Source organism: Nicotiana tabacum, chromosome 10 (assembly GCF_000715075.1).
Source record: "Nicotiana tabacum cultivar K326 chromosome 10, ASM71507v2, whole genome shotgun sequence".
NCBI lineage: Eukaryota > Viridiplantae > Streptophyta > Magnoliopsida > Solanales > Solanaceae > Nicotiana > Nicotiana tabacum.
This window is the reverse complement of record NC_134089.1, coordinates 65,722,696-65,794,784: the sequence shown is the minus strand read 5'-3', so window position 1 is coordinate 65,794,784 and position 72,089 is coordinate 65,722,696. Positions and strand designations below refer to the sequence as shown.

Sequence of the window (72,089 nt, the reverse complement as noted above, 5' to 3'; positions counted from 1 at the left end):
AGACTCTTTTCGAATTGGGAGAGGAGTGGCTTTCCAATTATTGAGCTTTGTTTCTGGCCCAACGAATTGAACTTCTGCGTTGCTACACCCTTCTCCGCTTTCCAACATATTCACATCACTAAACAATTTCTCGAACCTTTCAATTAATTCCTTCTCAGGATTGACCCGGGATTTAGGAATTGTTGTTATCGGGCGACTTTTAGCGCCGGTCTTGACAAAAGACTTTGACAGATGTGGTACTGGTTTTGGAAGAACCCACGCTTGGTGTTTCAACTTCCTGGCCCTTATTACGTCGCTGGCGGTGGGTATGAACCCTAGACCGAATGTTCCCCAGTTCTCGGGGAGAGATACTGGTTGTACAATTCCTTGCAGAGATAAACCCAGACTTTTGCCGGGTATAAAGCCATTCTTTAACATTTCATAAGCTATCATGACTGATGCAGAGGATATCCTTGGATTCGGAAGGTATTTCCCTTCTGGAATTTTTTCTATCGACACTGTGTTTGTCACTTGGTATACCCATGGTCCCTGGTCATTTTCTGTTCCCTCGACCGGTACAATGGTACTGCTGTGAGCATTTAAACTTTCTTATCCATACACGACTACTTCTTGATGATCCCATTCAAACTTGACAGCCTAATGTAGTGTTGACGGGACTGCTTTAGTAGCATGGATCCATGGTCGACCCAATAACAAGTTGTAAGAAACAGATATGTCCAACACTTGGAATTCCATTGTGAATTCTACTGGCCCTATAGTTAGTTCCAACACTATGTCGCCAAATGAATCTCTACTTCCACCGTCAAATCCTCGTACGCAAATACTATTCTTCTGGATCCTTTCCTCTTTAATTTTTAATTTGTTTAAAGTGGAGAGAGGGCATATGTTTGCACTGGACCCATTGTCAACCAATACTCGGGTTACTACGGAGTTTTCACATTTCACGGTGAGGTAAAGAGCTTTGTTGTGCTCGGTACCTTCCACAGGTAATTCATCATCAGCAAATGTAATTCTGTTTGTCTCAAAGATTCTGTTGGCTATTTTGCCCAAATGATTTACAGAGATCTATTCAGGAACATGAGCTTCATTCAGGATTTTCATCAACGCCAGACGGTGCTCCTCTGAATGGATCAGTAATGACAACAATGAAATTTGAGCGGGAGTCTTCTTTAATAAATCCACAACAGAATAATCATGTAGTTTCATTTTTCTTAAAAACTCCTCTGCCTCTTCTTCCGTCACGGCTCTCTTTGTTGGCATTGGATTGTTTTTAGTTTTTCTCAGCTCTCGGGAGTAAAACATCTTCCCGAACGAGTCAAGCCTTGAACCTCGCACACTTCTTCCTTGATTTCTTTTCCCTTGTACATTACAGTCACTCGTTCGTAGTTCCATGGGATGGCTTTGTTGTTGATGACTGGCAGCTGGATTACAGGTGCAATAATAACCCGATCTGTACGGGCTCCTTCCACGAATATAATGGGTTTGTTAGCAACCCCTGGTACTACCACTTTCGGCCTTTCTTGTTTTGCGGCAACTTTGCTCGATGATGCCTCCTCAATTATCATAGATGGTCCATCACCATTTCTGTTCTGCTTAGATACCAGTTTCTCCTCTGTTAACTGCTTATCTGGCTTGGTTTCATGAGACTTGATCATCATGACAGTTTGTGACGGCTTCTTTGTCTCTCCATCAGCTTGTATGATTTCTATCATGTTAGCCTCTTGATGGGCTGGCATTGGATTTCTATTGATATTTGGAGTTTCGGGGGTTTGAACCTCGATTTTATTAGTATCAATAAGCTCTTGTATTGCATTTTTCAAATGCCAACATTTCTCCGTATCATGGCCTGGTGCACCGGAGCAATATTCACAGCTAATGGTGTAATCCAGATTCTTTGGTGGAGGATTAGGTAGTTTGGATTGTATTGGTCTTAGCATGTCTAACTGTCTCAGCCTGTGGAACAGACTAGTGTAAGACTCTCCCAATGGAGTGTAAGTTTTCTTTTTCTGTTCTCTTTCTCCCCTGAATGCTGGCCTAGGCCTGAAACCTGATCCGGGGTAGGCTCGTGGGTAAGTATTTGGTGTGACGGGAGCACGCCAATTGGTGTGAACAGGCGGCTGATTGTATGCTTGAGCATGGTTAATGGAAAAATGAGGCTCTGAAGGGTGATAGTAGTTTTGGGATGAATCATGGTGGTAAGCTGATGAGCGAGGTCGTTGTTGATTATAGTAAAGCGGTGAACCTCTGGGTCCCGGCCAAATTCCTGAATCAACTACGGCTGCTTCCTCCCTCTTCTTTCTTCCGATTCCTCCTACCCCTCCTTGAATGGCTTGAGTAGTTGCCTTAATTGCTGAATAGCTCATGATTTTATTTGTCTTGAGGCCTTCTTCCACCATACCTCCCATCTTCACTACTTCATTGAATGATTTCCCAACTGCTGAAACCAAATGGGCATAGTAAGTCGGTTCCAAGGCTTGGAGGAAGTAGTCTACCATTTCGCTCTCCTTCATAGGAGGATCTACTCTTGCTGCCTGTTCTCTCCACCGAAAACCATACTCTCTGAAACTTTCATTGTGTTTCTTCTCAAATTTGGTCAAAGATAATCGATCTGGGATGATTTCCAGATTGTATTAGAAATGGTATGCGAATGTCTGTGCCAGGTCATCCCAGGTGTACCATCTTCCATGGTCCTTGGCATGTATACCACTCCAAAGCTGATCCGCTTAAACTTTGACTGAAGTAAGCCATCAATAATTCATCCTTTCCCCCAGCTCCTCGCATCTTGCTACAGAAACCCCTTAAGTGGGCTACTGGGTCGCCGTGCCCGCTGTATAGGTCAAATTTGGGCATCTTGAAGCCAAATGGCAATTGTACATTAGGGAACAAGCATAAATCTTTGTATGCTACACTGACTTGCCCACCTAATCCCCGCATGTCTCGGAACGATTGTTCTAGACTTTTGACCTTCCTGAACATCTCTTCTTGTTCAGCATTTTTGGCTGGCTTGTCAATTTCGGTTGGGAGATCAAACCGAGGAGCAGGTGAATTGATTTCGGAGGCTTTGAAGGTGGGCTCCGGGGGTAATATTGGTTGTCTTGGGCCTGAAATGTAGGCTCACTAGGGAGATTTGTGAAATGTAGCAGGGGGAGGTGCTACGAAAACAGGAGTCATAGGTGGAGGAAGGTACGAAACTGGTTTTGGAGGTGGAGACTGTGGTGTCTGAGAGGTGGTGCCTCGGTAGTGCTGATAAATGGGGAAACTTGGGGATAATTCAGTGGTGATATTATCCTGAGTTTGGGTTATTGATGGAACAGGGTTATTTGGGTGAGATGGGGGTAAATGTCCTGCAGACCAAGCTTGGTACATTTCAGCCATTTGCTGTTTGAGCTTAAGCATTTCTTCTTTCATTTTCCCGACATCCATCTCTTCTATCTTCATACCTGTGTCAATATCTGGGATAGACATACTTTCGGGTATTGGTCCTTTTGATCTTGTGTGATAGTGATAATATGCCAGTATACTCTTTAGAGAAACTAACTGCTTGAATTCTGGAAATGGACAAACTTGTTAGTTTTGAGAATTTAACACATATATAATTACACGTTGAGATGCAATGCTCCTAGACAAATATCCCCTTTCTATTATGCATTCGCTCGGTTGCTTGTGTCGTCCCAGCTTTCTTGAAATTTTTATTGTTATTCATTTTTTTTTAACTATATATATCTTTTATCATGGTGGTCGAATCTTAGAGATTGCCTACGTATCATGCCCCCACATGAATCAGACCATGCGTAGTTTGGACCAAAGGCAATTACTTTTATTTATTACACAAAGATGGAATTACATTTGAAAACTTTAAGAAAATGGCTTGAAAACATACACATTTAAATCAAAATAAAAGATACAATTCTTAACATCTCACAACGTGCCCCACTTTCCACTTTTGTTGTCAAATATTGGATTATCTGTTCAATGTGGGGCTTGACCTGGATGGCCTCCCAGCGTACGATACATCCTTTCCAACTTCATCGCTAGATGACGAGCAAAAGTGGGCGCATGCTCTGTAAACCTTTCATAATCCATTCCTTGGCAGTTTACATAACTTTGAGATGTGAAGACTGCCAGGTCGTGGATTTGTGCCCTGAAACCTTGGAGACGTTGGTCTTGGTCTTGCAATTGCTGCTGACGAGTGGTGGCTATGTCTCTGACACGGTTTTCACGATCTAAAGCTGATTCTAATAGAGCTCGGAGTCTGGCCTGCTCTAATCTTGCTTGCGATCTTTCCCTGTCGAGGTCTGCTTGTTGATATTCTCTGTTGCATCTTCTTGCCTCTTCTAGTTGTGCACGAAGCTGGTCTTCTGATCGCATCCAATAATCTTTTTCTTTCTTGAATTGAGCCTTGTCTTTTTTGGATTGCCTATCTTGGCGTTCCTTGTTAGATCTGGCTTCTTCGTTTAATTGTTGGATCCTTTCTTTTGCTTTGCTCAATGCCCTTTCATTTTCTGCAAGCATGGAATCATAATCTTGCATTTTTTCGAAGAGATTGGCGATGGTTTTTTGATCCTTCCAGCTCCTCTTTGGCGTTTCAGAGACTCTTTTCATTTTTTGGAATCGAGCATGAAGATTTTCATTCTCACAAACTAGACTCTTTTTCTCGCCTTTGGCTTCTTGTTCTTGCAAATCTTTCTCCAAACTGAGGCTTCTTAGATTTTCTTTTAGGGCATGGATAGTTGCTTTGTACCCTTTTTCTTTTTCTCCCCAGATCAACCGCTCTTGGATTTTATCATTGAAGTTTTGAACGTGGGGTCTTTTTGTTGGCCTTTTTAGCTCAGGTTCTGGTACATCATCCACGCGAGACCGCTTTTCGAACCACCTTGCATATCCAGGATTTATCTCACCCTTGGTAGTGTCTAGGACTTGAGTATCACTTTTCAAGTATCGGCACCCATTCCACATTTGCTGAAGTAAAGCTTCGGGAATAGTGGCTTCTGGGTGTAATTCGATTACTTGCGTACTCAAATCTTCCTCATCAGGAACTATTTGATATCTCCCTAGTTGCCTTAGGACTCTTAGTGGTGCATACGGTTGAATGCTTCTCAATCCCAATAGTAGTAGATAACTATTTGAGGTTGACATATGTATTACTTCTCTCATCGGGAGCCATCCCAGAGTCCATTCAATTTGATTTGCCGTTAAAGCCTTTAGACGAGATACCCATGCTTCTATCCCTTCTGGAGCCTGATAATTTTTTGTTCTTTCCTCATAGCTCTCGATGCAATTAGCTTTGTTTGACCCATATTGTATGATCTTGGGCTGTTGTTGGAGATGTTCAATCACCCACATTTGCAACAAAATTTTCCATCCTTCGAAGACTTTCGCTCCTGATTTGCACAAAGTCAAAGCCCGATAAATATCTGATAGAATGATGGGGACAAAGGTGTGATTTTCTTTAGTGGTGAGGATTTGCACAACTTTTGCGGTGCGAATATCAATTGTTCGCTCTTTATTTGGGAAGACCATGACTCCTAGAAAAGCCACCATGAAAGCAAATCGACGGTGTATCTGCCAAGTGTCTTTGTTTTGCTTATTAGTAAGGCCTTTCTCATGAATTTCGAACCCATCTGACTTTCCAAACCTGGAATACAAAAAATTGAAGGAACAACATCCATTGATGACATTGCTTTTCCTGATTTGACTGCTGATGTTCAGAAGACCGAAGAATCGATGTATTGAAGGAGCTTTTGTGAATATCAAGCTTTGATTTCTTAAACTTCCGTCAAAACCAACATAGCCAGCTATCTCCTCTAATGTAGGAGTAAGCTCGAAGTCAGAGAAACGAAAAACATTGTGAACAGGATCCCAGAATGTTACTAATGCCGTAATCAGATCATCCCGAGGCTCAACTTTCATAATGTCCGTGAGATTTCCCAAATGTTTGACGACCCATTTTTAACCGTCTTCGCCTAAATCATACCACCACATTTGAAGCTGACATAGAAATTCCTCCGTACTTGTGGATGAGGGGCTTTGTGTAGTGCTCATTTTGTATCTGAAATTTAATTTTAATAAAGTCAAAATTTATACTAAAAATCATTTTCGAAATTTTTCTTTTATTCATAAAAGAAATTTAAAACTATATTTTTTCGAAATTTTTAAAGCAACCCATTTTATTCCTTGCTTCTCACCATGATTTTATTTAAGCTGGTCAACAAGCATGTTCGAGGCGAATGAATGCACAAATAACAAGTAGGATGCATCATGATGGTCTTTTAATTTTTGGTTCACCTGTCCTAGACAGACCCAACCCCTGTGTTGAGTCTCCAAGGCCAAATGCATATGATGCAAATATTCGTTCCTACTAGGGATCCGGTACATGGCTGAGTTATTCTAAGTGTAAAACCTTAGGTTGATTGTTCTAAACCTGGCTTACCCAAACGGACAGTTTGAGCCGAAGCGGGGGCAACGTACCGGGAGCACGAAAGTCTGCCCGGCCTAGTTACTTGTCCCAACTCCGTCTTATTTGGTACGACTCTAACAGAAAGGTGGGTCACGCGCACGTGTACACCATAAATTCAGAAGACTCAGAAAGAAGGGGGTTTCGTAGCAGTTGTATATATATTCACAATTCAAATAATATTAAAGCGGTAAACAACAACATTTAGCATATTAGCATATAAACAGTTTGAAAATCTCATAGTAAATAAAGCCAATTAACACAGATATTTTAAGCTCGAATTCTTTAAACCCTGAACCAATGGTTCTGGGTTACAGTTCCCCAGCAGAGTCGCCAGAGCTGTCGCACCTCCTTTTCGTCGCGCCCGCGGGGCGCGTGGGGAGTTTTCTCCAATTGAAGGACAGTCGAAACGGGATTTGTTTATTTGTTTTAGAGTCGCCACCTGGGAATTTTAAGGCGTCCCAAGTCACCAATTATAATCCCTGAATCGAGGAGAATATGACTCTGTTTATTATTCCGCGAACCAGAAATCCTGAGTAAGGAATTCTGTTAATTCGGAAGAAGGTGTTAGGCATTTCCGAATTCCGTGGTTCTAGCACGGTCGCTTAACTGTTTTTATTATTGGCTTAATTATCTTGATTTTTATTAAATACTTTTTGTTACATGATTTTTCTACCGCTTTTACTTATTGTGGTTAAGAACCCTTCTTTGAATCGAATTACGCGTACGTATATTCGTGTTTATAAAAAAAATTGCGGAATTGTGTCACGCGTACGTGTACACAATAACTTTTGATAATATATTTATTGAGCAATCATTTTTCGAAATTGTGTCGAATCAAGAATACTTTTTTTTTCTTTTTTTTTTGAATAGTGAACCGTACATCTCGGTTTTTTATGAAATTGATTTAACGCCTTTGGAAAAATCCTTTTATTAAATATTCGTTCGAAATTGCGCGTACGCATAATCCGAATTTAGCTTTTAAATATAATCAGGGTACGCGAACGTATCCCTAATTGCGCAAAATACTGTAATGATATTATGGAATTTCCACAAAATGTTTATTATATTATGAGAAATCTTCCTTTAAGATATCCTTTAATTCTTGAAAAAGAATTCACAATTTATTGAATGTTGCTCATTGATTATAATTTCCGCATATAACATGATCATTCAAGACTATTCAAATTTTAGGAGCAAAATAACGAAGTGTGAAAAAAAAATACCACTTTCTCATAAATATGACATATATATATGTATATACCCCAAGAATGAATTACATGAGCAACTACACAAAAAAATGTTTTATAAATGGAAGGGATATTTTTAAAGAATTTTTCATTGTTTATTTAATGAAAATTCTATTTCTACTCACCCTTAATATAAAATGTTGCGATTCATGCTTATATCTCTCATCTCATTCTCTTACACTTGTTTTAATTTAATAGGCAAAATTAGATTAATTTATTTACGACGGTAAATAGGTATCAAATTGATAAGAAAGGGAATTATAAATCGATTAACAATATTGCCTTTCATGCAACATAGTTGTATGTCTGAAACATTTCTAGCATTTTAACATCATAATGAGATACATCAACTCATCATCCATTAATGATCCTATATATACCTATTGTCATGCCATATATGAACGTACAACTCACATCATTCAATCCATAACTAAATTATATATTAGAATAAACTAGCAACATGGTTTTTACTCTTTATTCAACTAACAATATTTAACCTTAATCCATAACCAAACAATCGAAATACATTAACCATGCATTTTTAGAATACTCTATACCTGACTAACAACGTCATATGATTTAACTAATAGCCAACTTTATGCCATGTTCCCTATCTTAACAATTCAATCTTAACTATAATGAAATTCTAGAATAAGTAATATTATTGCAACACTCATATGAATTTTAAAAGAGAATAATCAGCTGACAATTAACATGTCAAGCATACTTCTATATGAAACAACATGAAACAAAAAAACTGAAATTTATAATAACAAACTTAGATAAATGGAAAAATAGAAATGCAATTCAAGCTTCATTGATTTATCATGCTGAATCTCTTTCCAACATAGAATTTAAGAGGATATGTACCTGGAAATGGAGGTAGAAGAAGTAAGTTTCAGCAGTTGCAGCAGTAACAAATTCAACAGAATAGCAGTATTTCCACAGATTTGAGCGATAATACGACCCGAGGAAGTCAGATGCACAATACAGTTTTTTTTTTAAAAAAAGACACTTCAGTTTTTAACTGAACAGTGGAATCACATAAAGTTGAGCAGATTCAACAAAAGAACAACATTTCAGATTTCAGTTTCTTTTCAGTTTCAAATTCCTATTTTTTTTTTTTTTGATTTTCTGTTTCTGCTACTGTATTGCTCTATTTTCTGTTTCCTTTCTTTCTATCTTTCTCAGATTTCTGTTTTTCTTTCTCAATCTGCCTTTCCAGATTTTTTTTTCTTTAAAATTCTCTTAAAGTCTCTCTTAAAAATTCTCTCTCTGTCTGTCCAAACTCAGAAAGACTGCCCCCTTAAGGTCTGTCCAGCTCCTGTATTTATACAGGGCTGGTTCTATACTAATTAGTATTGGAGGGACCCTTTATCCCTTTAACAACCAGAAAGTTTCCATTGAAACTTCTTTTTAATACTTTATGTGATCCTAACATGATTTTCAGCAGCCCCATTATCCCTTGTTCCCCCTTTATTACTTAAATATAGCCATTAACATTACATTATAATACACTAGCACTAACACCCTGTTTTTACATGTTTCATTCCCAGAAATGCCCCCTGAAATCCTGATGTTATTACTGAAAAATCAGAACCTACAGCAAAACAGATTCTAAAATCTGTACAAACTTAGTTATCTTTCTGATTTACAGCTAAAACCAATCCTATTAACCTCCTAACACAATTGTATTTGACCAACTTTTGTAAACTTGAATTCAAACTGGACATTACAGCAATATTATACTGAATTCAGAACTAACATCATAACAACATATTACTGAAATTATCATAACAATTCAGACTGGATTAATCACTGAACCAAAATCAGACACATACAGGATCATTGCCAATACTGACAATGCCCTGAAACTTTAATATTCAGACAATAACATATATACAACACTTATTTTGACAGATTCATATAAACCAGGATGATTTAACTGATGATTATCTACAATATCTGTCAACAAACAGTACATAATAATAGAAAACAGGTTGTTTCAATCAGTATTATTATGAATGAGAATTCATAATATAACTAATCGACGAACTTGATCGAGTCGATTACACACATTGTAACTAAGCACAATCAACAGAAACAATTCACGTTTAAAATCAGGTAGATGGGTAGAAGACAGTATGATAATAAAAGATGGGAAAATTACACAGACTAAAACAAACACAAAAATACATGTATAATACACAAAATAAATAGAAAAAAATACCTTTGAATCTTCAATTTTATTCCGACTCGAACTCAACTTGGACTTCGGATTTTTTGTTTGAAATCAAACTGACCTTAGTCGAAGTATTTTCCACTGAAAATACTTCGACTAAGGTCGATTAAACCTCAATCTTCATTTAATATGCACGGAATCCAAAAGTTTGTTATTTTTTAGGGTTTCAGGTTCTTGGATCTTAAATCCGAACATTTCAGGGCAGATTCGAAGGGAACCAAACATGATACAAGGGTGAGGGTAGCCTAGGGGTCATTTGGTGTTAATTTGAAACGAATCTGAGTTTGTTCTTGTTTGGTCCGAATCTTCAAAAGAAGATTCGAGAAGTTCAAAGCTGATTCGAACTAAACTAACTTCAGATCCATAACAAGGGTTGTTAGGGGAAGCCATGGTGTTAATTTGGGGCTGATTAGTTTAGATCAGGTTTTCAGGCCAACCTTCGATTTAAGATTCGAAGAGTTGGGGCCTGATTCGAAGGAAACTAAGGTCGGATTCGTGTAGGGGAGGTTCAGGAGGTCCTAGGGTGTTAAGCTGGTGACCGACGGCGTTGATGCCGCCGGGTTTCAGGCGGTGGAATCCTAGGGCGGCTAGGGTTAGGAGTGGGGGTTTGGGACGATGATGAACAGTGTAGGAAGGGGGGTGTTCGGTTAGGGGCCGGGGTAAGGTTTGGGATTTATATAGAGGTGGGGTGGATTGGTATCGTCCGTTGGATCAAGTAGAATGGATGGCTAGGATCTTTTCACTTAACCAAACGATGTCGTTTGGTTTAAGTTGGGGGACGGGTTGAACCGGGGCAGTGGGTCGGGTAATGATCACGGGTTAGGGTGATGAGATCTCAGCCGTTGGATGAATTGAATCCGATGGCCCTTGATGAAGGGTGATGAAACGTCGTCGTTTCGATTTGTTTGAATTGGACCGGACGTGGGGCTGTTGGGATTGGGCTGTGAAGGGAATTAATTTGGTTGGGCCTGGATTTAAATCCAGGTCCGATTTTTATGTATATGTATTATTATTATTTCATTTTTTCATTTTTTCTAATTTAAATTTCTAATTGTAATTATAAAACAATTTTACCTTCACAAAAATATATTAATTACTCTATAACAATTATTTAACACATAGAAAAAACATCAATCACACAGTGAAACATTTAAAATAAAACCAATGCATATTTTTGTGATTTTATTTAAATTATCTCTTATAATTAACTCCTATATTCATGCAATATGTATTTTATTTTATTTTTTCATTTTATTATGACAATGTAAACACTTACGGACATAACACAAGTATTTAACACCACGCAAATTCAAAAATTACACAGTAAAAGAAATTTATTTTATTTTTTGATTTATTTTGGAGTAGTTTTTCGTAAAAGAAAAAATCACGTGCTCACATGGACGGTTGTGCTGATACTACACTCTTTCTCTTTTGCACAGATCTAGGTATCGGACCGCAGCAGTAGCTTGAGAGCCAGCCTTCAGTCCAGTGAGACACCGAGGTATCATTGCAGGCATCCGTAGGCCCGGCGTCTCCTCTATCTTTTGTTTCGGTCTGTTATCTCATGTATTCGAGACAAACTGTTTATATCTTCTTTCAAACGGTTGTATTTAGTACTCTTAGTAGTTCGTGAGTAATGTGACACCAGTTCTTGGGTAGAGGCTTATGTTGATTTCCGCATTTACGTTCAGTTTCTTTAATTTAAGTCTTCCGCTTATATATTTAATTCCGATGTTTTCATGCTATCACTGTTAAATGTTAAAAGAAGTAATTTGATAATGATGTAAGCAGTTAAGGATTGGCTTGCCTAGCTCTCATTAGTAGGCGCCATCACGACTCCCGAGGGTGGAAAATTCGGGTCGTGATAATAGTTGATTAAGCCAATTTCAAAGTAAACTAACATGAATTAGACGGAATTGTGTAACTAAATTGATTTTTATTCTATAGGCAGAATTTCACAAACAAAACCCATGTCTAAACGACACTGATTCGAAGAGAAGCACACAAGTTTTGCATGAATGGCTAGTATAAATACAAGTTCATAATATCAGTGAAGGTTTGAACTAAGAAAACTTTGGTAGAAGCATACTAGGACAGGTAAATCATGAGAAGTCACAAGAATCCAAGGCAAGAACACAGTTAAAGATACCCGTATCAGAAACCAAACGAAAACCCCCAAAACATTAGGTTTTTCAGTACAAACGGGCTAGGGTTGCAGCAAGTTTATAAAAATTAGTCAAAAATTGTGTGAATCAGAAGTTTAAACACAAAGAATCATCAAACAAAGTTTAAGAAGAAATTCCGGAAACCCTAATTGTAGAAAATGATGAAAGACACTTGAAATCATATGATTCTTGTAAAGAATCTCAAGGCTATTGTAAAACACATAAGAAACAAACTCAAATTGCCTTAGATCTGTACAGATCTAGGAGGTTTAGAAATGAAATTAGGGTTTCGAAGAGAACCATACAAAGATGAAGAGATATACTGAAAAACCCTTAGACTGTGGCTAATATAGAACGATTTCACCTGAAATCACATTGGAATTTCCAAGAACAGACGAGAGATGAACCCTAAATGCAAGTCGGCATGGACCTGGTCCCTTGAGGGCCTTAGAGATGGCAAGAATGACATGAGAGGAAGCCATTGGAGGCTTGAGAGATGATGAGAGGTCACCGGATATGGCCATAGATGGAGGTCGGCGTTTGGAGATTAGGGTTAGGGTTGGGAGTGTTTGAGAGATGAGAGGATTTTAGGGAGGCGGGGTTGGTGGTGAAATGAATTAGGTTTGGGGGGGTATAGGCTAGTTTAATTAGGGAAGGGAAAATCTGGGCCGTTGATCAAAACGATCAACGGCCAGGATTTAGCCGGGATTGGGTCGGGTAGGTAGTGGTTTGGGCCTGGGTAATTTAATACTAAATAATTTATAATAAATAATAAATGATTTCTGAAAAAAATAATTTCGTACTAAAATGATTTAAAATAGTTGTTTAACATTTTAAAAATATAAAGACCCTTTTATGCATTAATAACGTAATTATGCATTAATAAGGCTAGTATTGCAAACATATGCAAATTGGCTTTAAAAATGTAAATACAATTATAAAAAAATGTACTAAAAATATTTTGGCATAAATATAGAATTTAGATGACTAAATTACCATAAAAATAATTTGGAGGATAATTATTGTAGGTTTTATAAGTAAAAAGCGCACCAAAGTATCAATCACCAGAGAAAAACAGACTCGGAGTTGTGTGCCCGAGGACGTCTTATCATTCTGTGAGGAGGAAGCAGAAGGCATATCTCAGCCTCACAATGATGCTCTGGTAATCTATATCATTTTAAATAAAATTCAAGTTAAATGTGTTTTAGTGGATCCAGGTTGCTCAGCAAACATAATCAGATCGAGGGTCATGGAATAACTCGGCCTACAAGATCAGATTGTACCTACATCTCGGGTCCTAAATGGCTTTAACATGGCAAGCGAAACAATAAAGGGAGAGATTATCTTTCCAGTAAACGTAGTCAGGACCATACAAGATACTAGATTCCATGTCATCGAAAGTGACATGAGGTATAACGCACTCCTCGGGAGACCATGGATACACAACATGAGGGCAGTACCTTCAACTCTCAACCAGATGATGAAATTCCCAACAGAGGAAGGAGTGAAAACAATCTACGGAGAGCAACATGTTGCAAAAGTGATGTTGCAATCGAGGAAGTGGTGTCGACACCAGAGCCTTTGACCTCGGAGAAATCTAACACCAAAGGTAAGCAGGCGGCTAAATAGCAATCACCGTCTCCAACATCGATAGAGTCGGAGAAACAGGTAATCGAAGACGAAGATGAGGATTTCCTTACTCCCCGAACCTTCGTCGTTCCCGAAGAATCCGATGCAACCAAATCAACTATCGAGGAGCTGGAGTAGGTCATTTTGATCGAATACATGCCCGAGAGAAAGGTATACCTAGGAACAGGATTAACCCCCGAACTCAGGATAAAACTTATTCAATTTCTTATTGGTAATATGGATTGCTTTGCTAGTCCCATTTAGATATAACAAGGATTCCACCAGAAATCACCACACATCGGCTAAGCACCGATTCTAGGTTCAAACTGGTGAAGCAAAAAAGGAGGCCACAGTCCGAGGTAAAGCATGCTTTCATAAAAGAACGAGGTAACCAAACTTCTTAAAATATGATCTATTCAGGAGGTAAAGTACCCCGAATGGTTAGCCAATGTAGTTGTAGTTCCTAAAAAAGGAAACGAACTTACAATGTACGTAGATTATAAGGACTTTAAAAAATCATGTCCAAAAGATTCTTTCCCGTTGCCAAACATCGATCGTCCGGCTGGACAAAGACTTAACCTACGAGGAGGAGCAGGTAGCTATTCTAGACCGGCAGGTTCAACAGTTGAGATCGAATAATTTCCCTTGAGTTCATGTGCAATGGAAAGGTCAGCCTATTGAGGCAGTGACCTGGGAGTCCGAGTCCGATATGCAGAGCCGATATCCCCATCTTTTCATCGACGCAGGTACTTTTCTATGTCCGTTCGAGGATGAATGGTTCTTTTAGAGGTGGAGAATGTGATGACCCAAAAGGTCATCTCTTGTTTTAGAAGTCAAATCTGTATTTCGAAGCCTTGAAAACCTCATTTTCTTTCCCCTCGAGTTGCGTGCACGGTCCGAGCATGCTTCCGGAAAGCTTTTATGTGAAATTTAAGAAAAAGATTGATTTTCGCCTTTAAAATTGATTAAAGTTGACTTCAGTCAATATTTTTGGTAAACGGACCTGGACTCATAATTTGAAGGCCCCGCAGGGTCCGTAGTAAAATATGGGACTTGGGCGTATGCCCAAAGTCGAATTCCGAGGTCCCTAGCCCGAGAAAAAGATTTTTTAAAGAAAATTGTTTGCTGGAAAATATAAGGACTTTTGGAAATAAAATGGTGTGTGATCTTGATGATATCGGGCTCGTATTTTAGTTTCGGAGCCCGGTACAGGTTTAAAATAATAATTAAGTTGACTCTGTAAAATTTGGTAAGAATCGGAGTTGATTTGCTATAAATCGGACCCATAGTTGAGAAAATAAAAATTTCAATGTTCTTAAGAATTTCATGAATTTTGGTGCTAAATTCATAGTTGTTGATGTTATTTTGATGATTTGATCACACGAGCAAGTCCATATGATATTTTTAGACTTGTTTGCATATTTGGTTTGGAGCCCCGAAGGCTCGGGTGAGTTTTGGATTGGCCACAGAGTGATTAGAACTTAGGAAAACTCAGCTGATGCATCTGGTGTTTTGCAAATGCCCCTAATCTCGCAATTGCGAGATCAGGCTTCGCAATTGCGAAATGCGTAGGCTTGGGAAATGAGACAATAGTGTCGCAAATGCGAACCAGGCCTGGGCAGGCCATCCTAGCAAATGCCATATTCTGGCCAGAAATGCGAAGGCCGCATATATCGCAAATGCGAAGGCAGCAGAAATTTATAGGGTTCGCAATTGCGAACCCCTGATCGCAATTGCGATAACTATAGCCTGTTAAGTGAGATTTCAGACAGGATTTTCACCATTTTTCAATTCTCTCAAATCCTAAACATCCCTAGGCGATTTTTCAAATACCCAAACTTCTCCAAATCATAGGTAAGTGATTTCTAACTCATCTTCTTCAATCTAATTCATCTTTTACATGAGTTCACTTCAAAATCTAGGGTATTTCATGGGAAATTGGTGTTTTTGGGTAGAAATTAGGATTTTTAAATTTTGAGGATTTGGACCACAATTTGAGGTCAGATTTCAAAATCAATTGAATATTTGAGTTCGTGAGTGAATGGGTAATCGAGTTTTGGTTCGAACTTCGAGTTTTGACCAAGCGGGCCCGGGTCGATTTTTGACTTTTTGGGAAAAATATTGGGAAATCTATATTCATGCATTAGAATTGGTTTATTTAGCATTTATTGATGTTATTAAGCAAATTATGACTATATACAAGCGGATTGGAAGTGGAACTGAGAGGTAAAGCGGTAATTGAGGCTTGATTTTGTCCGTAGAATTGAGGTAAGTGTTTGGTCTAACCTTAGCTTGAGGGAATAGGAGTTGTGGTCTTATTTTCTACGTGTTAGTGTTGAGTACGACGTATAGATGTGGTGACGAGTATCTATAGGTTAGTGTCAAGCATGCCCGTGAGTCTTATACCATGATTATTGTGACTCTTATTATGTATTGCCCATGCTTAAATTGATGATTATCAATGTTGAACAAGGCTTGTGATAATTTCTAGGTAATTGATCATTGTTGAGTATTAGCTCAAGTTGAGATTTATTTTGTGAAGTAAATGTTGAAACGATATTGGTTATAGCCGATTCCCTTGCCGGGATGTTATTATTTCTATTGTTGATCCCTTGCTGGGACGTGTTGTTTATATTGTTTGGGTGAGGAAGAGTGTAAATCACGAAGGGTGATGCCGTGCATGATATTGTGAGTGAGTGTTAATACACAAAAGGTGTTGTCGTGCCGTTATTGTGAGTTTTAAAACACGAAGGGTGATGTCGTGCCGATATTATGAGAGTTAATGCACGAAGGGTGATGCAGTGTCGTTTCTGTTGTTTTCTTATGATGAGAATAAGAGTAAAAGCACGAAGGGTGAGGTCGTGCACGTGTTACTGTTTTCCTTATTCCTGTTGATATAAATATGGTGTCCATTATGCTTCTCTATTGAATTACTGTTAGAATTTGATATTCCCCGCGGCATGTTCCCCTTCCCATCTTTATTTGTTATTTCCTATTATTATCGTTCTGTTTGTATATGATTTAACTGCACAGGTTTATATGGTTATCGTGTCCTAGCCTCGTCACTACTTCACCGAGGTTAGGCTCGACACTTACCAGTATATGGGGTTGGTTGTACTGATACTGCACTCTACACTTTTTGTGCAAATTTCAGTGCCGGACCTTGTGAGTAGCTTGAGGTAGTTGTCTTCAGTTCAGAGAGACCAAGGTAGATCTGCTGGCGTCCGTAGAGCCTGAAGTCCCTTTCCCCGCTTTAGTCATCTGCTGTCTCTTTTCATTTCGAGAACAATTGTACTTTTCTTTCTAAACCAGTATTTGTAGAAATCTTTAGATGTTCATGAGATTGTGACACCAGATTCTATGGGATAGTTATGTACTTGAGTTATGGTGTTGTTATATTACTTCCGCATTTCTTAATTATTTTGCTTAGCTAATATCTGATTCTGTGTGATTAATAAAAATGGTGGTAACAACTGTAATTGTCGGTTTGCCTAGCTTTCACGAGTAGGCGCCATCACGACTCTCGAGGATGGAAATTCCGGGTCGTGACAGTATAAGAACCTAAGGGCTGATATATAAAGCCTAAGGGCCAACTTCAAAAGGCTTAAGGGCCAAAACATGTAGAGGTCGAGATCTCGTTCTCACTCAACTCAGACTCGAGAATTCCGACATCCCGACCTCACATCAAATTAATTTAAACTTAGCTCGAGGATTAACAAAACCTTAAGGGGTATTATATTGATCAATAAAAAACCTAAGGGTTTATCATCCGAACCGATACTTGGACTGATTATTTGAATTGTACAATCGAAATCTTCCACAAATGAGAACAAAATAAAATTCAGCACAAGTTGAGATAGAGCAAAAAAAATATACTTACTCATAAGGGATGTTTTACAAAACATATTTACAACACCCACAAGGGGCCCTTACACACACAAAAAAAAAGGAAGAAGAACCTAATCTATTTTGGGGTTACATACCCGGAAGCAGCTCCCTCGGAAACTGCACCCTCGACAGCTCTATCTTCAGGAGCCTCCTCTCCCTCGGGAACATCTTCTTCACCTTCCCCGTCCCCGGAGCCACTCGCAACATCCTCATCATCGTAAGAGACAAGATAAATACTGACTGATAACATAATAAAATTGGACTAATTTGTTATTATAGTTTAAGCTACATTAATACTGTAAATTCCTTTATACAGTCCTTGTATAAATATTAGATCTAGTACTTTATTTTTTAGACAATTAAATTAAATTAAATTAATATAGATAATTATCTACTATCGTAGGTCATTTAATTTGATGGCGTATAAAAGTTTTACGCCGATGTACAATTTTTTTAATTTATTTATTTTACGTTTGTGCAAATAAAATTGGATGATTGAGTGAATACAGATTAGACAGAGATTAAGGGCTAGTTCACTGAGTTCTCTATCTTTTACACAGTAGGTGAAGGGTTCAAGCCCCATTTATTAGCTGGGCATGTAATACGAATACCATATGATAAAACCTTATTCACACCGAAAATTTATACTAAAAATCATACTAATTATCATAGTTAAGTAATAAATTAAGATAAGAATATATATTAATTTAGTGATAATTATTTTTTTGAATAAATATGTCACTTATTGAGTTGATATAAAAATTCGATACAAGGTCCGATAGGAAATAAGATAAATAATGAAAAAAATCTCATATTTTTAAAAATGAACAGGCTTTACCAGGTGGCGCGTGCGCACAGTATAATAGGCGTACTTTTCATGTACGTGAGAACAAAAGACAAGTGATGCTGACAGAACAACAATGTTATTACCAAAAGAAATCTTACAGCGAAGAACCTATAAAAGGGGATGCATTCTCTTTCCTTCCTTTCTACTGCACACAGTTAAATATAGTAAATAAAAAGAAAGAATTATTACAGTTGGGTCTTTACACATACCAAAACAAAAAACGTGTTCTTATTCCTACCCCACGTATATATATTTAACTCAATAAAAGGCCATTCATTTCAGCAGAAATTTGATCTATTTTTCTAATAATATTTATTTCATTTCCTGTTCTCCAGGGTTTCACTATACAGGCCGTTCAAACTAGAAGTTTGAGTGAAGGGGGTGATGTCAAATTTGTACAATCAGAAGTTGAATTTCTCACCTGCAAGAGCTGTTTCTCCTCATATAAGGAGCAACCTAGATGTTGATAGGTAATTTTGCCCAATTTGTTTGTGTGGTGTTTTGCCCAATTCGTTTCTTTAGCATGTTATATGTTATACATGTCTTGTTAATTTCTTGTAGTCAGTACTTGACAGAGCTGTTAGCAGAAAGGCAGAAGCTTGGACCCTTTACTCAAGTCCTTCCTATATGTAGCCGACTCTTGAATCAAGGTTTCTTTTCTTTTCCATTTAAATTGCTACTTTTCACATTGATTCATCTCAGCAAACCTATATGATTCATATGCACACCCCTTTTAAAATGATTGTCTATATAGATGTATAAGTTCAAGTGAGTACGTAGTTAAGTTGATTTTACTTTGACTTACTAGCATTGTGCATTAATTCTGCAAATGTCCACTTCATCACGTTTACAGAAATATTAAGAGTTTCTGGAATGATCCCCAATCAAGGACTTAGTGACTATGACAGACTACAGCGCGGCAGCCCTAGTCCTATGGCTTCCTTTGACATGATGCAAGATATTGGAGGAAAACCCTTAGGTGGCTGGACTGGGAATGGATGGAACACTCCTCAAGAGGTGAGCATATGTGTAACACGACATGATATGTTAAACTTCCCACATTTCTGCTTATTAAGTGTTAGCTAAAATTCAAAGACGACATGGTGTAAGGAAAAACAGTAAAGTGACATGTCTTGCTCCTTCACTTAATGAGTATCATCGTGGCACACCTAAAAGATTATAGTCAGTTTAATCATCATTATAAACAGAAAAGTGGAAGATTAAAGTCCAAAGAAAGATCTCGACATCACAATTGCTCTCTTATGACTTCATCGCCTTTGATCAAGTTGATTAAGATTAGGCAGAATTATTCTTTACACCTAAAAGACACTGTGCAGAGTTTTTGCTGTACAGCTTCCAAATGAACCGGAATTTCAGCATAGCCAAATAAGTACTAGTTATGAAACCATGCTCCTTAGAATAAAACCGACAACAGTTTCCATGAATAATAATGCTTAGAGACTTAGAAAGTGCTCAAATTAATATTGAGAATACAAGTTAACCTACATAAGAAAAAGCATAAATTACAATTAGAACACAAATTTTGGATACACGGATACATTGATTCTTGTGATGCAATATAAAGTGTATGTGGTGAGAAAGTATGTAATTGAGATCTTGCCTTCAGGTTTTAAAAGAAAAATATGCATGGATACATCCATACTATGACAATTTGTGTCTATCTATATACTGCTTTATACTTGTCAAAAAATAAAAAAATAAAAAGGAAAATCTATATACTGCTGTATACTTGCCTCTGTCAGCGTGGCTCTGTGGTATCAAAACAATTAAAAGGTTAAATGCTCGTGAGAGAGATTGATGAGGACTACTGTGAGCTGTCTGGCCTGTAGTTCAGAAAGTTTATCAATTCAGCTAACAATCAACACTTTGATTTTCGCAATGGGGGTGGCAAAACAGTGAAGTGAAGAAAAATTGTTGAAAGAATAGATAATCTGTGAACTGAAGAAAGAAGTTAGACTCATGAGAAAAGTTTCAACTATCAGCTTTTTCTGTTTTACTTAGGGATTGTAGTACAACATTTCATCATCTTTTTTTAGGGATGCTAAAACATCGTACTTCAAGAAAATAATGTATTCCTTTGTATGACTTCCTTCTAAATTATTCAGCTAGCTCATATCCATATACAGTGAGAGTTTGGCAATATCTTCAGTCTTGCTTTAAACAAAAACAATCAATACCCTATCTTTGATGTTAGACTTCTCTAAAGCCTATTTAAAGAGATTCATGCCAAGGAATGAACCAGTTCGTTTTGTTTGACATGCTTAGGACTGAAATATATCCGTCCCGTTCCCTTTAAATTCATGCAAAGGAATGATTCATTTAAACAAAAAGCATTTGAAACACTCGAACATGTGTTTCTGTAATCTTTCAGACATGCAAAGGAGGTTTGACGCATTGAATAGGCTTCTGAGGCTTCACTTTTCCATGTTTATTATTTGTCCTTTGCCAATATTTTGTTCATGAAACTTTATATGGTTGTAGGAAAAAGCAAATTAGCGTAGATCCGGTAATGACACTACTAAGACGTTAATAAATTTATTTGTCATAGCACTGTGCTTTCAACCTATCCCATTTCCTTTTTCTTGCTGGTCCAAGTGTTGTTCTTCCTCTACAGCCTTCAATACTTCATATGTCTGTTTTTCTTGGTTTCCTTGACTTGCAAAGGATATTTAAGGCGGTGCGAGGGCTTGGTGAATCTTTTGTTTGCCATTCATTGTTATCGGAATTTGGTTCTTATGATTCAGTTTCATACAATAATAACAACTAAACCCCAGTCCTGAGCAGGGAGTTCCAATATCAGAAAATTCCACAGGAAAATTTAGTGACTAACCTTCATATCCATTGGTGATTACTCTATGCTCTCAAGCCATTTCCATGGAGACATTGGCATAATTGCTGATCAGCACTTTTGTGTTAGCCCGTCCATGTCCCTCTCCAGTTTTTTCGCTGCTCTGCTTTCTGTTTTGATATATGCGTTTTGATTAGCGGGAAATTTGTTTTGCAGCAAAGATTAGGTGGACCGCAGGGAATGCCCATCGACTGGCAAGTAGCGCCAGGAAGTCCAAGTTCATTTGTTGTGAAGAGGATTTTACGGTTAGATATACCCGTTGAAAGATATCCGAATGTAAGCTGGCTTGGAAATCTGTTGATAGTATTTTATTCATTTTACTTTTTCAGCAATCTTGTCACTTAGATAGTGATAGTTGCATTGGGTGTGCATAAAATGATTTAGGCAGTAGGTATCATTATAATCCATTAGTATATGATATCAATGTCAAGTCTTGGAGGCATACTGCAGATCGATTTTTGACTACATAGCATAATAGTAGTTCATATAAGATAGAAAGTAGCACAAGGATGAATCTGTTTACACACACATTCCTATAATGATTGCACTAAGTCACATGCTTTGTGGGATGCAGTTCAACTTTGTCGGACGGCTTTTGGGACCTAGAGGCAATTCCCTGAAACGGGTGGAAGCTTCTACTGGATGTCGTGTATTTATAAGAGGAAAGGGTTCAATTAAAGACCCTGACAAGGTAAAGTTTTTCTATCTTTTCTGCACATTTTACTGCTCTTTGTTTCTGTTTGTTTATAAAAACCTTTCTCTCTCTATGATCCTCTACATACCATTTCGGTAATTAATTTTGTAAACTGCCAGTAATTTGCTTAACTTCTCTTATTAATGTCTTGTATAATTGAAGGAGGAGAGTCTAAGGGGGCGACCAGGTTATGAACACCTCAATGAGCCGCTGCATGTTTTACTTGAGGCAGAGTTACCCATCAATATCGTTGATACACAATTGAAACAAGCAAGGGAAATTATTGAAGAACTACTAAAACCTGTGGTAAGTATCTCCCTGAGTTCAATGTATAGAGCTTGAAGATAGCCTTCATTGTCATGTGCCAATCTGGTTTTAGTCCTTATGTGGCTGCAGTAGAAACCAACATACTTTAAAAATGAACTTTTCGGGTAGAAAACTGTCATATAGTTTTCCTTCCACAAGCAGATATATTGTGTGGTTATGTACTTTGTTTAATTTATCTCTGAACTTGAACGTTCATGTGGAAAAGGGTGTAATGTAACGACTGTTTCCCTATGGAGTATCTTCTTTTGCCTAGTCAATAGTCTATGATGAATAAACATGACTGAAATTAAAGGCTTATCATTTATAATCTCAAAAGATTTGAGGCACTGGAAGCCAACTGATTTCATTGGTGTACAATGAATCAACTTTGCTGATTTAGTGTTTATTTTCCTGGAATTGCAGGACGAGTCGCAGGACTTATATAAAAGGCACCAACTTAGAGAACTTGCTTTGCTGAATAACAATTTCAGAGAAGAGAGTCCCCAACCAAGGGGTAGTCTATCTCCTTTTAGTTCAAGTGGGATGAAGCGAGCGAAAACTGGCTGGTGACAGATGCCAAGGCTTTCTTTCTAGACATGGTGCATTCAGATAGCTGCATGACAAATTCCAGACTTAAGGATGCATATGGTGTTATTGCACCTGAAGCCAGTGTGGCTTTGTGGACTTTGGCTGTGGTAAAAAAATATGTGACAGAACAAAAACAGCATATGGGTCGATAACCTCTTACTCATTTGGTGACTCTAGTTTCTTCTAGTTGTTTTTGTTGTTAGTGTAGAATTATTATTTGATTTATTTGTTATTGACTTACTGTTGATAAGTGTGGTCTTCTTTTTCCTTTTTTCGTCTTTAGTCTCAAGTGTAATTCATTACATCCTATGTCCAAATATATAATTTGGTTTATATTAAAGCTGCTGGTGTGGGTATTAGTAGCTAGATTTTTCTCTTATATATATATATATATAATTGAGCTTCTTCACCACCGTGTCTGTCAACATGGCTGCTTGAGATTCAAAGGATAATCAGGTCATTTCAATAAAATGGAACATCATGATTGGCCAAAAAGAAATATAACTGTTGAATGCAGTACAAACTTTTGTGTACCTTGACCAAATTGCCCCTTTGCTTATGGAAAAGGGTCAAAAATACCCTTTTACTATTCAAAAATGATTATTTATACCCTTCGTTATACTATTAGTCCATCACTGCCTCTGACGTCATAAAACTGGTACACAAGTACCCCTCTGCCGTTAAAACCCTCTACCATAGCAACATTATCCCATGTGGCCTGATTATCGCTGAGGTGGATGCCACATGGCATGCCACCTCATCGCACCTATCCCATTTTACCCCGTTCTTACTTCTTCCACCATCACCTCCTTCTTCACCCAACCATCACAATTGGAACCAAGGCACAATGGTTGCCACTACTGTATTTGTTCTTTTGGCATTGTCTATGAAGCTTTAATCACCACCAGAATGCCCTTCAGCCCCGTTAATGGACTCTGCATTAGTAAGATCTTCATCTTCCAATAATATTAACAAGTATTATTTATTTTTCAGGGGTTTACATAAGCCAAAATGTAAAAGCTTTAAATGGCCATTTCTCTGGTCTAAGCTTATAAGGTTTTATGTCCCTGAAAGCAGAATAATTTCTTAATCAGCCGTATCTTGGAGGATGACTGCAAAGTGAGTTTTATACTGTATACACATAATAAAAAATATAGCACGAAATGGCAAGACCAAAGACACCTAAATCCAATATGACAAACTTATGCTGGATCGTTGATTCCTATGATGACAACACCACCTCTAAAGAAAATGAAGACAGGACAAAAGGCCTCAAAGGTAACCAGAGGAATACTAAACAACTCGAAAAAATCAGAGTACAGGCAAATAAATAAAATTGTTAGTCTGGAGAATGAAAATGAATTATGCTTCAACTAATGAAAAAAGTGTATTATATCAAGATTTACTCGGTAAACCCTTGAGACAAAGAAATGGGAATAGCAAAAGAGGAATTGTACGGTTGTTCTAACTGCAGGTGCTGCTTCCAAAGAGTTCTTAACATAGCTAAAGCTGGGGGAGATATGAATTGCGGTGGTTAGGGAAGAGGGAGGAGGTGGTGGAAGAAGAAGTAGGGAGGGGTAAAATGGAATAGGTGCGATGAGGTGGCATGCCACGTGGCATTCATATCAGCGATATACCAGGCCACGTGGAATAATGTTGCCATGGTGGAGGATCCTAACAGTAAAGGGGTATTTTTGTACCAGTTTTATGACGTCAGGGCAATGATAGACTAATAGTATAAATGATCATTTTTGAATAGTAAAGGGGTATTTTTGACCCTTGTCCACTTTGCTTATCTCATTATTCATCAGCTATTCAAAAGCCACAACTTTTTGATGCTCTACGTGGCATGAAGAAACTGAAGGGCCTTTCTTTTTTTCTTTTTCGCTTTTCTATCCATCTGTTATATGAACTCTCTCTGTTTAATAATTACTTACAAAAAGCCTTTAAATGGAATCCTTGAAGATGTTGTTTTCACTTCTTTTTTCCTTCCCACTTCTTTTTAATATTATGACTCTACATTTAGAAATAACAAAGCTACTAATAACAGAGCATAATCCAAATAGGAGGTGTTATCATTTGAAATCCTAAAATCAAAAAGACTAATATGATCTATATTTGGTGTTAATAATTGGAATCACTATATAAGAGAATAGACTGTATAGTTACTAATAAAGCATGGTATTTAAAAAAAAATTAGATTTTGTCTTAGACCAAGAAAATCATGATATTTTTAAAAAAGAGAAGAATTATATTCTAATGCTTAGCATAATGTTATTGGGCCTCAGCAGTTGTAGATAGTGTTTAATCTATCTATCTATATAGAATAACAAAAGCAAAACAATGCTAGGCTGCCAAGTGGAATACCCACAATCTAACACATATCAAAAATTAGGACAACTCTTCAAGATTTTTGGAGCTTCAAATTCAAACTACAAATCAGATAAATATACTTACATTTATCAAATTTCAAAAACATTCAATCCTCCCACGATTGAGTTTTTGGAATTATCCTATTCATTTATTTATTATTTATTATTTATTATTACACTTACCTATTAAAAATGAAACTCCTCCCCTTTTTTGATTGGCTTTTATAAAAAAAAAAATCCTCACACTTTCTTAGTTTTTGATTTTTAATCAGCAACAAACTACAAATCAGATAAATAAACTTACATTTAGCAAATTTCAAGAACTTTCAATCCTCCCACGATTGAGTTTTTTGAGTTATTCTATTCATTTATTTATTATTTATTATTACACTTACCTATTAAAAATAGAATTCCTCCCCTTTTTTGATTGGCTTTTATAAAAAAAATAAAATCCTCACACTTTTTTAGTTTTTATTTTTTAATCAACAACTGCTCACGACTGAGAAAAAACTTTAGGAAAGCAGTCAGTTATAATCCCACGATTGATCGTGCTCCCAAACGTGGGCTTCCAACCAAAACTCCCTATTCTATCTACGTCTCCATAACTGATTGATTTATGCGCTTTATATTTTTGAATCCTTTTCAACTTTCTATTTTATCTACTGAGTTTGATTAAAATTGCTTTGCAACTATCGCTGCATAACTTCATGATATCAAACAAATTTTAGGCAACTCGATGCAATGGAATATCAAAGTTAGAGTCGTTCGAATGTGGGTAATCCCTGATCGATTTAAGTCGAAAATATCACTTTCAATTGAATTGGTTTTACAAGATTCGAAGGTAACATGTTATTTTTGCTTCATTCTTTTACTTACTTTATGCATATCAGTGAACGGTGAAAGCATGTACCAGTCATATCACTACAAATCTGATTACTTAGAAAAATCAGTTGAAACTCACATCACAGATAATCAAATCAATCCGAGAAAGAGTTTTTTAACTGAAATGGAAGCACTCTAGCATTCTGTTTTGTTGACTTCAAACGTTGAACAAAACTTTAGGATGTGATTGTCATAATGGATATATATAAAATTCACCTATATTGCAGTATTGTACTTAATAACATCTACGTTGTTCAAAATATAAAAAATTGGCAGCTATTACATATTGGTTCCCTTGCTTAGACTATCATCGGATGAACATACAGAAATTCAACCTATATATGAAATATGTTTAGTACAAGTATTCATCTTTCTGTATCTTAATGTTGGCTTCACAATCAATATTCTTTCTTCCGGATTACTCAACTATCTAGGAAGTTCCTTTAATAATTTCACTTCCAACCAAAAGTGTTCTTTAACTGAAATAGAAGAAACTGTAGCATTCTGTTTTTTGACTTCAAACGTTGAGGAAAACTTTAGGCAGTGCTTGCCATAATATATACATATAAAACTCACATATTTTGCAGTTTTATACTTAATAACATCTATTTTGTTCAAAATATAAAAAACCGGCATATATATTACATATTGGTTGCCTTGCTTAGACTATCATCGGATGAATATACATAAACTACGCCTATATATGAAATATGTGTACTACATGTATTCATTTTTCTTTCTCTTAATATTGGCTTCATAATTCTGCACTAATAAGGAATATGATTTTGTCAGGTGATCGTATACATGCTTCAATCAGAAAGTATGTTGTTAAGTTTTTTAGGAACAAGATATAGGAACTTCGCTTATATCGTATGAGCTACTTTGTTGTCGGACCAAATAATTTGAAGTTGAGGACTACGACACACAACCTGAGGCTGACATTTACACAAAAGACATTTGTTGAGGAAATAACTGATCCTTCATTTCATATGAACATCTTTAACTTGCGTCCTTTTGACCAACTAACAAATCAACATAATGTCGATGAGACAGAATTATTCGGTAATTCTTCTTTTCCTTTTTATTCAAATAGTAGATTTTGTAAATCTATGTTACTAACTTTTATATTTATAGATGTTGTTGGCCAGGTTGTGACCTATGAAGATGTTAAGACCTACAAACAAGGAGACGACAAAAGTGTCTTTATTAATTTTGTACTCGAGGATGATCAGTGAGTCATTCAGAAATAAAAACAATACTTTACAATAAAACTACCTATATTGTTGTTGATTAAGTTTTACCATAAAACGTATAGGAGGAACAGGATTTTGGCAACCTTATGGAGTGAACTTGTGGATCAAATTCAACATCACTTGAATGAATCTACTGATGAACCTTTGATTGTTGTTTTCCAACATATGAAAGCTCAAAAATTTCGAGGTTTACCATTAATTACATATATTTTTCAATTTTAGTTTATAGTCAGATTTATAATTATAGTAAATCTGATACACATGTAATTACTCAGTGTGTAGCTGTTGGTATCAGACAAAGATATGGATTAATCCTACGATGCCGCAATCAACTGAGTTTAAATCCAGGTTTGTCAAGTGTATATTCCTTTTCTATATGTACAAAAAATATAAAAATTGTATTGACAAATAACAATTTTCGACTTATGCAGGTTTCTGGCAGTACATCAATCAAACTTTGAGCGGATCACTCAGACAAGTTCACAGCAAAGTTACTCTGTTAGAGATGAGTTAGACAAAGGAATTGTATTGTTTAAAACTATTAGGAATTTAGTTCAGTGTACGCAGGTGAGTTTAATTTAATGTTACAATTTTATTTACCTTATGTTTTCTGTTTTGCATTTACAATGACAAAGAAATTGTATTGTTTAAAATAATTATTTAGTTCAGTGCATGCAAATGAGTTTAATTTACTATAATATTATATGTACCTTATATTTTATTTTGCATTTACAATAATTTTTCTTTATGTTAAATAGGACTGTAGCTATTGGATTGCGGAAAAATTGGTGAATTTGGAACTTGACCGGGGATGGTCATACTTGGCATGCAACAAGTGTACTAGAAAGGTTGACAAAGTTGGTACTACATACTTTTGTAAGAAATGCAAGAAGAAGCATGTTCTATTACTCACAGGTAATTACTAGTATATATATATATATATATATATATATATATATATATATATATATATATATATATAAAATATGCATAAAGTTAATCAAAATTGAGTTGCAGGTATAGGCTTCAAGTTCGTGTTATGGATGGAACCGCTTTTATCTCATTATTGCTTTGGAATCGCGATGCTATGCAACTTATAGGGAAGTCCGCAAAAGAACTTAAGGAAGGATTAGTTGAGGTATAATACTAAACATAATTAAGTTGTCAATTATAATATTTCTAACCTCTGAAATTTGGTGTAGACCTCAATTGCGGATGCTGATTGTTCTTATCTAACTGAACTGGACGATATTCTTTATAAAAAATTCATGTTCAAGGTTATTGTTAAGAAAGAGAATATTGAGTCACAAGTCGAAATCTACAATTTTCTTAAGATTACTGATGATGATGAACTTCTGGAGGAATACGGCAAATTCGACGACACTATCACTGTAAACATTTTTACTCACAAACCTATGAATACAAAATTAAAATATAAATACTTTTACACTCATAAGATGAATGTTTTTTTGGCTTTGTTTTTTAACAGGATCCACAGTTTTTTGATGGACAAAGCTCAAGTGGAGAGAAGCTTTTCGGAGTAAATTTCATGAAATTAAAACTTTTATGAGATGGAGAGATCTTCCTTATCCTTTCTTTTAAGAAGATGAAAAAGATATTAGTTTAAGACACTGGTGGGCTAGGTGATGTTCTCGGTGGACTACCACCAGCCTTGGTAGTAAGTATCAATATTTGGTATGGTTTTATCTTGATCAATAGTGTGGTTATTAAGCAATGGCACATATATGATAACACAAGGCATATTGATTTATGACTCCAAAAGTGATATCAATAATTAGAAAGACATACCCTAGCAAGACATTTTGGAAAAAGACAACAGAGTCCAACCCCACATGGTAAATAAGCTCAGGTTCAGGCATTTTCAGTCCATCTGGTATCCAGTTCATGAACCTTATATACGCCCTCCAATTAACATTACTTGCTAAAAAACTTTTAGTCAAAATTATGCAATCAATGGTAATATTGCTCTCCAACTGCTATTAAATGTTTACTATTTTGTAGGATGTTATGGCCGAAAGTGAGATGAAGTCTGTTTGACAAACTTTCATCGAGAAAAGTGTATCAGAAAGTGGATCGTCCGTGTTAGAAGATGGTAATGCTTGCAATGCAAAAATATCTCCTTTGAAGACGTATGACAAGAGGAGTACATCCGCTAATAAGTCATCAACAGTAGGACAAGATGATGACTTCAATTCTCAACTCTCTAGCAACAAGATTCACAGAGTCGTTAAAAAGGAAAAGAATCTATGACTGGCTACTGAAATGCCTTTAGTTATGCAATTAAAAAAGTAAAGATTTTTATTATTTGCGCAAATTATATGTGGAGACGAATCGTCTAAATATTGATCTACATTCATCTTTATTAATCATGAATTTAATTAGTAGTTATTTCAATCTTTCTATTAAGGTTTTTGATGCAACACGTTAGTTACTTCAAGTTAACTGAACTTTTATGGCATGACATTAAAGGTGCTGATGATGAGGCAGCATTGTTAGCACTTCAAATTCGATTACATCATAGTAGCAGTAAGCCAGTAACATTCAATGCAATTACAAAAATAATTTCATACATCTAAAGTAGTCCCAATAGAATATGATAAACCTGGAACTCACTACTAAGAGATGAAATGCAACAACCACTTTTACATGTCATAGTATGAGTCATGGAGATAGAGTTTAGGTGTCAATTGTACAACTGTTATTGAGGAGCAGGAAAGAAATGCTTTTATTATAAAATGCAGCGTCAATATATGGAAAAAAAGGAAACTGACTGAATCCATTCTCGGCGAGGAAATTGAAAGTGTGGTTTAATTTATCTTTTGGTTTATTTTATTTTTTTGAGTGCTAATCGATCTACTCATTTTTTTTGTTTGTCTTTTACTGTTGTGATACAACAGAATTCTTTCTCAATATGCTTACTCCTAAGTTCTACTACTTCATTATTTGATTATGTTCTTTCTTACTTTGATAGGAAATGTATGATCAAAATCACTAATACATTACTGATGACTTCTCCAATTAATGTTCGAATTGTTAATTTGTTCTCACGGCTAGGAAAATTTGTTTTTTGGTTATCTAATCGAAATGAGGAGCAAGGGAGAAAAGATTATTCATCATGTAGAGCTCTGCAGTTTGGTGGTAGAGTAATTACCTGTTATCAAATATCTCTGTTGTTATCGTCATTGGATTCACTGTGATTAGTTAGTTGTTTAGAAGTGCAAAATGCTGGAGAATCAACTATGTCCATCTCGGGTGTTATCGCCTTTCCGTGAAGAGAGTGGTGATAAGGAACTGTCTGTTCATCCGAGACACACCAAAGTTATTGTAACTGGAAACAACAAAACCAAGATTGTTTTGTCGGGCTTCTGGGAGTTGTCAAAAAGGCTATTGGGCTAAGTGGTTGGCATTGGCTGGTGAGGCCTCATTATTTTTTAGATTGTGTATTTGTTTTTTCCTTTTTACCCATAAAAATCAAGAATGGCTCTTCTCTTTGACAGCTTGACTTAAAATAACTGCTAACACGGCTTCTTAATTAAGTTATTACTCTTAATATAGTGCTATTCTCTTAAAATTTAATGACATCCGGAATGTAAGTGCGTTACAGTTCATTTTCTTCTTATTATTCTTCACACTCTTCATGTAATTGGTTTATAAAGAAATATTTTCCTGATATAAAGAAGTTCGGCTACAATTTCAGCTCAATAGTTCAGAAAAACAAATTAACTGGTTGTCAGACATATGAAAGAGTTGAAGAATGTAGGAACTAATAACGGTTCTTGAACAATGATTTTATCACCCTTTCTATCCACAGACCATCTGCTCCTTCTGCTTTTACCCTGTCCAAGACTTGAGGTACGTTCTTTTTAAAGAAAAACAAGGCATGTATCATTGTTATTCTGTTCTGTTTTCACATTATAACAATGGTGGACACGATAAAGAATCTGTAACTTGAAACACTACTTTAGTAAAGCATGAAGTCAATTATGTATTGGGTCAATTACATACCAAAAATACTAGAGATGCACTATCCAGGTCTGTTAAAGATATCAATAAGCATCCAATTGTTAGACATGAAGCAGCCAAACTGTTATTTCTCAAAGCAGATGTGGAACACATTAAACTTCTGAAGATTTTTCCAAGTAGGAATCGTGGAGATGGAAAAAAGGTTGATCTCAAAGAATGTCCAAGATCTACGCTTTAGAAACAATGTATTAAGTATCTTGGACCAGTATGTGCAAAATCTTTGTCACCTATTGCAATGCAAATCATAATTTCTAGCATCAATATACAAATGGCTTCTCATATCCATGCACAGACATTAGTTTCTCTTTATATATATGATCTGCTCTATTATACACTACTAATATTAATTACCTTTATGGCATGTTCCATATGTTTCTTTTGTCCTTGATTAAAAAAGGAGCCAATATATCCTTTTTGTCTGTTAAGTGAAGGAGTGAACTCTACATAATTTCCTTACTTTCATTGTTCGATATTAGCATGCAGCTCTAATTATTCATCGTTTTCTTAATGTTCTCAAGAGAGAGAACATTATGAATATATAGTGGCTGAAGAGAAAATTGCGCATAAGCATATTGGAAATCGTCTTGATACAACCAATGGTTTGCCATAGGCAAAATGAATTTTGTAATGAGCACCTCAAAAAAACTCTATGCAGGCGAGGTGGGTGGTAAAAGTTAATGCAAAAATGCTTTTTTGATCATTATCCTACAAAAAGAAGGTTTGTTTTTCTTTTAATAATGCGAAATGTTTGTTATTCTAATGCCTTTCAGAAGAAAAGAGGAATATATCATCATTCTAGCTTTCTTGCTGGTGGGGATACATTAGCAGCTGAAAGACTAGGGGTAATAGATGGGATACTTAAGGTAAATATTTGTTGTCATTGTATTGAACTGTTGCGTCAGATAGTTATACGATAGCTCAAAAACTAAAGCAATTAGGCCAATATTTTTTTCCCTTTACATTACATATGACATTAGTCCTGACAATGAAACTATGATGAGATGTAAATAGAGGGCTGCCAAAAAGCACGAGTCATTTCTTCTCAAATTTATGAAACAATATTTATGTCTTGAAATTCTAATTCTGGTCCAAATTAGTATACTTAAATTGTTCAGTCACACCACATTGCAAACTTTATTTGGATTGTTAAACCATAATTGCATATAGAAGTAGAAGCTATATGAAGAGAAGGTTGCCTTCCCTTTTGTATTTTATATCTGTTTTCAAAACCTAAGATGTATTATTTGCAAATGAAAGGTAAGAAATAATATAGGTAGTGTCCCCTGAATCATATGCGTGTAGCTTGGAAGCTAAACTCAATTACTGTTCACAACATTTAGCTTGGCTCTATGCTGTGCTTTCACATTTTATTCTTTTCAGTCTATTTCATCATATAGTGGGCGTTATCGGCCAAATGATGATAGTTTTGACAGCCTTTTATCATTTCTCAAGGAAAATGGAGTCAACCTGGATGAGGTTAAGGTTAGTGATTTTCATGTCTTTCCTACTTTCATATTACTTTTTAACTATAATATTTGCAACACCTAAAAATCTTATTTTTTGATATCTCATCAATGAATATGTAAAACGGACAATGGCTATGTCAAAGAAATAGAAAATACAATTTTAGTGAGGCTTAGGACCCCTGTTCCTTCAAGCCTAAAACCACTAGACTGGAAAGTGGGGAAATACTCTACTTGGCCCGAACATGCTGATTTGAAAAGCAAAATTAAAAAAAAAAAAAGGAACTCTTGATCATATGTATAAAATGATGTTTTTATACCTTATATAATGTACACAAAAACTTAATATTTTTTTTAATTGTTTATAGGTGTTGAAGAGCACCATACGTGTAAGCTATCTTCACAGCTATTGAAATTTTTTTTAGAATAGTACTGTCATCTGGCCTTAAAGAATAAATAGCACGGTCTAGCCAGTTTTCGGATTGGTCATTCAAAAATAGCCAGCGTTTACAAAGTCAATGAAAAATAGTTACTATTTTGCTGCAACAGAGACCGGTCCAACATAATATACTGGAGTTCGGTGCATCTGTGTATGAACTTCCAGCATATTATGTTGGACCGATATACTTTGTTGGCTCCAGTATAATATACTGAAGACTGGAGCACCGGTGCTCCAAACTCCAGTATATTATGCTGAACCGGTATATTATATTGGAACTCCAGTATATTAGACTGGAGTTCCAGTATATTATACTGGAACTCCAGCATATTATGCTGAAGTATTTTTTTGGATTTTGAACAGTGTTTTCATTCATATTTATCTTTATATGAAAAGTGGTTAAATTTCGATTACTTTTGAAGCTAGGCTATTTTTGAACGACCACTTGTAAATCTAGCTATTTTTTAATTTCTCCCATCATATGTAGGCCCCAATATTAGCCCCAACAAAAGTAATTACCTGTTATCAAATATTGTTATTTTGATACCAACAAAAGTAATTACCTATGTCATTTTCTCTTTAGTATTGGTATTTTTATTTTTGCGTTAAACCATTGATTAGAGGTGCAATATTTTTGTTGATTATTACTTGGTTACTTAAGAGAATTGTAGTTTCCTATTCTGGACTTGAGTATATCTCGAGGGATAATTTTTCCAGGCTATTATTTAGCCATCATATTTGCTATTGCACAGGTTCTATTTGTTGCGTGTGGCCTACTTGGAAGGATGGGAATTTATCAAGATTAAAGTCACTATGTGGTTTCTTTTGGAGCTACTTAAAATAATATTTTGTGCAAGTTGGTGCACCCATATTAACTTTCGTTCGAGACAAGAGCTGAAGTAAGATTTTAACCAAATGTGATGTCCTTTATGTTTCTACTTGAGTCAAAAGTTTATGCCATGTGGACTAATCCTTTTAAATCCAGTTGACTGAATCTCTTTTTGATCATTGATCCAGTTGCCATTGTCATCCTTGAGGGAGAGGATTCTGTTTCTCCTCCTTCTATTAAAGGTATAAGTGTGGAAAAATCTGGTGCTGGCATCACCCTCATTGAGCCAGTTGATCTTGGACTTCAGCTTCCAAAAGTCTTCCTCATTCCTGAGGATACTGTTTAGCTCCTCATTAAGGTCTGTTTCAAGCTTTTGGAGGAAGCTACTGAGATGGTAGTTGGGGGACTTTTGAATGCCATAGATTCTGGCCAGGAGTCTGTTCTTTTTATGGAAAATTTTTCCAAAGACTTGTTGGTTCCATTCTATTGCCAGATCCTTGAATTTGGCAGTGGATTGGAGTAGGGGGTTTGGCCAGAGAAGGCTTGATTGATGATGCTAGGGAAGGGAGGGTGGCTAGCCCACATTGTTTCAAATCTGAAGGGCCTAGATGGTTTATTGCTTGGGGGCCCTTCCATTTGAATCTTTAAAGGACAGTGGTTTGAGTGGGTCCTAGGTAGGTGCTGAACACTTGCCTCAAGGTACTGTTCAATCCAACCTTCATTGGCAAAACACCTATTAATTCCTTCTAGGATTAGAGAAGTTCTGCTAGAATACTTTTTGTTAGTCCATGTGAATTTACTTCCCTTATACCCTAGGTCGATTAAATGACACCTATTTATGCAGTTTCAAAATAAGTTACTGCGGCTCAGGTTGATATGGTTACCCCCAAACTTGTCCCTGGCCTTCAAGACTTCATTGAAGTCTCCACCTATGAACCAGTTATTTCCTAATGTATTAGAGATGGTGATAAGCTGCTCTCATAGGAGTTTTCTTTCTGCTAAGATGTTGCTAGCATAGATAGCTGAAAAAAGCCAAGGTGGGTGATTAGGTCTTACCTTCACCATTGCGTGAATACCTTGGGGGGGGGGTGGCCACCTCTTCCACAGCTACAAGATCTTCCGTCCACATGAACATGATTCCTCCAGAAAGATCAACCGCAAGGGATCGAATGATCATATCAAAGTCTAGTGTCTGGGCCAAGGTCTGATGGTCAGCCATCTTAGTTTCAAGAAGGACTAACATCGCTGGCTTGTGCATCCTCACCATCTATGTGCAGTGCCTTTTGAATTCGGCACTATTACCACTCCTAACATTCCATATGATGTAGTTTATCATTGGGAACGTGGGTGATTGGTGAGCTCCCTCTTGAGGGCTCGATTGGTTTGGTAGACTTGGCACTTGTGGGGGAGCGGATTTCCTCTTTAGGCTCAGAATTGGTGTTAGATTTAGTAGTGGTTTCATTTGTCCATGTGTTTGGGACCTACCCTACAGTAAAGCCACAAGGCTTTCATAGACAGGCCCCTCCATATGAGTGAAATAAAAAGGGTTGTCTTCTCCAGCAAACCGTTCAAATCACCAGGACCTGATGGCCTCCACCCATTCTTCTACCAAAAATACTGGAACATTGTTGGGGACTCTGTCACAGAATTCTGCCAAAAATGCTTTAGCACATGCTCCATGGATAACACCATGAATCAAACCCTCTTGTGCCTAATCCCTAAATGTCTAGCTTCAACGGTAAAAAACTTCAGACCCATTGGTTTTTGCAACACTATCTACAAAACTATCACAAAAATAATAGTGAATAGGATCAAACCTATATTGCACCTCATCGTAGGACCAAGCCAAGCTAGTTTCTTAACCAATAGAAGAGCCTGTGACAATGCCATCATTGTCCAAGAATACATCAACCACTTCAGAAAAATGAACGGAAGGAGTGCCAATATGATCTTAAAAATAGACCTTGAGAAAGCCTTTGACAGGCTGGAATGGTCTTTTATCAGAGACACCCTAGATGCCTTCAATTTCCCTAAGGGTCTGTCCAAACTCATCATGTCCTGCATAAGTACTTCCTCCATCTCAATCCTTGTCAATGGGGGGAAAACTGATCCTTTCAACCCTTCAAGAGGCATCAGACAATGGGACTCTATGTCACCCTACCTGTTCATTCTGTGTATGGAAAGGCTATCCAGATCCATTGACAAGGCAGTCATGCAAAACCAATGGCACCCTATCAACATAAGTAGGTCTGGACCAAAAATCTCCCATCTTTTCTTTACAGATGACCTCATACTCTTTGCTAAAGGTAACATCAGGAACTGTACTATAATCATTTCCATATTACATAGCTTCAACAACCAGTGAGGACAAAAAATAAACCTAGCCAAATCCAGAGTCCTGTTCTCCTCAAATACTACCCAAGATACCTCCCAACAACTCTCCAACCTCCTATCCATCAAACACACCACCTCCTTTGGAAAGTATCTTGGTTTTTCAATCTTTCACAAAAAAACAATCAGCCTCAGATTTCCAGTTCATCATTGATAATATGCAACACAAGTTGGCTGGTTGGAAAACTAGATTCCTCAACATGGCTGGGAGAACTGTCCTGGCAAAAACCACCCTAGGCACCATCCCAAACCATGTAATGCAATACATTACACTGCCAACCAAAATAACAAATCAAATTGATAGAATTCAGAGGAACTTCCTCTGGGGTACCACCCCTAAAAAGAAAAAACTTCATTTGATTAAGTGGGATGTAGTTACTAAAACAAAAGCTGAGGGAGGGTTAGGGCTGCAAAAAGCTAGTTTTAAAAACAAAGTTGTTTTAGCAAACCTAGCAAGGAGAACTTACAAGAATACCAACAACCTTTGGGCTAGAGTCCTTATCCACAAAAATTGCAACATGTCCAGACCTGCTCAGGCTGTGAGACACCATGGGAACAATAAATCACCTACCTGGAAGAGCTTACTAAAAGGCTGGGAGACATGTAGCAAAGCCAGTAAATGGGTAGTTAATAGAGGAGATAGGGTCAGCTTCTTCAATGACACCTGGATTCCTAATCAGCCTGCCCTCAGGCATTTGATAGAGGGACCCCTAACCCAGAATAACCTCCAAATTAAAGTGAAAACAATCCACAATATGGGCACTTGGGACACATCAACCCTGTCATTTGACCTCCCTCCCCATATCCAAAACCTCCTTAAGGTTGTGTTTATTCCTAGGGTAGCCACTAAGGAAGATAATCTAATATAGGGCATCACAACCAATGGGCAATTCACCAACAGCTCTGCATACTCCATCATAAGCAAAAGTACACAAGCTCATTCTCCTGGAGAAGAGGACCACTTTGAGTAGATCTGGAAACTCCAAACCCCAAACAAGATAAAGTACTTTACCTGGCTCCTAACGCACAAAAGACTACCCAGCAGGAGCTTTTTACACTCTATTGGAATAAACTGCCCCACCCAGTGCCATTTTTGTTGTTTTGAACAAGAAGATATTGACCACATCTTCTTCCTATGCCCCAATGCTGTCCACTTTTGGAGTGTCATCCGCTCAATATCTTCAGCCCCATCACCCTCCAATCCTCTCAGTTGTAGTCACCTTTGGCAAACAGTTTTGACAACTCTTAAAGGTGTAAAGTACAATGACTACCTTAACTAGGAGAATCTCATTCCCTACTGTCTCTGGCACATTTGGCTAGCAAGGAATACTAATGTGTTCAATAACAAAAAAGAATCCATCAATGCTAATAACACCATTGCTAAAGCTACTGAGTATCATGTCCTTAATAATAATATTTCACAACAATGCACCCACCAAATCATGCTTAAATGAACTCCACCACCAAGAGGCTCCTACAAATTAAACACTGATTGTGCAGCAAAGGGCAACCCAGGAATGGATGGAGCTAGGGGCATCTTCAGAAACCATAACGGAAGTTGGATGTTGGGCTTCATGGAAAACTTACCCCAAACAACTAACACAGGAGCTGAATTTAGAGCCCTCATCAGAGGCCTACAACTAGCAGAACTAAACAACTTAGTTCCGCTACAAGTAGACACTGATTCAGCAGAAGTAATCAATATGTTGTTGAATGGAAATCTAATATTTGACTCCCTAATTTGTGAATGCAGATTACTGATTCAAAGGATAGGCAGCGTGGTAGTGAGGCACTCATACAGGGAGCAAAACAGGGTAGCTGATGCACTGGCGAAGGAAGCAGCCAAGGAAATTTTTTTGAACAAATCAATATCTCTAGCAGTTCCTCCGATGTAATGATGTATTTTGGGCAGACACCCTAGGAACTGAACTACCTAAAACTTTTGTGGGTTGCAATATAAGTACAATTATGCAAAACTTTGCATCTATGGGGGACTTAAGGTACCCAGTAACTCCCAAGGCATCGTAACCCCTTTTGTTTAACTAGTTAATATATTATCCCGTTGACCGGGAAAAAAAAGTACTCATGAGGTTCTGTTTTTTCGGAAAAATTGGAATAACAACAAAACTTAAAAAGGAAAAACCTGTCGAATTATGATTCATTTTTAAAATTTGTAAGAACACTTTCTAAATGTCCAAATATAATTCTTATAGTGAAATACAAAGAAGGAAAAACGTCAAAAACTTATTTCTCTGCACTTGGCAAGGTTATGAAAAAATGTTTCAACATTGTGGCGGAAGACACTACTTTCTAAACGAAAAAAGGAAGTTTGTTGAAGTGAAAAATAAATAAAAGCAAGTATCATCTATTGACAAGTATCAAAAATGGGTTCAGAAGTTTATTTTGGTTCATTTAATTAAATTACAGTTGAACACAAGGGCGAAATTTGGATTCGACCTTTATCAGCTCGAATTTGAATTCTACCACAGTCCATTTGATATACAAAGTTCAAAAGTTAATGTTTGACTAAGTTTGAATAAACCCGTAAGGTTGATACTACATCACCCCTGATTAAACACATAAATTATAATGGAAGTGTCAAAAGGGTGAGAGATTATCCTATAAACAACTTTCTGGCAAAATAAATATTAAAAAAAGAAAGAATATGCAATATCCACAAAAGAAAAAAGTATGGCAGTAGTTATGCTCAACTGAATAATATAATATTATCGTGAAAAAGTAATTCACGATTAAAATTATCATTCAGACAAAAAGCAATAGTAAGTCTTGCATATTTTAAAATCTTAAAAAATTAATTTCTCATAAACAACAAATTTAAATCACAATAAGGTTGTGACTCTTTTGAACATCTAAACAAAAAGAAAAAGAAGCAAAGACACAAATGAAAAAGGATTCCTGGGATGCAACACAATGTTAGGACATGTGTTGTTGGGCATGCAACACAGTTTCCTTGAAGTGTGAGCTTATAGAGTTCTAAAGTATCTTTTATCTTGTTCTATTTATATCATTTTATTGAGATTAGAGTAAATTTGATTGTACAAGGTGATGGATTATAACAAACTGCGGAAGCAATCTCAGTATCAAAATCACATGTAATCTAGATAACTAGCATAAATAAGATTTCATGGGTTAACTCTTGAAGCGTGAACAAAGCTCCTTTATCACGTGAGCTTTCAATTCCACAGCAACTCAATGAATTCTCCACCACCCGCACGATCACGGTCTCCGAACATTTCACAGTCTTCTACTGTATTATCCAAATAATACCCAGAAATAGCAATTTCGTGTGGGCGAAATTTTCTAAGGAAAAGGGGCTGAAATTCGGCCGCCATGTGCTCTCACCTCTAGGTGGAAAACCTTATATATTTATAGCACAAGTTTTAAGGGTTAAAACCCTTTTTCCAAAACTTGTTGGGTTTTCTTTTCCAGCAGAAAAAGGAATCCTTTATTTTCTATTATTTACGCACAGTAGGGACCGCAAAATTTAATTAACAAGGCTTCCAATTATGGAATTAATTTGTAATTTTTGAAATTAATATCCACCATAATTAATTACGAATTATTCCACTAAAAATTCGTAATTGCACTCCTTATTCAATTTTGAAATTCATCCATTAAATCTTATTTAACTCCCCATGTTAAGATTCAGATACTAATCAATTGAATTAAAATTATTGACGATTTAATTTGTTGATTACTTCCTTTAGACTTTCGCTTAACTTATTTCATGTGTCGGATATAAAATCCACCGGCCGGGTTTACACATGAAAACTTATAAGCTTTCATAAAAGTGTATCATCAATCTCTAAACCGAGACATGGATTCCGTCAACTAACTATTATCTTGCCAATGTACATTATTATTATCCAATCTACCAGGCATATTGACTCACGAAAGAATCTCGCCTTTTAATAAATCAAAATAATAATAATGTACACAACTAATAATAATTATATCAAGATTAAGAGTATAAGTACATTTAATGGCTAGAGAGTTTATTTTATTAAGTCGGTATAAAATACTTATCTCTACTTGGTCCGTTCAATACATACAAAATGTACTAGCACAAGAAGTTGGAATTAAACCATTCCCACAATCAAGATAAATTATATTTAATCTTGTGCTACAATCATTCCTAATGGTTGTTTGTCCAATTTCATCATTAGATTGTGAACTCAAACTTTATACTTATAAGAATCGATGATTTAATCTTCCGTGTATAAGCTAAACTCTATACACTAAATCATCTACTATATAAGCAAAAGATACAGACTAATATATGATCTATTTAAAACTTTGTTAAAATTGAATAAACAATTGTTTCATAATAAATATTATATCTAAATCAAACCTATGGTTAATAGTAAGCATTGTTATGTATATTGTACTTATTACATATAAGTTTGGAAGATGTCACGCCTTAAAATTCGGGTGGAACGTGATGACAGCCGACCTACCTAACCTCTCCTGTTCTAACTAGCTGAAAGTCTAAACTGAACATCATACTCAAGAAATTCATAAATAGTTCTTAAGATAATAATCATCTAAAAATGCAATTCTAACATAAACGTTAACATATCTGATAACTGAATCCACTAACGAAGACATGAGCTTCTAATTGCAAGTCTGAGTACATAAGTCTATAGGGCATTTCCCGGAGATAACTACTAATGTATGGAAAAGATATGAGAGTCTTAGAAGGATTGCTACCGCTGGGATGAAATCAACAGAGCTTGTACTCTGAGTCTATGAAGCCTACCTCTAGCCATAGGTTTCTTCACCTGCACGCTAAACGCCTGCCACGTCGCATGACCTAATGTCACAGCCCAAAATCCTAATCAACGAATGCGTGATGATGTCTAACATCACTTGTTAAGGCCGACACTTAACAATGAATAAGGAAACTAGTCTAACCGTTAACAACATAATAATATAGAGTAAGAGTAAAATTTAGAAATATATATAAATAAGTCTAAAACTAAACGTTGTTCGCACAACCTCCCAAGATTTGGTGTCACAGATGTAATGACCCGATCGGTTGTTTTGAGTATTTGCATTTCATTCAGATGTTTAAAGTCTTGAGTAGCTTCATATGATGTAATATGACTTGTGTGTATCGACGGTTTTGGTTTTTAGGTGATTCGAAAATTATTTGGAAGAATGATTCTAAACTAGGAAGCTTTAAGCTGGAAGAGTTGACCAAGTTTGATTTTTAAGTATTTGATCTTGGATCGAAGTTTTGATAGTTCCGTTAGGTCCGGATGATAATTTTGGACTTGGGCGTACGCCCGGATTTGCATTTGGATATTTCTTGAAGGTTTCGGCTCTAGTTGGTGAAAGATGGCAATTTGAAGGTTTGGAATGTTCATAAGTTTGTCCGGGTGTTAATTTTGATGATATCGGGTTCGGATCATAGTTTCAGGAATTAAAATAGCTTCTTTATGTCATTTGGGGACTTGTGTGAAAAATTTGAGTCCATTCTGGATTGATTTGATATGGTTCAGCACGAGTTTTGGAAGTTGAAAGTTCATAAAGCTTGATTTGAGGTGTGATTTATCGTTTCAATGTTGTTATGTGTGATTTGAGGCCTCGAGTAGGTCTGTGTTATGTTAATGTTCATATTGTATTGTTATATGCATCTTCATTTACCACCGAGCTACGGCCGGTTGGGCAGTCATGCATCTTCATTTACCACCGAGCTATGATCGGTTGGGCAGTCATGCATCTTCATTTACCACCGGCTACGGCCAGTCGAGCAGTCATCCATCTTCATTTACCATCGAGCTACAGCCAGTTGGGCAGTCATGCATCTTCATTTATCACTGTGCTACGGTCAGTCCGGCAGTCATGCATATACTACCGAGCTACGGCCGGTTGGGCAGTCATGCATCTTCATTTACTACCGATCTACGGCCGCTCGGGCAATCATGCAATTACCATCGAGCTACGGCCGATCGGGCAGTTACCACTGATTAGTTGGGAAGTCATGTTACGATATGGATAGTAGTCCCAAAAAGAGGCATTATATATAAGTATAATTAGTATGCATATTCGGTGGCACATCAGAGGGTCAGGTTGATTCTTATATCTCTCTCATTAATGTTAATTATTATTATGTCTCAATTCTGCCTTACATACTCAGTATAGTATTAGTACTGGCGTCCTTCTTGTTGTGAATGTTGCAGGTGTAGGTAATCAGTTTGACGAGCCCTCATAATATACGAGGTTAGCATTCAGTAAAGGATCGGTAAGAATCCACTTCATTCGGAGTGCAGCCAAGTCTATAAGTCATTGTGTCAGAGTTTTGCTACAGACTTGTGGGTAGACCAGGGCCTTGTCTCATTTGATGCCGAATACTCTTAGAGGCTTTGTATACACAGGTTCATTATGTACAGTATGTCAGAGTCCTTGACGTTCCGTGTGTATTCATATTTTAAGTACGATAGATCGTTGATACAATGTTTGCCCACTTACAATTGTATATTATAAGTTGTGACCATGTTGGACCATGATAGTTACAAAAGGAATTAGTTCAGTCAACCCAACCAATGTATGTTCTCGTTTTGATCGAACAGTCATGAGTTACAGAGTTCTTTGCTCGGGCCAGTAAGACATCGGGTGCTAGCCACGCCCCCTAGGTTTGGGGCGTGACAGTACACCCCTAATTCTCATATTAGTTTATCACTTGATTATGAGTAATTAATAAAAATTTAATCATTATACATTCTCGATGTACAATGCATAGTGATTATTGGAAACAACCTTACTATCTTGTTATTTTTATTCTGCTTTTATATGATTTTTTGGTACTGTCCCTTCTTGTCTATATTTTCATTAATGTGGTGCTTATACTTTCCTGGGCCGATGGTCTATTGAAAAAAGCCTCTCTATCCTCACAAGGTAGGGGTAAGGTCTGCGTACACACTACCAGTGATGAAGCCAAGAATTTTTCCAAGGGTCTTCAAACTTGAACGAAGTGAAAAAAAATTGCCAACAAAGACTTAATAATTTACCTATATATACCGTATTATTTTCCGACGAATGGTGGTCAATTGACCACCCTAAAGTGAATGTAGTTTCGTCCATGCACTTACCCTCCTCAAATCCCACAGTGTAGGATAATACTGAGTATGTTGTTGTTGTAGTACATTCTCAACGTACAATGCATGAGAGAGAATGCTCGCTTTGAGTATTCATCACTTGCCTCATCACCTAAACATGTGCTTTCTCTATTATGCTATCTTTTCGGAGGATGAATAGATTTTTTTAATAGGCTTGTGAAATTATGGGCTGCTGAAGGATTTCTAAAGGTAAAGGAGAAGAAAATGAAAGAAGAGATGGCAAGAAAATGTTTAAAAGATTTTGTAGATAGAAGTTTAATTTTCCTTTTACTATTTGAGTTTAGAAAAATCGAGATTTATAGAATACATGGTATGACTAATGAACTTTGTTCAACAGAAGCTCAAAACATGCATTTCGTGAATATCACTAACGGAAAGAATGAACAGTATCTGTGTGCGCATTTATGCTTTTTTTCCTCATAGGCTCGATATCGGATTAATATCCGATATCTAGCCATGAGTGTTTCTGGTAAAGTGGATACAAAATTTTAAGTTAGTCATATGAAGTATATCATACTTGCTCAAGAGTTCTTTCCACCTCGTTGTTACAAAAGTGCATCTGCACGTGAAGCGGCTATGATAATTAGCATCATTCACTTAACAGCAATATTTTGTCGAACATAATTCAACAAGGAATTAGTAGTTCTCTTATGTAACACTTTCATCTCATATGTCTGTAAATCTTTTCCCTCTGTCCAAGCTAAGTTTGACAGCGTTATCTGATACCTATGTTGGTGGAAGATAACAGATATTTTGATAAAATTAGTCAAGAAATATACAACAACAACAACAACAAACCCAGTAGCTTCTCATAAATGGAGTCTAGAGAGGGTAAGATATACGCAGCCTTACCCCTATCCCTGGAAGGGCAGAAAGGCTGTTTCCGATAGACCTTCGACTAGAGAACAACTGAAAAAGAAAAGGTAATTGCAACAAGTAGGAATAACAGCAAGATGAAATAATATTAAATCCAAGAATGCAGTCAAACTCTAGATAGTAACAGCAATCTATGAATAAAAGATATCATACGAACACTAATGCTAGCGAACTGAGTAAGACAAAGAGAAACGCTCGAATACCTACGAACCTTCTACCCTAATTCTTTGACCTCCACACCCTCCTGTTTAGGGCCATGTCCCCAGTCAGCTCCAGCTGCACCATGTCCCGCCTAATAACCTCTGCCCAAGAATTCTTAGACCTACCTCTACCCCTCCTGCTACCCACTAAGGCTAACCGCTCGCATCTTCTAATTGGGGCTTCTATACTTCTCCTCTTAACATGCTCGAATCATCTCAACCTTGACCCCACGCATCTTATCCTCCACGGGGTCCACTCTCACCTTTTCTCGAATAACTTCATTCCTAATCTTATCCAATCTGGTATGCCCAAACATCTACCTTAACATCCTCATCTCAGCTACTTTTATTTTCTGGTTAGGAGAGTTTTTAAATGGCCAACACTCTGCTCCATACAACATAGTCGGTCTAACTACAACCTTGTAGAACTTACCTTTAAGTCTCAGCGGCACATTCTTATCACACAAGACACCGGAAGCGAGCCTCCACTTCATCCATCCTACTCCGATACGATGCGTGACATCTTCATCAATCTCACCGTTACCTTGTATTATAGATCTAAGATACTTGAAACTACCTCTCTTGGGGATGACTTGCGTATCAAGCCTCACCTCTACATCTTTCTTGGGTACCGTTGCTGAACTTGCACTCCAAGAATTCCGTGCTGGTCCTGCTCAACTTGAAACCCTTAGATTCTAGGGTCTGCCTCCAAACTTCCAGCCTCTCGTTAACACCACCCCGTGTCTCGTCAATTAAAACTATGTCATCAGGAAATAACATACACCATGGCACCTCATCTTGAATGTGTCTCGTCAACACATCCATCGCCAAGGAAAATAGGAATGGACTAAGAGTTGATCCCTGGTGCAACCCCATCATAACCGGAAAGTGTTTCGAGTCTCCTCCCGCTGCCCTAACCCGAGTCTTAGCTTCATCATACATGTCCTTAATCACCCTAATGTAGGCTACTGGGATCCCTTTTGCCTCCAAGCATCACCAGAGCACCTCTCTTGGGACTTTGTCATATGCTTTCTCTAGGTCAATGAACACCATGTGCAAGTCTTTCTTCATTTCCCTGTATCGCTCCACCAATCTCCTCACAATGTGAATGGCTTCCATAGTCAAACGGCCCGACATGAAAGCGAACTGGTTCTCAGGAATGGACACACTGGTCCTCACCCTTACTTCAACCATCTTTTCCCAAACTTTTATAGTATGACTTAGCAGCTTAATCCCCCTATAATTATTGGATATCGCCCTTATTTTTATACAGAGGAATCGTTGTACTCCAACTCCATTCATCGGGCATCTTCTTCGTCCTAAAAATGACATTGAACAGCCTAATGAGTCACTCCAAACCTACCCTACCCGCATTCTTCCAAAATTTCACAGGTAATTCATCTAGCCCGGTAGCTCTACCCCTGTGCATCTTACACATAGCCTCCTCGAAGCTCTTCTACTCTTATGCGGGGCTACAATACCCGAAATCCCTGCGCATCTCGGAGTGCTCCAAGTCGCCCAGCACAATGTCCCTATCACCCTCTTCATTTAGGAGTTTATGGAAATACATCTGCCATCTTCGTCTAATTTGAGCCTCTTCCATTAAAACTTTACCTTCCTCATCTTTGATACACTTAACTTGATCTAGATCATGGGCCTTCCTCTCTCTCATCTTGGCTAGTCTGTATAGCTGCTTGTCCCCGCCTTTGGTCCCAAGCTCTTCATACAAACGCCCAAACGCCGCAGCCTTAGTCGCAGCAACCGCTAACTTCGTCTCCTTCTTAGCCCTCTTATACCTCTCCATGCAATACCGTGGGTATGAACTAATTTTATTAGGTGCTAGGAACGGATCATGAATACTAAGATCAATATTTTGATTGAGGTTGATGTTGGCAAGCTAAAAGTAGTGGCGTCAAATTTAACTCATAATTATTTGACCCGTCCAACTCGCTGGTGAGGGATGGTCGCCAGGAATGGCCCTATAAAAGCTGGTCTTTAAATATTATTCTTGTTTTTGAATAAATGACCTCCAAACCCATGCAAATTTTGCAGGGATTTCTCTATCGGAGTCGATAGAGTTTATGTTATATTTACTCTACCTATTATTAATTATTCACAAACTCTATGCACTAGCACAATTTCGTGCTTGTTAAAATTGTTCATCAAACTACCAGATTGGTGTAATTTTGTATTATCTGCAATCGACTTATCTATTAAATTATTCATCAAAGTCTACTGGTTGGCATAATTTTTATGTGTTGTTCAACAAAATATTCTTCGAATTAGTAATTCCAATTTTGATCGAACCACCTCGAATCTGTTCCATATGATCTCAAATTTGAAATAAAACCTCCAAATACCTGCACAAATGATCCCCAGTCACCAATTTAATCAAATAGCACCAAATCAAGAAACACACGCTGTCTTTTTGAACACCTTCTAAAGACCAATAATGGGGTTTTCAAATTTTAAAACAAATAACTAAATAGTGTTTAAACAAAAAGTATAAGCACAAATAATCAACACTTAAACGATTATAACAGTAATTAACCATTAACTTCAAATAATCAATCCCTAAAAAGAATTTTAAGCTTCAAAAATTGAAAAATTATGGTGTACTTGGTAAAGTAGAAGAGATAGAGAAGAAACTGAAGTGGCAAAGCAGAGTTTATTAAAAATCACCAATTATTGGATATTAAGCTAAGACCAATCTAGTTGGGAGACTCACAATTTTATGAAGAAGAATTACCCCAAATCCCTTCCACCCGACCGTTTAAACTAAAAAGTAATTGAAAAAATAAAGAACAAAATCCAACCAACAGAAATATCCCACCTAAGAGTAAAACCAATTCTCCCAGACTAATATTTTTCAAGATAAATGAACGCTTATGCTAAGTTCCTACTCCTAAATCTAGAGTGCAGAGAAAAATCTATACATCAATAAAAGCACAACGTTAATGTGGTTGGTGAAGTTAAAATAAGTAGCAAACGAAATTGACCTTCTACAGCTAAAGCAGAGATGGAAACTGGAAAGGGACAGCACAAGAATAACAAAAATTAATCAAGAACAGTAAATCCTCTCGATACGCTCAAATTTTCAACTTGATAACAACTCCAATAATAGTTCACACGTAGAGAGAAGGTCAAGCCACAAATTTCATTCAGTCGGATGCAGAAAAGTAAATGTGCTCCAATTCCTAAACTGCTTCAAGAAAAGCCCTTCCAGGTTGTCGTGCAGCAAGTCGACCATGGCACCCAAGAAGCTGCAAAAGCAACCACCAAAAGAAAAAGAAATTGTAAGTTCTCATCTGCAAACCAGTGCAAACTATCACTGGAAACAAGCCATGATTTGTATGTTTTATTAGCTTTGAGATGTGAACATTATACAATAAGGAAACAAACCTTAGCATTCACACCATCTGGGACGATACGGTTTTCTGACTTGTATTTCAGATAATCAGTACGGCTGAACTTGGTGAACCCCCTGAAATTAAAAAGACAGCACAGATGAAATACAAACATGTTTGATCAACAAACTTCTGAAACAAATGACTTTCTCCAATTGTCTACCTAAAATCACACAATGTTTAATCCTCCGCCTTTAGAAACTAAGAAAAAGTAGATATGTCAACACTCACATTCATGTTGAGTGCCTTTCTGTATGAAGAATGGGTGAATTCAGCTCAAAGAAACAACCAGGATTTTTGGTACTTAATAAATCTCGGATGGAACACGCACTCCAAGAATTGGTTTGGAAAAAGTTATCAACACACAGAAATTCATATCTGCTTTAAAATGTACCTTCCTAAAGTTAACCAAGCTAATGAAGTAAAGCAGCACCCTATACACCAATCTTTAAAAAACTGATGAATAATAAAAGAATGGAAATGCACAAAGCAATACATAAAAAGAAAATCAAAAAGTTAGGGCATACCACTTCCTGCTGACAATGATCTTTTGTCGACCAGGGAACTTGAACTTAGCACGGCGCAGAGCCTCTTGGGCGTGGTTGCTGTTGCCATCTTTGCAGCGAACTGAGAGAAGAACCTGACCAATAGCAACACGAGCACAAACACCCTGGGGCTTACCAAAAGCTCCCCTCATTCCAGTTTGGAGCCTATCAGCTCCAGCACACGACAACATCTTATTAATACGCAAAACATGGAAGGGATGAACTCTGACCCTCAAGTGGAAAGCATCTTTCCCAGCAGACTTGGTCATGTACTTGTTGCAAGCAATACGGGCAGCTTCAAGCGCCTCACTGGAGACATTCTCCTTCTCCCAACTGACCAAGTGAACACAGAATGGAAACTCATCGACTCCCTTTTTCTTCATACCTACATCATAGATCCTGATTTTTGGATCTGGGACACCACGGCAAAACCGTGACTTTGGGTATGGCTTGTTCTTAATCTGACGGTAACATCTTGCAGGTCCTGTGCAACATAATTGAAAACATTCTACAACTCACCGATGATGTAAAGAAAGAATGCAAATGCAAGTACACTCTGGCAAGGGTCAGTGTTGACATAAAATGAGCTGATACTAGCAATGCCGAGGTCAATGGTGATATATAACAAGCCAATACTAGCTACCATCCAGACTGCATTTTGGATAGATGTGCAAACACCACACCCGAAAATCTCGAAAATACTGCAAAAAACGTACTGTAGTATATACCAAACCCCCTAACAAAAAGCCTCAATTTTGTTGGATGACCGCTTAAAATCTTGCCCCTCAGTTGAATATCAACTAGGCTAAGTGTAATTTTAGATTAAGTGTATTAGAGATTGAAACTAAAAGTTCTTTTAACTCCTATCAGACACACGAACAAAAAAAACGGTATAAAGAAAACTAAATCAAATGAACCCCACATTTGATTACTATAGTATGACCACTACACACAAAAGATTTAAACAAATACTTCACTTAAGTCAACAGCGAAAAGCTCAAAGAAAACAAAAAAGATTAATCTACTCTATAAAACAGAGAAATAAATTTATCCATATACTGGAGATTGTATAAAGAACATCATATACACATGCGACAATACAAGGGGCATAAATCAGCACCATTTTTATCAGATTAGAATACTTATACGGAAAAAAATTGTACGGAAAGATGAGAATTAATATAATCAAAGAGAATTCTAAGCTTACTTCTTCCCATGGCTTCGTCCCCGTTTAAGACCTGCGGCTTAGAGGAATGCTACTGCAATAATGCCCTAGTTGACGTTCTCTATATACGAAACTGCAAGTAAGCTAAAAATTGTTTGGGCTTGCGTCAGGTATATCTAGCTGGACCGAAATGGGCAAAAGTTTTAAAACGGGAAAATTCTCGTTGTATACCCATTAAGTCCAAACTGTTTATCCTTTAATATTCAAGCCCAAAAAATTTAATTTCCTACCTATACGATCTAAACTATTTACTCGCCTACCCAATCTCCTTTTCCTTGTAAATTTCTCCTAAACAAACAGAGTCTCACACTCCAAACGATCCTTTTCTCTTTCAAAAGCCATTCATAACTTAGTCTTTTTAGTGGATGATGAAAATCCAGTACAAGCCCATATATTTTCCAAAAAAAAAAACAATAGAATTTTTCTATATAAATTTTAAAAGACAAGTTTACATATTATTGTACATGAGTTTCACTCCAAAATTATTTTTTTATATTAGTATATTTTTTTGTGTATTTTTTGTATTTTTGAATCCATGTGTTGTTGTGGTTATATATTAAGTTTCCCAAATCTAACTTTTGTGTGCGTATGAAGACCCACCATTATTGAGCTTGAAGCTCCTGAATTTGCAATTTTATTTTGAAGTTTTATTATTTGATTCGATGTGAGTGCGATAAAATATTGCTTATAGTACCTTTAAGGATGCTTCCCGAATCTGAATTTTTGTGTGCATTTCAATATCTACCATTGTTGGGCTTGAAGCTCTTGAATTTAAAAATTTTATTTTAAATATTTCTTGCTTGATTCAAAGTGGGTGTTATTAAATATGGCTTATAGTACTTTCTGGAAGTTCATACTGAAATTTGATCGCATTTGGCGCTGATTTGAGGTGATTGATATCGAATTTTTCCGCAAAAAATCGAAGAAGAACACAGTTGCACAATAGTATATCGCTATGGTATACAATATACTGTAGGAGTATATAGCTGCAATAGTATATTGTTAAAGTATACAATATACTACAACGGTATACTAGAATAATAAAAGAAGAACAAAGTTACCTAATAGTCTACCGCTACGGTATACAATATGTTGTAGGAGCATATAGCTATACTGCAACAATATACTATTATAGTATACAATATACTGCAATGATATACTGTAATGATCGAAGAACGAAGATGTTATTATGCAAAGCTAAAGTTATGGTTATAGTAACATTATATTGTTATAGTATACAATAAAATATAACAGTATACCGTAATAAATAAGTTATTTTTTTATTTTTTTTAATTGTTTCAACTAGGTCCTTGCACATGTTTTCTTAAATTGAGTTTTTTGATGGAGTTGCATGAAAATAATATTTATTGTATAATAAGTAGGTGTCGGAACAGATAAAATAGCAATATACGTATTCGGTATATTTATATGCAGTTTTGATATACTATTGTGATAAGTATTTTACAATATGCCATTTTATTATACTAATATACCATTTTATTATAATGATACATCATTTTGGATCTTATGTGCGAAAAATATTTACAGTAATACATATATTTTCAACAAAAAAAAAAAGAAAAAAAGAAAATACAATGAAAAAGAAGAAGAAGAGAAAACATGTATAATGTATAAGTTGTTATAATAGTTGATTTAAAGAAGAGAAGAAAAAGATAAAAAAGAAAGACAAATAGTATATTATACTATCAATTATATTAAAAAGGGTGAATAAATATTTACTATATCAGTTATCTTTTATTATTGTATAAAAAAAAGAATAAAGAAATGGAGAAAAAAAGTGAATGTAATTAGATTATGTATTAAAAAAAAGTAAAAGGAAAAAAGAGCTAAATTAATTAGAAAAGGAAGACGAAATAAAGAAAACGAACAAAAGGAAAGAAAAAAGAAAAAAAAAATAAAACAAAAGAAAGGAGCCAAATTGAGTATGGAATCTGATTATTTGAAATAATAAAATAAAGAATAATATGATTTTTAAAAAAAGAATTGAAAAGGAGAAAAAAGGGAAAAACTAAAGAAAAGGGAGAAAAAAATAGCCAATTGGCCACAACAGCTACAATGGGTAGGAAATACAGTTAGTTTAATGGGTAGAAAAATAAATGGGTAGTCAAGGGTCATTAGTTTAGTTTTTATGAGTAAACCTATTAAATTCCCTTTAAAAAGGAAAAATTTGAGACCGGGTAACAACATACAAGAGGAAATGGCAAATTGTTGACCTTAAATTATGTTTGCAAATGCAGTCTCAAAAATTTTTGCATTGTATAGCCAAATCTCTACAAAAAAAAAAAACTACTTCCTATTTATGTTCTCTCTCTATAACCCCTTATTTACGTATCTTTTTCATTTCTTTTTTCCTTTCTCTCCTTATATTTCTTCTTCTATCTCTTCCCTTTCTCTCTCACAATTTAGCGAAAATTATTGCAATTAAATCAGTTGGTGAAAAGGTAAGGTTTATCTCACATCAGAGAAAATTAGAAGCAAAAACTAAGAGAGAAAATAGGAAAATATAGAGTTCAACTTTGTTTTTCTTCTCTCACTTTTTTGTGTTAGATTGAATGAGTGGGTGTGATTGAAATTGATTGAAAATACCTAAACGAGGTTATATACAAAATTTGAGCAAGATTAGAAGTAATTTAGACTTGTTTCCGATAAAAAATCATACCTAAAAATCCAAATGCTACATGTGTATATAACATTGTATATCCTGTATATCACACACTGGTTTTGGTGGACATGTGTATATCATATTGTATATCGTGTATATAGCACAAGATTTTTTACCGACGTCTGTGTGTATCATGTATAACACAGATTTTCATGGATATATACAAATATATATGAGATACCACCGACGTACATGAAGATATACTTGGGATACAATAGGGGATACACAGGTGGAGTCATCTTGAAACTTGAGTTTTCAATCTGAAATGTGTTATACAAAAGAAAAATAAAATTTTGTATAATTTTGACATAAACATTATGAGTATGTTATACACTTTGATATACAAATAATATAATTATTAATGTATTATATATATTTGGATATACATAAAAAAACTAAAAAAAAATAATTTAAAGAAGTTTGGAAGATTTTTGGGATACTATTGAAAGAAATGGAACCTAATTTCTTGGATGATGGTTGATATGAAGAGAGAGAGGATTTTGAAATATTTTTGCTATTTTAAGGAAAATAAGCATTTAAACATTTTGGCCACCAAAAATTATCAATAATTTACATCGTTAAAAGAACCTTAGGAAAAAAGAAATTTCAATGGATGTGACTCGAATTCGTTAAAAACGCATAGACAATGCAATATATAAATTTTGAGGAAGTTTGGAGGTGATTGGACTAGTCTGGAGTCAAATTTTGTAGTTAAAACTGAGTTCAATTTTTTTCTTGCAATACATGTGTCACGGCCCAAAATCCCAACCAACGGGATTGTAATGGAGCCTAACACCGCTTACTAGGCAAGCCGATACGTAGCGATAAATAAGAAGGAAACTAACGTTTAACAATATAATGATAATATCGAACAAAAGCAACTTAGAAACGTACATAATAAGTCTAAAAACCAACTATGATATCTGAAAGAAAGACAATATTGTATGGTAAAATAAACAGTAAAGAAGAGATGGAAAGATGACTCTAAGACTTGCGAACTGTACATAATTTGGTATCCGCTAATCACCTCTAGGGACTCCACTAGTACCAATATCTAAATCTGCACAAGAAGTGCAGAAGTGTAGTATAAGTACAATCGATCTCTTGTACTCAATAAGTATCGATCCTAACCTCGATGAGATAGTGACAGAGCTATGACAAGACTTTTACTGTGAAGACATGTACAGATAATAAACAACGAAAATTGAAATAGAGATAACAACGATAATAGCATAAATAAGGGCAGAAATACCAAAAGAACCCAATATCGCAAGTAATGATCAAATCTCTTGAAGTACTTAACCAAACCCCCTTTTAGTAGCTCAACAACAGGGACAAACAATATTCGAGAACCGCATAACTATAACTCACATAGAGGAAAAAATCATACCAACACCAGAATATATCATGTACGTTGCGGCGCACAACCCGATCTGATTCACAAAATATATTGTTGCGGCGGCAACTCAATCTCACGGCCATACTATTGTTGCGACAAGCAACCCGGTTCTTATCATAATATTTTTGTAGCGGCAACCCGATCTAACATATAAATTCACACGAAATTATCCAACAAAACATCCAAATATAGCAAAATCCATATTAACTATCGAGGAGAATGAAATAGCATAATTCACTAAGGAAAAGATGGACACGAACAAGAAAAAATGGAAAATTCCATATTTTTGAGTTAATCTTACTCATGTAATGGAATAAGGATCTAAATAAGGTTATTAACATGCATGATCAAATAGCTACACAACCAATACCGCATAGAAGAACAAAGTATAAAACAAATGAAGGCATGCGACAAGTAAGGCAAGTAACAAATAAAGTCATGTAATATATAAATGCATATAACAGTAAAAGCATAAAATTATGTAAGAGCATGTAGCAGGTAAATGCATAAATCAAATAAAATATTTAACGAATAAAATCATGAAATAACCAAATGCATTTAACAAATAATAACATGAAATATGTAAAACCATGAATAATTTAGTCCCACCCTCATGCACTCGTCACCTTGATATACACGGTCGCCAATATGTAGAACATATAGCAATTAGACCAATCATACTTAATTCTCTTAAATTAAGGTTAACCACGATATTTACCTCTTTCTGGAATCAAATCGACAATTCAATACCGCTTTCCCTTTAGCACAAGCCTCCAAATAACTCGAATCTAGTCAAATACTGTTCAATAAGTCAAAACAAAATTTAGAAACTATCCTAATATCAGAAAGATTCGATCTTTATCACATTTAGAAAAGTCAGCCCAAGCTCACATGGTTGAAATCCGAAATTAAGACCAAATTTTGATTACCTATTCATCCCTCAGTCTAAATATGTGATTTGTTTCGAGATCCGACTCAACTCGAGGTCTAAATCTAAAAAATAAAAGGATGGGAAGGCCAGTTTCGCAATTGCGAAGCTGGTGTCGCATGTGCAGCCATCGCATTTGCGATGGATGCTCCGCATTGGTAATCGTACTGTTGCATTTGCGAGGGACTTGGCCGCATTCGCGACGTTTGCTGCTCAGGGGTTCAATTCATGTTTGCGAGGGTCACATTTGCGAACCCATGGTTGCAAATGCGATATCTGCAGTTGGGTATTAAATGGTATTTCAAGATTTTTAGCTCATTCTCTTATATTTTTAATCCTAGACTTGGAGAATGCCAATTTTGCTTAGAAAATTCACACAAGGATTTGGGGTAAGTTTATACTCCTTTTTGGTATTATTTCAAGAATCTACATGGATTAATAACACCCAAAACATGGAATTTCAAGGTAAATTTTTTTTAAAGGGGGTGGGAGGGGAGGGGGTGGGTTCCTACATCTAAGATAGTAAAAATTAAGGTTTTGAGCTAAGATTTTGACTTGGATTTGAAAACCAATAACACATTTGGAATCGTAGGGTTATGGGTAGTCGGGATCTATCCCTTGACTTAGGTTTTGACCATTTGGGCCTGGGATGACTTAGATTGACTTTTTAGAAATTGATTAAAGATTGTAACTCTATTGTTTAGAATTAATTCCTTTAGCCTTTTTGATGTTTTTCAGTTGTATTTGACTAGATCCGAGCCGGTTGGAGGTGGTTTCTAAGGAAAAGGAGGGTTTGGGAGATTGATCTAGGCTTGTTAAGGTAAGTATCTTCACTAAACTTGTATGAGGAAATAACCCTTAGGTTTTGACCTTATTGTTTAGTAATAATATGTCAAAAGTGACGTGTACGCAAGGTGTCGAGATTATATGCAGGTGCTATGTGTGATTTATGACCGAATTAGACTTTAGGCTTATATTGCGCCTTGTTTGGATTGTGTGCTTTATATAATTCATGTTTAATCATTTGTATTACTACGTGTGCTTATCCTTTCATGCTTGAGATCATGCTTAGGACTATTATTAGCTCTTGATTGGCCAAGGTAGGATATTGTGAAATTATTGTTATAATTGATTTACCTATAGTCATATTTAACATTTTGAGCATATATCCGGACTTTATTATTATTATTATTATGACCTTGTGCACCTTATTGATGTATTGTGAGCTTATATCTCTTTTATGAATAAATTGGAATGTTGTATTGTTATGATTACGGTGCGTATGGACATATTGAGTGAAATAATTTTGGTATTGGCACGAGGTCTCTTCTGTACAAATATTTTGGATTAATGATATTGTGGTAAGTGGTCTTTGTCGTGCAGCTATGATGACATTGTTATTGTTTTTGCATAAATATATTATACTGTGCAGCATACAAATTTGGATCCATCCCCTAGAATTGTCCTCTCCTATTTCTCTCTTGATGGCGTACATGCAGATTATGTTAAGTTGAGTGATGTTGGTGGATTTTGATATACACTCCGATGATGGTGAGTTTGAGTATAAGGGTGGAAGCTTGGCCATGAAAGTGAATGCATTATGCCTTGTTATTTGTGTGAAACTTTTACATGCTATTCCATGTCTCTGTTATTTGTTGATGACTCATTAGCCAAGATTGAATTATCCTTATTGAGTTGATATCTCTTGATTAGATAATGGTTGATATTGTACCTTTTTATATTCTTGCCGGGAGTATTAAACTACATGGGTTCTTTGATTAGCAAGTATAACATGACTTGAACCTCGCCATTACTTGTCACGATCCAAAATCTCACATTGAGGATCGTGATGACACCTAGTCTCTAAGACTAGGTAAGCCTAACACATGATGATAACAACAGAAATAACAATATAACTATTTAGTGAAAACTGAAACATGCCATAACATAGCCATAACAATCAATAGTCATACATCCCAAAACCGATGGTACGGAGTCATAAGCTCCACTGAGAGTACACTAGAAATCTCAAAATACAACACTGTTTGGAAATACAATAAACATTAAGAATGAATTAATAGAATGTGACTCTGAGGCTTGCGAGCAGAACAACAAGTATACCTTGAAGTCTCCACAACTCAGCTCAAAACTCTAGCGACCCGCATGATCCGAGGTACCTGGATCTGTACAAAAATGTGTAGAAGCGTAGTATGAGTACACAACAATCGGTAGTAAATAAGTATCAAGACTAACCTCGATGGAGTAGTGACGAGGTTCAAATCAAGACACCACTAGACCATAACCAGTGCAGAATATCAACATAAAACAAACAACGATAATTATAGCCAATTAAATAGCAACTAAGAACAGGTAAGTGAAAACAAGATACAATTAACCAAAGTATGTAAAACACAAAGTGAAATCATTTAAGGGAAAAATAATGATATGCTCAATACATCAAGTCGTTCCAACATAAGAGTAACATCAAAAATCATCCCGAAGAACCATAAATCATAATCACAAATACCCCTTATGACGCTGCGTGAGCTTCACATTTTAAAATATTTTTCCTAAATAGCTTCACGCGCATAAGCCCCCTTACCTCGCCGCGTATGCATCACAATCTAGTATTTTCTCTTACTTGCAACACGCGCATAAGCCCCCTCGTCTCTCCGCATGTGCATCAATATACATGTCACCCTTATGTCGCCACATGCACATCTCAATCACAACACAACAATAACCATCACCCGCACCACACGTACACATGTGCCACAACATCACCATAAAAGCAATACAAATGTCATAACAAGATATAGCCTACGGCTCAACAACAATGTGTACAAGAGTTATAACAATACTATAAGGGTGTGTGGAGTGAACAACATAGTAAAAGCATGTTTCATATAACAAACAACTCCAAATTAAGCCATATTAATAGCTTACGGTCTAATCCAATCATAACCAACACATACGCCCGTGTACACACTCGTCATATTATGTACATGTCGTTTCACATAGCACAAATATTGCAAATTAGACCAAATCCTAAGGAAAATTTTTTCCACACAAAGTTAGGCAAGATACTTATCTCGAATAAGCTAAATCAATACTTTAAGAAGCCCTTCCCGTGCAAATAAACTTTCGAATGGCTCAAATCTAGCTAAAACAACTTAAATAAAAACCGTAAGAAACAAGCCCAAACGATAAAACTATGATCTTGGTTCAATTATGCAAAGTAACCCAAAAGCCAACCTCGGACTCGCATCTTGGAACCGGACAAAACTCACAAATTTTGAACACTCATTCCAATACGAATCCAAATATATGTGTTTCATCCAAATTCGACCTCAAATCGTCAATTTATGTTTTAGAATAGTTTTAAATAAAACCCCCAATTTCTTCAAGTTGATTCATCAAAAGTTGCTAAATTCGAGGTTTGCATCATGAAATATAAATAAATCCAAGTCAAAAATACTTACCCCAATTCAAATCATGAAAATCCCCTCCAAAATTGCCCAAATTCGAGCTCTATAACTCAAAATGTAACAAAATAATCAAAATCATCGAAATAGAGTATTTAAATATTCTGTCCAGGCATATGCATCACGAATGGGAGACCCTCATCGCGTTTGCGACGACCAAAAAAATATCTGCCCAGAAAAGGCCTTCGCTTTCGCGTTTGCCCTATCACGAACGCGATGAATAAAACACCTCAACCTTCACGAACGCTGATGTAAAAGAAGAATCTATGTTAAATTTTATCAATTTTGGCCAAGATAATATTTTAGAGCTTAAGTCCGAACATATGGACTTATTTTCAAGAAGCGTAAGAAGTACAAGAAGCAAAGATTCTTTCCTTCTTAAAATATGATTTATTTTATTCCTTTTAGAATAAGGATTTTCCTTTTGGTAGGATTCTAGTTTCTTTTCCTTATAGAATAGAGATTTTATTTTTCTTGTCTTTAGTTATTTTATGTCCTTATTAGAATAGAATTGTAGTCATTAAAGAAGAGACTCTAGGCCTGTATAAAGGGTTCTCTTGCCTTGTAGAATGCAATTCACGTTTTTGGAGGTTTACCCTAATTTGCAATAGAGTGTTTTCTCTATTTTATCTTCTCAATCCTTTTTTTTGTTCCAAGAAAGGTGGTGATAGTCTTTATCTTGTTTTCAATTGAATGTGGTGTTTCTTTATCATGTTAACTGATTCCAAGTGATGACTTTAGGAACTTGTTTAGTTCTTGATCTTCCAAGAACACATTTCTTGATCTAATTCGTTCTTTTGATGTCATAGAATCATAACTTTCATCGAACTGGTGCAACATCAATATTTACTTGTTTTGAATGAGTAAATAGTCTTTCTTATAGTTCAGATCGTCATCTTTCTCCTTGTTTGGATCATCAGATTCCGAGTCCTAAAACTTGAGATACGTTGTTTCTTGAAATCAACCCATAAACTACGCTTTCGTTTCAAGATCTTGATCTTGGTCGCTTAGTTCTTTGTTATCTAGAAGAATCACATCAATTTGGTATCAGATCTATAATCCACAGGTCCCAGTTTGACAAATTTATCATGGCCAAAATTCAACCAAGAGGAAGATTCTTGGTTCAAGAAGATGAAGAAAAGAGACAACATGAATCTTTTTTTTCACACTAGATGTACCTCCCATGGAAAAGTTTGTTAGTTGATTATTGATACAAATCACCATACCCGGTCTTGATGGCGCCTCTCGTGGAGACAAGGTCAGCCAAATATTCCCAATTCGATGTTAAACAGTTAAAATAGCAGTAAAACAGTCTAAGACATGATTAATAATACGAGGTAGCAGATAATATCGATAAAAATATGGAAGTACAACCCAACACAGCCCTAACCGGGGTGTCACAAGTCACGAGCATATACTAGGGTCTAAATACAACTGAAAAGTCTGAAATGTACAAAATACAGACTAATGAAATAAAGTGGGAGAAAAACAGTATTGCGAACGCTGGCAGCTACCCTGCTAAACTCCAATGACTCTGCCTTCGGTCAGCCAATACCCGTTACCGGGTTCAGAAATACCTGAATCTGCACACAAGGTGCAAGGAGTAAAGTGAGTACTCCAACTCAGTGAGTACTCCAACTCAGTGAGTAATAATCATAACTAAAGTCTGAATGGTAAGAAATCACGAAAAGTGCATCAACATGTTGTATAGAAGCAGTACAAAACCAGTAAAAAAAGCAATGAAGCTGAAAAATCTCTTAAAAACATCTTAGCTCAGTTTAACTTCTTTTAAAATGACTTTTCAACAGTTACGCAAATGAATGTCAAACAATTAGTGCAGATAAGCATAGAAAATCTGCCCCTCGGGCACAAATACACAATTAAACAGGTATATGACAGGCAAATAAGAAAGATAAGCACATAAGGTTCGCCCCTCGGGCACAGTGTCAACAATCCACCCCTCGGGCAATATCTCAGAACAATACCAGCCCCTCGGGCAATCACATAGAACAATACCAGCCCCTCAGGATATATCTCACATCACAATGGGTACCCGCGCTCACTGAGGGTGTGCAGACTCCTAGAGGGACGCCTTACGGCCTAAGCGCAATATCAAACCACCTCGTGACATCATAAATAGGCTCTCGGCCTCATATTAATATCAACAAGCCACCTCGTAGCGTACATATCTCAGGCCTTCGGCCTCTTAATCAAATCAGTGTATCACCGCTACGGCGTGTAGCCCGACCTAGAAGATATCCTCACAACACAGGCCCTCGGCCTTACTTAGTCAAAAATCACATAAGCCTCTCGGGCAACAGTAAAACAATGTTTCTCATCCCAAAACATCATTTAAATATCATTTGAGTATTAAAACTGAGTGAACCTGGCTGAGTTTTGAAAAACAGTGAAAAATAACATGACTGAGTTCAAGTATAAAGTCAAAATAGTGAGGCAATATCAACAAAAATCCCCGAAGGGTTCAAATAGTTGGCACGAAGCCCAAATATGGCATTCAGCCCAAATAATGATGATAGCAAATAGATTTCAGTCAAATATACAGTAAAATCATCAATCGGGATGGACCAGGTCACAATCCCCAATAGTGCACGACCCCACTCTTGTCATCAAGCGTGTGCCTCAACTCAATATAGCACTACGATGTGCAATCCGGGGTTTCAAACCCTCAGAACATCATTTACAATCATTACTCACCTCGATCTGGTCTAAACTCTAGCCCGCGATGCCGTGCCCACACGAATCGACCTCCAGATGCTCCAAATCTAGCCACAATCAGTACATAATTATTAAAATATGCAAAGGGAATGAAGCCCAATCGAAAATATCCAATTTTACGTCAAAATTCTGAAATTGCTCAAACCCGGCCCACGTTTCGGAATCTGATAAAATTAACATCAATGGAATCCCCATCTCCCCACGAGTTCATACATATCAAAAGTTCTTAAATCCGACCCCAAATGGTCCTTCAAATCCATAATTAAAGGCCTAAGTTTCCAAGCCCTAGTTTCCCCAATTTTAACCTTTGATTTTCCACAATTTCTAGATCTAATCCATGAAATAATAGCATAGGAACGAGTTTTAGGTCCGAATTCCTTACCTCAATGAAGTTCCCTTGAAATCCCTCTTTCAAATCGCCCAAAAAGCTCCAAGGATGAAGTCAAAAATGGTGGAATAGCTCAATTTCGCGAAATGAAATGACTGATATGTTCTGCCCAAGCCTTTCCGCATCTGTGGTCCAAAACCCGCTTCTGCAAACTAATCCTCCGCTTATATGGAATTCACTTACCGGACCAAATATCGCATCTGCGGTCCACTTGCCGCATCTGCGACTCCACAGGTGTGGTCCCTCTACCGCATCTGCGGTTCCTAACTCTACCTCACCATTCTGCATCTGCGAGCCTTCCTACGCATGTGCGATTCCGCATATGCGATCCCATTAGCTGCTTTTGTGGTTTTCTATTCCTCAAGCCTCTCCCTCTTATGCGGCCAAATCTCCGCTAATGCGGCGCCGCACCTGCGATCCCTAAACCGCAAGTGCGAAAACACCAAAAGCAGCAAAACTTCAGCAGCTGCAATAACTTCTCAACTCCTCCGTCAACCATTCAAAATCACCCCGAGGCCCCCGGGACCTCAACCAAAAGTACAAACATAACCCCTTTACATTATTCAAACTTGGTCCAATCATCAAAACACTTCAAACAGCACCAAAACAACCAAAATACCTCGGATTCAAGCCTAAGTTTCTAAAATCTTCCAAATTCCGCTTTTGATCAAAAACCCGACCAAACCACATCCAAATGACCTGAAATTTTACAAACACATCCCAAATTACACAAAGAAGCTATTGCAACTCTCAGAATTCCATTCCGACCCCTATATCAAAATCTCGCCTATCAACTGGAAATCGCCAAAATATCAACTTCACCAATTCAAGCCTAATTCTACTCCGAACCTTCAAAACCCGTTCCGATCACACTCCTAAGTCACGAATCATCTCTCGAAGATAACCGAACCATCAGAACTCACATCCGAGTCCTCTAACAGATAAGTCAATATCCGGTTGACTTTTCCAACTCAAACTCCCTTAAAAGAGACTAAGTATCTCAAACCTTACCAAAATCATTCTAGATTCGATCCGACCAACCCGATACCATAAAACACAGATAACGAAACATAAAGAAGCAGAAATGGGGAAAACAGAATGGTAACTCATGAGACGACTGGCCGGATCGTCACATCGATCATTGATCATGGGAGTTACATAAATATCATTTCTGAAGATATGGTTTCTAAACTCGGCTTGTCAACTAAACTTCACCCATATCCTTACAACATCAAAGTTCAAGATGATGGTGCTTTAAAGGTAACTTGTCAATGCCTAATATCTTTTTCTATTGATAAGATCTATAAATAGCAGATTTGATGTGACGTAGTGAAGATGAATGCTTGTCACTTATTACTTGAAAGACCGTGGGTGTTTGATAGGTGTGGTAAATATGACGAATACCTTAATACCTATTCTTTTACAAAGGATGGACATAAGATTATTTTAGTACCATTGAATTCAGAAGAAATTGCTAAAAATCTGAAGCTCAATGATGATTCTTTTCTGACCAAATTACAAATAACTGGTCCAATCAATAGAGAAAATCCTTTGAACGTTGGTCCAATTAAGAAGGAGTATGAAGTAGATCTGCAAGTTGAGGATTTACCTCCGAAGTTTGATGATGATTCGTTGGAGCATCCCATATGTGAGATTAACTTTTCACCTAATAGAGATGCTCAATATAATATTAGTTTGATTGTTGATTCTATCCTTTCAAACGAGGCAACATATTGCATTAATCTAAAAGTCCATGAAATTTTGCAAACACAACGGGAAGGGTTGCTTAAAAAAGAGTCCATAATGGAGGGTTTGAGTTTATATTTTGTTCCAATTTTTTTCTTACCCCCAAAGGATGAATATTTTCAAGAATATGTTGGAACAGGAGATCTCAAAACAAATTCCATTAATGGATATGATCTAGTGAATATGAGAGCGTTGTTGCTGATGAATTTTCACAAAGATATACTTCGATTACCAAGATAGATCCAAGGTACTTGAATTTGATTCTTCTAAGGGTTTTTAGGGTACTAAATCGACTTTTTGTGCATATCCCATAAGCACCACATTGACATGGAGAAGTTCAAGATTCTTGAAGATAAAAAGAAAATAACTCATGATTGTGGATTAGGGTTTGAAAATCTATTTAGGAGGATTTATTGCAGAAATATTGGTACAAAGTTACTATTGAGAAAGTGGGATTTAGTTCGGCCACATGCTAAGCTTTGTTACAATAAGATGAAGCTCTTTGACAAGTTAGAAAAATACAGCTTAGAGCCTGGTGAATATGAGTTCATCAAATCATGGAAATTTCCAATATTGTGCTATTTGTGGAGCCTTTAGACTCGAGGACGAGTCTATCTCAACCAGGGGAAAATGATGTAAAAGAAGAATCTATGTTAAATTTTATTAATTTTGGCCAAGATAATATTTTAGAGCTCAAGTCCAAACATATGGACTTATTTTCAAGAAGCGCAACAAGTACAAAAAGCTCAAGATTGATTTCAAGAAGCAAAGACTCTTTCCTTCTTAAAATAGAATTTATTTTATTCTTTTTAGACAAAGGATTTTCCTTTTGGTAGGATTCTAGTTTCTTTTCCTTATAGAATAGAGATTTTATTTTTCTTGTCTTTAGTTATATTATGTCCTTATAAGAATAGGAATTGTAGTCATCAAAGAAGAGACTCTAGGCCTGTATAAAGGGTTCTCTTTCCTTGTAGAATGCAATTCACGTTTTTGGAGGTTTACCTTAATTTGCAATAGAGTGTTTTCTCTATTTTATCTTCTCAATCCTTTTTTTTGTTCCAAGAAAGGTGGTGATAGTCTTTATCTTGTTTTCAATTGAATGTGGTGTTTCTTTATCATGTTAATTGATTCCAAGTGATGACTTTAGGAACTTGTTTAGTTCTTGATCTTCCAAGAACACATTTCTTGATCTAATTCGTTCTTTTGATGTCATAGAATCATAACTTTCATCGAACTGGTGCAATATCAATATTTACTTGTTTTGAATGAGTAAATAGTCTTTCTTATATTTCAGATCGTCATCTTTCACCTCATTTTAAATCATCAAATTCCGAGCCCTAAAACTTGAGATATGTTGTTTCTTGAAATCAGCCCATAAACCACGCTTTAGTTTCAATATCTTGTCCCGGTCGGTTGGTGTCACACCTCCTTTTTCCGTCCCCGCAAGGGGTGAAGGAGTTTTTCCAATTAATGGACCATCGAAACGGGATTTATTTATTTATTTCAGAGTCGCCACTTGGGAGATTTAGGGTGTCCCAAGTCACCAGTTTAATCCCGAATCGAGGAAAAGAACGACTCTGTTTAACAGTCCGCGAACCAGAAATCCGGATAAGGAATTCTATTAACCCGGGAGAAGGTGTAAGGCATTCTCGAGTTCCGTAGTTCTAGCACGGTCGCTCAACTGTCATATTCGGCTTGATTATCTGATTTAATACATATTGAACCTATGTGCGAATTTTAACTTTTAACCGCTTTTATCATTATTATTATTTTTATCAAGAATTACAACATCGTGGAAATACAGCTCAAACCACGTCACATCAATGCACCCGTGGTTGTTGGCACATTTCAACTCCGTTGAGATTTGGATTTGGGTCACATAAATGTGCACCCGAGTTTAAGAAGATAACATTATTAAATACACGCCTAAAGACTATCGCGTTGTTATTTTGAGAAAAGCCGTAAAGTTCGTTATGCGGCCTGTCTCGAAATCTAAACATTCGAAATAACTATCCGTTGAGGGCCTCGCAATTTGTGTATTCTTGTTCGTCGCGTCTCGTCTCATTCATTATTTTTTAAAGGAATTTGCAACGTTATGGACATGCATCTCGAACCGCGTCACAATCAATGCACCCGTGGTTAGCGACACATTTTGACTTCGTTGAGATTTGGATTTGGGTCACATAAATGCGCACCCGAGTTTAGGAAGATAACATTATTAAATACGCACCTAAAGCGACTAGCGTATCATTATTTTGGGTAGGGCCGTGAAATTTGCTAAACGGCCCGTCCCGGAATCTAAGTATTTAATACATACATTTAACGAGGGCCCCGCCATTTATGTGTTTATCCAGCGAGGCTCATCTCATTTATTTTAAAAGGACAATCCTAAAGTGACTACATTTTATTAAGTTTGTCTCTAAAATAAAATCTCCAAATTAATTACATGCTTTTAAAAAAGGGGACGTGACTTATTAGTTATTAGTCTAAGACAAATGCAAAATGGAAAATTGCAATCGAGTTTGTACAAAGAGAGATTGCTTTCGTTCTATATTCTATTATTTAATAACACTAGAACGTGAGATTGACGCACAATAATATCAAAAACAAATTAACTATTCTTTGATTAATTTAAACTAACATTATTAGATGGCTTGAACTATTGGAGTTGACTATGTGTGTGACAAAACCATTTTTTTTCTTTTCTTCTCTTTTTACGACTTGTCGAAGAAATGCGTCAATGCTTAAAAACCGACATTAGGCTAACTTCAATCACTAACATTCGAGAATATTAGTTACTAGCATTATTCACATGTTTGTAGAAATAGATTCAACAGTCCATTTTATGCATTCGGCGAGCATTTGCGCGATATTAATGAATGAGACATCCTAATATACAAATCAGTAGAAAAACTAGATCAAACTTAAAGCTTCAAATCTTCATGTATATTCATGCTTATATTTTCGGCTTACAAATGACCAAGGTTACAGCTGTGTACCTTAAAAACCTCTAACAATCCGGACCTCGACTGTGTATGAACTGTTTTGACGACCCCGACCAAAGCTCGAACAAACGAGATGGTGAGGTCTCGTTTTTGGACTGAAGGCGACGAACAAAGGTGAAGCAGTAGCGATGGGGTTTGTTTGGACGTGATGGACATGGTTGGACGTAGCAGAAGCAGCAGAAGCGAGCTGGGAAGGTTTGTTGGCGGAGCTGGACGTCGACGAAGCAGCCGGTGAAGGCTGGCCAACGACTGTGTGTGTGCGTGCGACACACAGTCGAGCTTGGAGCTCACGTCGTTCATGGGAGGAGCAGGGATGTCGATGACTGGAGCTGGACAACTGGAGCTCCTTCGAACCAACACACACTCCACAAGCAGTCGACGATGAAGACGATGGGTTCTTGGCCTGTTGGTGGTCGACGATGAAGACGATGGTGGCTGGCTGGGGTAGCAAAAACGAAGCAGTGGCAGCAGGTGGCTGCTTCAGGTGGTCGTTTGGTCGCGAGGTGTGAGTGTGTATGTGTGTTTTGGAGTTTTGGAGATGGTGAAGGAGAAGTGGCAGCCATGGTTGGGAGCTTGGAAGCTTGGAGAAGATGGAGAGAAAGAGAGGGGGCGGATGAGTTTAGTTTTAGGGTTAGGAAAAAATGAAATGAAGATAGGAGAGGGTTAGTTCATTTGGAGTTATGGGGCGGACCGGGTCGGGTCAACCCGGTGGGTCTTTGGGGTTGGATAAAGGGTTATTTAGTTTGGGTAGAGGCCCAATTCCGATTTTTCTTTATTTTTTGCTCTCTTTTCTTTTACTTTCTAATTAATAAAACTAAAATTCTAATTAAGTTATAAACTAAATTAACTTATCAAAAATACTAACTAATTCCTAGCAACATTTATCATACATAATTAAACACCAATTAAAACAAAATTGCACAATTTGACATTGAATGCTAAAAATGCAAACGATGCATATTTTTTGTAATTTTCATTCTTGTAAAGCAAACTTAATTACTCCTAATTGTAGATTTAAATCCTAAATGCAAATGTGACATATTTTTGTATTTTTTATTAATTTAACAAATAAACATGCATGGACAAATACAAATAATTATCCTAGAATGCCGCAAAAATTCTCAAAATTGCACACAAAGGAAAATCGTTTTATTTTGAATTTTTTGGGAGTAATTCTTTCATAGGGCAAAAATCACGTGCTTACAGTTGGTTCTTTGTTAACTCGAAGAATCACATCAAACACGGCCTGGACCTTGCAAATGCGTAGTCCAAACTACTCCTAGCTGCTTCGCGAATGCGGATAAGGGAGACTGCCCAGCCCCCTCTAACCTTCCGCGAATGTGACCTCCATGTCGCGATCGTGAAGAAGGAAACTGGAGCTGAGAAAAACAGCAGTCCAAAATAAGGTGAAATGTTTTGAAACCCATCCGAACACACCCGAGGCCTCGAGACCCCATCCAATTACACTAACTAATCTCAAAACATAACATGAACCTACTCGAGGCCTCAAATCATGCCAAACAACATCAAAACTACGAATTGCACCTCAATTCAAGCTATGAACTAATAAGCTTTCACATTTCAAAACTTATGTCGAACCTTACCAAATCAATTGGGAATGACCTCAAATTTTGCATGTAAGTCCCAAATGACACAATGGACCAATACCAACAAAACTGTAATTCGAACCCGATATCAACAATGTCAACACCTATCAACCTTCCAAACCTTCAACTTTTTAACTTTCGCAATTTCAAGCCAAAACAACCTAAGAAACTCCAAATCCAAATCTGGACATACGCCTAAGTCCAGAACATCATATGAAACTATTGGAACTATCAAAATACTAATCCGGAGGCGTCTACACAAAAATTAAACTTCGGTCGACTCTTACAACTTAAACTTCCAACCAAGGGACTAAGTGTCCCAAATCAATCTAAAACTCTCCCGAAACTAAACCAATCAACCCCGCAAGTCACATGACCACAAACACACATATGTAAAGCACCTAATAGGAGGAAAAAACTAAAATACTCAAAATGACCGGCCGAATTATTACACTACTTAATCAAAGTTAGTCTTGATACTTACCGAGTACACGATATCCTGTACTGATACTATGCTTTTGCATATTTTTGTGCAGATCTGGGCGTTAACAACTACAGATATTTGGAGTAAGCATTGGTTGTTGATAGAGAGGATTCAAGGTAGTGTTGCATGATCGATGCAGACCCTTGGAGTCCCCTTCCATTATTTTCATATTGTTATTTGTATGTTCAGACAATATTATACTATTGAAATATCTTCTTATATTCAGATTTAGAGCTCATGACTCTGTACCACCTGGTTTTGAAATTTTTTGATATTCTTGTATCTTTATATTAGCTATTGTGAAAACTTTATTCTGCTATTTATGTTACTTAAGATATATTATATCATTTTTTGTTATTTTGAATCTCTATTGCATGTTGGCTTACCTAATCTTGGAGGTTAGGTGTCATCACAATCTTTGGTGAAATTTTGAGTCGTGACATCATTATGCTCACCATCATTTTCATTAGTACCGCAAACATTCTCACTAGAGTCACACATGGAGATGGTGAAGGAGAAGTGGCAGCCATGGTTGGGAGCTTGGAAGCTTGGAGAAGATGGAGAGAAAGAGAGGGGGGCGGATGGGTTTAGTTTTAGGGTTAGAAAAAAATGAAATGAAGATAGGAGGGGTTAGTTCATTTGGGGTTATGGGGCGGACCGGGTCGGGTCGACCCGGTGGGTCTTTGGGTTGGATAAGGGGTTATTTAGTTTGGGTAGAGGCCCAATTCCGATTTTTCTTTATTTTTTGCTCTCTTTTCTTTTACTTTCTAATTAATAAAACTAAATTCTAATTAAGTTATAAACTAAATTAACTTATCAAAAATACTAACTAATTCCTAGCAACATTTATCATACATAATTAAACATCAATTAAAACAAAATTGCACAATTTGACATTGAATGCTAAAAATGCAAACGATGCATATTTTTGTAGTTTTCATTCTTGTAAAGCAAACTTAATTACTCCTAATTGTAGAATTAAATCCTAAATGCAAATGTGACATATTTTTGTATTTTTTATTAATTTAACAAATAAACATGCATGAATAAATACAAATAATTATCTTAGAATGCCGCGAAAATTCTGAAAATTGCACACAATGGAAAATCATTTTATTTTGAATTTTTTGGGAGTAATTCTTTCATAGGGCAAAAATCACGTGCTTACAGCTGCCCCTCTTTGTCCGAAGACACGAAGGGTTTTCGTGCAAAGATAAAGTGAGCGATTTTTGCCCATCCGAGTACTCCGTGTGAAACATTTTTTGAAAAAGATTTAACCGAACCTTTGCTTCAAAGGTTTCCTACATATCCCTGGCTAGAAGGGAATCAGGTTAATGTAGTTCGGGAAGTTTTGGTAGCTGGGACTACCATGGGACTGCAATGTTACTGCTGTTGCATGCTGTTATTACTGCTTACCGATCTCCTTATTACACCGTGCTTAAAAGAATAATCAAGAAGCTAGGCTAGACTACGGATTACAAGATCCCATCTATCTTCCATTTGTTCTTGATGCCTTGCTTTCTTGTCGGCTTGTGCATCTTCCACCGCTTTTCCTTTTCATAGACTTGGGGATGGTGCTGGCCTTTTGCTTTTCTGAATGCCAGTTCTCACTATCTGGTTCGGTCCGCTGGGGATATGGCTTCCTTCATTAAGCTTTTTGGTAGTTCCTCTGGGGATATGGCTTTCTTCATCAGATTTGTTATGCTGGGCATAATTTGATGTTAAAAGGCCGCTTCTCTCGTGATTTGTCTTATCTTCTTTTTGGTTCATGCACTTGAATTTGCGCTGGGATCTCTTGTTGCAACCTTCTGCTTTCCGGTGAGTTGTTGGTTTCAAGACCTGAAATGTAAGGACTGAAAAATATTCCGCTTGTTATACAGGTGGGCGCATATTTATCTAAAAACATGAAAGTATTCCTTTCATTATACAGGTGGGCGCCTATTTATCTAAAAACATAAAAGTATTCCTCTCGTTATACAGGTGGGCGCCTATTTATCTAAAAAACATGAAAAGTATTCCTCTAGTTATACAGGTGGGAGCCTATTTATCTAAAAACATGAAAAGTATTCCTCTCGTTATACAGGTGGGCGCCTATTTATCTAAAAACATAAAAGTATTCCTCTCGTTATACAGGTGGGTGCCTATTTATCTAAAAAACATGAAAAATATTCCTCTAGTTATACAGGTGGGCGCCTATCTATCTAAGACATGAAAGTATTCCTCTCGTTATACAGGTGGGCGCCTATCTATCTAAGACATGAAAGTATTCCTCTCGTTATACAGGTGAACGCCTATTTATCTAAGACATGAAAGTATTCCTCTCGTTATACAGGTGGACGCCTATTTATCTAAGACATGAAAAGTATTCCTCTAGTTATACAGGTGAGCGCCTATTTATCTAAAACATGAAAAGTATTCCTCTCGTTATACAGGTGGGCGCCTATCTATCTAAAAACATGAAAGTATTCCTCTAGTTGTACAGGTGGGAGCCTATCTATCTAAGACATGAAAAAGTATTCCTCTAGTTATGCAGGTGGGCGTCTATTTATCTAAGACATGAAATTATTCCTCTCGTTATACAGGTGGGCGCCTATCTATCTAAGACATGAAAAGTATTCCTCTAGTTATACAGGTGGGCGCCGATTTATCTAAAAACATGAAAATATTCCTCTCGTTATACAGGTGGACGCCTATTTATCTAAAAGCATGAAAATATTCCTCTCGTTATACAGGTGGGCGCCTATTTATATAAAAGCATGAAAATATTCCTCTCGTTATACAGGTGGGCGCCTATTTATCTAAAAGCATGAAAATATTCCTCTCGTTATACAGGTGGACGCCTATCTCAACCAACAACTTTGAAAATAAAGCCGCCATTCTGTTCTTCAGGGGGGGGCTCCTGACCTCAACAACAACTTTTTTTTTTCTTAAAAAAATAAATGACATTCCTTTCTTTAGGCTGGCGAGATTTCAACAACTTTTAAAATAAAATGCCATTCTGTTCTTCAGGGGGGGCTCCTGACCTCAACAACAACTTGGAAAATAAAATGTCATTCCTTTCTTTAGGTTGGCGAGATTTCAACAACTTTTTTTTTTTTATAAATAAAACGCCATTCTGTTCTTCAGGGGGGGCTCCTGACCTCAACAACAACTTTGAAAATAAAATGCCATTTGGCAATGCTTTATGAAAATATATATTTTGGCAATGTTTATACCAGCCAGGTCACTCGGGTTGAATAGATTCAATATCATGTTCGAGGGCGGATAGACCCATCATATCCTATTCGAGGGCGGATAGACCCAAAAATATCCTTACTCGAGGGCAGATGAACCCAAAATATCCTATTCGAGGGCGGATGAACCAAAAATATCCTATTCGAGGGCGGATGGACCCAAAATATCCTATTCGAGGGCGGATGAACCCAAAATATCCTATTCGAGGGCGGATGGACCCAAAATATCCTATTCGAGGGCGGATGAACCCAAAATATCCTATTCGAGGGCGGATGAACCCAAAATATCCTATTCGAGGGCGGATGAACCCAAAATATCCTATTCGAGGGCGGATGGACCCAAAATATCCTGTTCGAGGGCGGATGGACCCAAAATATCCTGTTCGAGGGCGGAT

The 72,089-nt window shown here is 36.7% G+C and overlaps 5 protein-coding genes and 1 long non-coding RNA gene across 7 annotated transcripts; 4 read left to right on the top strand and 2 right to left on the bottom strand.

Annotated features, from left to right (window-relative positions):
- Nucleotides 1-18,749: 18,749 nt before the first annotated feature.
- On the top strand, nt 18,750-23,431 carry LOC107796740 (KH domain-containing protein At3g08620). Of its 2 annotated transcripts, none has more exons than XM_016619542.2 (7): nt 18,750-18,945; nt 19,037-19,125; nt 19,329-19,492; nt 21,501-21,620; nt 21,919-22,035; nt 22,201-22,344; nt 22,768-23,431. In XM_016619542.2, exons 1-7 carry the CDS (start codon nt 18,860-18,862, stop codon nt 22,912-22,914), a joined length of 867 nt encoding a protein of 288 aa, XP_016475028.1. In that variant the 5' UTR covers nt 18,750-18,859; the 3' UTR covers nt 22,915-23,431. The 2 variants fall into 2 exon arrangements, with proteins under 2 accessions (XP_016475028.1, XP_016475030.1); XM_016619544.2 differs by having other exon boundaries at nt 18,805-18,945; nt 19,051-19,125.
- A 2,545-nt stretch (nt 23,432-25,976) lies between these two features.
- Nucleotides 25,977-28,365, top strand: LOC107796738 (uncharacterized). The gene is made up of 7 exons (XM_075223767.1): nt 25,977-26,145; nt 26,979-27,248; nt 27,321-27,417; nt 27,502-27,626; nt 27,715-27,787; nt 27,871-28,006; nt 28,198-28,365. Exons 2-7 carry the CDS (start codon nt 27,059-27,061, stop codon nt 28,363-28,365), a joined length of 789 nt encoding a protein of 262 aa, XP_075079868.1. The 5' UTR covers nt 25,977-26,145; nt 26,979-27,058.
- Nucleotides 28,366-28,466: 101 nt separating this feature from the next.
- Nucleotides 28,467-29,765, top strand: LOC142164868 (uncharacterized). The gene is made up of 3 exons (XR_012695944.1): nt 28,467-28,830; nt 28,929-29,117; nt 29,462-29,765. It is a non-coding gene; the product is annotated as an uncharacterized LOC142164868 (long non-coding RNA).
- Nucleotides 29,766-44,413: 14,648 nt separating this feature from the next.
- On the bottom strand, nt 44,414-46,627 carry LOC142165147 (uncharacterized). Its single transcript, XM_075223766.1, has 4 exons — nt 46,305-46,627; nt 45,829-46,060; nt 44,600-44,656; nt 44,414-44,473 (listed from the first exon to the last, which is right to left on the bottom strand). The coding sequence occupies exons 1-4, from the start codon at nt 46,625-46,627 to the stop codon at nt 44,414-44,416; spliced, it is 672 nt and encodes a 223-aa protein (XP_075079867.1).
- A 1,235-nt stretch (nt 46,628-47,862) lies between these two features.
- On the bottom strand, nt 47,863-50,122 carry LOC107796739 (large ribosomal subunit protein uL16). The gene is made up of 4 exons (XM_016619541.2): nt 49,983-50,122; nt 48,758-49,259; nt 48,226-48,307; nt 47,863-48,086 (listed from the first exon to the last, which is right to left on the bottom strand). The coding sequence occupies exons 1-4, from the start codon at nt 49,990-49,992 to the stop codon at nt 48,021-48,023; spliced, it is 660 nt and encodes a 219-aa protein (XP_016475027.1). The 5' UTR covers nt 49,993-50,122; the 3' UTR covers nt 47,863-48,020.
- A 12,832-nt stretch (nt 50,123-62,954) lies between these two features.
- Nucleotides 62,955-63,605, top strand: LOC142165146 (uncharacterized). The gene has a single exon (XM_075223765.1). The coding sequence runs from the start codon at nt 62,955-62,957 to the stop codon at nt 63,603-63,605; it is 651 nt and encodes a 216-aa protein (XP_075079866.1).
- The last annotated feature ends 8,484 nt before the right edge of the window (nt 63,606-72,089 follow it).

Bases quoted from the DNA above. Each gene is read 5' to 3' on its own strand.
- LOC107796739 (XM_016619541.2), bottom strand. The intron at 48,308-48,757 runs GTATGCCCTAAC...TTTTAATTTCAG, and splicing joins ATCATTGTCAGCAGGAAGTG to GGGGTTCACCAAGTTCAGCC. The intron at 48,087-48,225 runs GTTTGTTTCCTT...TTGCTTTTGCAG, and splicing joins CAGATGGTGTGAATGCTAAG to CTTCTTGGGTGCCATGGTCG.
- LOC107796738 (XM_075223767.1), top strand. From the start codon at position 27,059: ATGAGCTACTTTGTTGTCGGACCAAATAATTTGAAGTTGAGGACTACG. The intron at 27,249-27,320 runs GTAATTCTTCTT...TTATATTTATAG, and splicing joins CGATGAGACAGAATTATTCG to ATGTTGTTGGCCAGGTTGTG. The intron at 28,007-28,197 runs GTGAGTTTAATT...TATGTTAAATAG, and splicing joins ATTTAGTTCAGTGTACGCAG to GACTGTAGCTATTGGATTGC.
- LOC142165146 (XM_075223765.1), top strand. From the start codon at position 62,955: ATGAATGCTTGTCACTTATTACTTGAAAGACCGTGGGTGTTTGATAGG.
- LOC107796740 (XM_016619542.2), top strand. From the start codon at position 18,860: ATGTCAAATTTGTACAATCAGAAGTTGAATTTCTCACCTGCAAGAGCT. The intron at 19,126-19,328 runs GTTTCTTTTCTT...TCACGTTTACAG, and splicing joins TAGCCGACTCTTGAATCAAG to AAATATTAAGAGTTTCTGGA. The intron at 22,036-22,200 runs GTAAAGTTTTTC...GTATAATTGAAG, and splicing joins CAATTAAAGACCCTGACAAG to GAGGAGAGTCTAAGGGGGCG.
- LOC142165147 (XM_075223766.1), bottom strand. From the start codon at position 46,627: ATGGAGAGGTATAAGAGGGCTAAGAAGGAGACGAAGTTAGCGGTTGCT. The intron at 46,061-46,304 runs GTATTGTAGCCC...CAATAATTATAG, and splicing joins GAGATGCGCAGGGATTTCGG to GGGGATTAAGCTGCTAAGTC. The intron at 44,474-44,599 runs GTAAGGCTGCGT...CCACCAACATAG, and splicing joins CTGCCCTTCCAGGGATAGGG to GTATCAGATAACGCTGTCAA.